Raw genomic sequence first — 72,089 nt, 5'->3', positions numbered from 1 at the left:
TATGATAAAATATTTTCCAGACTACTTATACAATTGAGGGCAAAGTATATCGTATAGTCATAGAATAGTTGCAAGAATGTTATCTCAAAGGAAGTTGTAACAAAACTAAACTTAATAACATAACTTCATCAAACTCCATACAAGCTCGCGTGGCTAAAGAAAAGAAATCAAGTAACAGTATCTAAGCATTGCTTAGGTTTTTTATCTATTGGATCGATCTATAAAGATCAAGTTTGGTGTAATGTTCTGGCTATGGATGCTTGTCATCTATTACTGGGCAGACTATGACAACAGATAGAAACGTAACAGATGATAGGAAAAGGAATACTTATAGCTTTATGTTTAAAAACACTTAGATTATTCTTCTACCTAATAACAAGTCACTCTCAAACAAGACTTGGGTAATTATTTGTTAGGAAAGAAGCAGTTTATAGATGTTATAACAAAGACGAAAAGAGTTTATATTTTATTGGGAAAAGAGAGCCACAATAATTCGAAGATTCCCAAAGCTGTGACACCCATACTGAAGGAATTTCAAAATTTGTTCCCTAACAAGCTACCACAAGGTTTACCACCTCTTTGGAATATATAATGATAAATTGATTTGGTACCAGGTTCTATATTACCAAATCAACCCCATTATCGTATGAGTTTCACGGAACATGAGCAATTAAGGCATCAAATGGAAGAATTACTGGAAAAGGGATTTATTCATGAGAGTCTTAGTCTTTGTGTAGTCCTTGCTTTGTTGAATCCAAAGAAAGATAGGTCTTATGGACAGTCGAGCTATCAATAAAATTACAGTTCGATATCGTTTTCCAATCCCTTGATTAGATGACTTGTTAGATTAACTTAGTGGAGCAGCAGCTTTTACCAAACTTGATTTGAAAATTGGCTACCATCAAAATCGAATACAGCCTAGAGATAATTAGAAAATAGCCTTTAAAACTCACGAAGGGTTATACAAGTAGATGGTAAAGCCATTTGGCTTATCCAATGCTCTGAATACTTTCATGCGAGTTATAAATCAAATTCTTCGCCGTTTCATTGGAAAGTTTGTAGTTGTTTACTTCGATGATATACTTATATATAGCGACAGCCACGAGCTACATCTACAACATTTGAGAGAAGTACTTTCAGCCTTAAGATCAGCAAGTTTATATACAATAGTAAACAAGTGTATTTTCTTGACATAGAAAGTATTATTTTTGGGATATGTGGTGTCGAAGGATGGCATGTCTATTGATCAATTAAAAGTGGATGCTATTCGAGATTGGCCACAACCAATTAATTTATCTACCATCAAAAGTTTCCATAGGTTGGCATCTTTTTATAGGTGATTCATTCCTCATTTTAGTAATATTATGGCACCAATCATGAAAGGAGGAAGGTTCTCTTGGACAAAAGAAGTTATTAACGCATTTGAGATTATCAAAAAAAAGTTGATTGCGACCCCAGTACTTGCCCTACCAGACTTTTCTATCACTTTTGGGGTGCATTGTGATGCATCCAAAGTAGGCATAGGAGCTGTTCTTATCCAGCAGAGTAAGCTGACAGCTTATTGTTAACATGAATATGTTAATAATATTGATTTTGATGATAACAAATTTTAAATGGTTCTTTGATAAAAATGTTGGAGCTATTCCTTAATAAACAAAACCCTTAATAATCATTCCATTCATTTTTTTCATAAAAGATGGACTTTCAAATTAGAAAAAGATTCTCTGCATAATTTGGTTTAAAAGGTAATTCTGGAAATAAACGGTAAACCGTTTTCCTTTAAACGATTAACCGATTAATACCAGAGAGCAACATATTGCCTAAAGCTCTAACCGTTTATGAAAAACGGAAAACACAAAAGATGGGAAGGCTACTGGAACTTAACGGTGAACCGTTTATTACAAACGATTAACCGATAACATCCAGAGAAGTCACTTCATACAAATCCTTAACCGTTTAATATAAACGGATATTAAGACTGAATTGTTTTGCAGGTTACCGGAAACAAACGGTGAACCGTTTATTACAAACGATTAACCGATAACATCCAGAGAAGTCACTTCATGCAAATCCTTAACCGTTTAGTGTAAACGGATAACTAATGTTCATCTTGCAGGTCCCTGGAAATTAACGGCGAAAGGTTAATCCTAAACGGCAAACCGTTTATTTAAAATTTGGCCTAACGGTTACTTTTGACCAGCCTAATCGATTAACCGTTAATAGTTAACGGCGAACCGTTTTCGGGCCGACAGTTTGTAACAGCTAGTTTTTCAGCTCCAAATATAAATAAGCTCATTCAAATTCAAAGAAGATTGATCACAACACGACCATTGAGCTAATATTCGAGAATACAATCTTCATAGAGCTTAGAACACATTCTTGCTTCATCTATTCACATATTAAGCATCATTGTGTAATCCTATATATTGTGAGAGGTAAATCAATTTGTAATCTTTTACTTTGAGTGATTGTAAGTGTTGGGATACACTTGGGTTAAGAGATTGTGGATAATCTCTTGTTGTAAAGGTTTATTGACACCTTGGAAGTCAAGTGTAAACATTTGAAGCCTTGGAGGCTTGCTTAGTGGAATTCTCAAGCCCGAAAAGCTTGGAGGCGTGGACGTAGGCGAGGTTGGCCGAACCACGTAAAAATCTCTGTGTTTGAATCCCTCTTCCCTTATCTTTTTATATTGTGATCAACTTAAGTGTTATTGCCTTGAATTTGGATTATATTTGCATTAAGTTTTTCTTTATAAATTGAATAAATTTTAGAAACCCAATTCACCCCCCTCTTGGGTTGCATACTTGTATTTCAATTGGTATCAGAGCCTTGTTCTCTTGTCAAGACTTAATCGTCTAGAGTGGCAACCCTAAATGACTCAACCTTTAGAGAAGGGCAATCTACAACTAGACCATCATTCTTTGATGGAAATGACTATGCTTATTGGAAAACCAGAATGAGAATCTACTTGCAAGCCTTAGATTATGAAATTTGGGAAGTTGTTTGTGATGGTCCATTCATGCCTATGTTTAAAGATGAAGTAGGAGATGATATTCATAAACCATCAAGTCAATGGAGTGAGTTAGAAAAGAGAAAAATGTCTCTAAACTCCAAAGCTATGAATGCTTTGTTTTGTGCCCTTGATAAGAAAGAATTCCATAGAGTATCTAGTTGTGAAAGTGCACAAGAAATATGGAACAAACTTGAAGTCGTCTATGAAGGGACAAATCAAGTAAAAGAGTCTAAAATCAGTAGATACACTCGTCAATATGAGTTGTTCCAAATGGAACAAAATGAAAATGTGTATTCTATGTATACTAGATTCACGGACATAGTGAACACCCTATGTGCCTTAGGGAAAACCTTCTCAAATAGTGAGAAAATTAAGAAAATCATTAGGTCACTTCTAAAAGAATGGAGACCTAAAAGAACCGCCATTGAAGAGGCCAAAGATTTAAATATTATACCTCTTGATGATTTAATTGGTTCTCTCATTTCATATGAAGAGGATTTAGCTGCAGAAAAAAGACATAAGGAGAAGAAGAAAAGCATTGCTCTCAAAGCTTCAAAATATGAGAGTGATGGGGAGAGTGAACCGGATGATGAAGAGCTAGTCATACTAGCACGGAGGTTCAGAAAATTCTTCAAGAAAACCGGAGAGCGAAGAAATTTCAAAAACTTCAAGAACCATAGGGAGAAGAAGGAGGCAATCACATGCTATGAATGCAAGAAGCCTGGACATATAAGATCGAAGTGCCCACTTATCAACAAACTCAAGAAGAAAGCAATGGTTGCAACTTGGGATGATAGTGAGGAAGAATCAAGTGATGAAAAAGGATCGCAAGAAGTATCAAACCTAGCACTCATGGCAATAGAAGGGGATGATGATCTCAATGAGGTAAGTGATCCCACCTATGATGAATTGTATGATGCTTTTAAAGATTTGCATAATAAGTTGATGAAGATTGGTAAAAAGAATGTATGTCTTAAAAAGGAAATGGCAAAGCTTAAAAATGAAAATGAATCTCTAAATGCAAGAATTGTATGCCTAGAAGTAGGGAACAAAACACTGCATGATGAAATTGCATTATCAAATGAGAAACCTAGCATCTTACATGAGCATTTAGAATCACACATAGATGAGTTGAAAAATGAGAACGAAATGCTCAAGAAAAAGAGTAATGAATTGAATGAAATTGTTTTGAAATTTACAAATGGGCAAAAGATGTTGGATAATATGCTTAACTCACAAAAATGTATTTTTGATCAAGGATGACTTGGATATAAGCCTAACTTGAAGCAAAAGTATTATAAAAATTATTTTGTTAAAGCTACCTCCACAAATGATCATAAGATTGTATGTCTTTATTGTAATCAAAATGGTCAAATGAAATATAGATGTCCCGTGAAAAGGAATGTATATTATGGTGTCAAATGCATTTGGGTTCCAAAAAGAACCGTTGCTAACTCTCAAGGACCCAAAAAGCTTTGGGTACTTAAAACTTGAGATTTTTCTTGTAAGGCTTGAAGAAGAAGAAAAATAAATGGTACTTGGACAGCGGTTGTTCAAGGGACATGACCGGAAACTATGCATGGTTCTCAAGCTTCACCAAAATTGAAAATGGTGGAGACGTATATTTTGGAGACAACTCAAAAGGAAAATTCTTGAAATTGAAAATGTTGGTAAAGTCTCTTCAACTCTAATTGAGAATGTATGTTTGGTTGAGAACTTGAAACACAACTTAATTAGAATTAGTCAATTATGTGACAAAGGTTATAAAGTTATCTTTGATAAATTTAGTTGTGTTATTGAGAACTCATGTGATGGCAAAACCTTGTTTGTTGGTAATAGATGTGATAATGTTTATATCATTGACATAGAATGTGCATCTACTCTTGATAAATATTTTTCCGCATTACATGATGATAGTTGGCTATGGCATAGAAGATTAGGACATGTAAGTATGGATTTGATTTTGAAAATTTCAAAAAATGATTTAGTTAAAGGTCTTCCGAAAATTTGTTTTCAAAAGGATAAGATTTGTGAAGCTTGTCAATTTGGAAAACAAATTAAAACTTCTTTCAAGAATAAAAACCATATTTCTACTTCAAAACCTCTTGAACTTCTTCACATAGATCTTTTTGGGCCATCTAGATATGCGAGTCTAAATGGCAAATATTATGCATTTGTGATATTGGATTATTATTCTAGATATACATGGGTATTATTCTTAGCCAATAAGGATGATGCTCTTGGTGCTTTTAAAGTGCTTTATAAGAAACTACAAAATGAAAAAGGACATAATATTATATGCATTAGGAGTGATCATGGAGGAGAATTTGAAAATCATGCATTTGAGAACTTTTGCAATAATCTTGGCATTGAGTATCAATTTTCATCACCTAAGACTCCACAATAAAATGGAGTTGTTGAGAGAAAGAATAGGTCTATTCAAGAAATGGCTAGGACCATGTTAAATGAAAATGCATTACCTAAATATTTTTGGGCCGAAGCCGTCAACACCGCTTGCTATGTTTTAAATCGGGTGTTGATTAGACCTCATCTCAATAAAACTCCCTATGAGCTTTGGAAAGATAGAAAACCCAACATTGGCTATTTCAAAGTTTTTGGATGCAAATGTTTTATTTTAAACACAAAAGATAATCTTGGTAAATTTGATCCAAAATCTGATGTTGGCATCTTTTTTGGGTATTCAAACTCAAGTAAAGCTTATAGAGTTTATAATAAAAGATCTTTAATTGTGGAGGAGTCCATGCATGTTACGTTTGATGAATCTAACCCCTCCTCTGTGAAGAAAGGAGTTGATAATGATGAAGCAGATGGAGATTTACAAGAAGAATCATCAAAAGAGATTCAAGAAAATGCATCACAAGAAAATCAAGAGGATAGACAAGAAGAGCAAACAAATACTGAGATGGAGCAACAAAAAGGTATTTCCCAAACACTCCCCAAGGAGTGGAGGTATGTCTCTTCTCATCCTATAGATGTAATTTTAGGAGATCCCTCACGAGGTGTTACAACTAGATCATCACTTAGAACTACTTGTGAGCATAATGCATTTATCTCTCAAATTGAACCCAAATCCTTTGCGGATGCGGAAAATGATGAATCTTGGATTATGGTAATGCAAGAGGAGTTAAATCAATTTGAAATAAACAATGTGTAGGAATTAGTTCCTAAACCAGAACATCAATCTGTCATAGGCACTAAATGGGTATTTAGAAATAAGATGGATGAATCCGGGGTGGTTGTAAGAAATAAAGCTAGATTAGTGGCACAAGTTTACAACCAAGAAGAAGGAATTGATTTTGATGAAACTTTTGCACCTGTAACAAGGTTAGAATCCATTAGGATGTTGTTAGCATATGCATGTCATAAGGATTTTATTTTATATCAAATGGATGTCAAGAGTACTTTCTTAAATGGATATATTATGGAGAAAGTTTATGTGAAACAACCTCCTGGTTTTGAAAATGAAAAATTTCTAAATCATGTTTATAAGTTGCTTAAAGCCTTGTATGGATTAAAACAAGCACCTAGAGCATGGTATGATAGACTTAAAAATTTCTTGCTAGAAAATGATTTTTCCATGGGTAAAGCAGATACTACTCTATTTGTTAAGCATAAGAACCAAGACATACTTATTGTTCAAATTTATGTTGATGATATAATTTTTGGTTCTACTAATGAGTTGTTGTGTAAAGAATTTTCATCGTGTATGAGCAAAGAATTTGAGATGAGTATGATGGGAGAGTTGAAGTACTTCATTGGACTTCAAATCAAACAAAACGAGGAAGGAATTTTCATAAATCAAGCCAAGTACATAAAAGATCTACTCAAACGATTCGGCATTGATGACTCAAAGAGCAAGAATACACCAATGAGCACAACAACCAAGCTGGACAAAGATGAAAAAGGCAAAGAAGTGGATATCTAAATGTATCGAGGTATGATCGGATCCCTACTTTATTTGACTGCAAGTAGACCCGATATCATGTTTAGTGTATGTTTGTGTGCAAGATTTCAGTCATGTCCCAAGGAATCTCATTTGCTTGTTAAAAATTTTTTTTGTTATTTGAGTGGAATCATAGATATTGGCCTTTGGTATCCTAGGGGAACTCATATAGATTTAACATGTTATTCGAATGCGGACTTTACCGGTTATAAAGTGGATAGGAAAAGCACTAGTGGTACTTGCTATATTCTAAGACACTCTCTTGTTTCATGGTTTAGCAAGAAACAAAATTCTGTCGCACTTTCAACTACCAAGGCTGAATATATAGCTGCCGGAAGTTGTTGTGCACAAGCACTTTGGATGAAACAAACACTTAGAGATTATGGCATTAATCTTGAACAAATTCCTATTAAGTGTGATAATACTAGTGCTATAAATCTTTCAAAGAATCCCATTCAACACTCTAGAACCAAGCATATAGAAATTAGACATCATTTCTTGAGAGATCATGTTCAAAAAGGAGATATTGCATTAGAGTTTATTTCTACGGAAAAATAACTTGCCGATATTTTCACAAAACCGCTTTGCAAAGAACAATTTTCAAAAATTCGTCATGAACTTGGGATGATGAAATTTTTGCATTAACGTATCTATTCATGCTATTGAGTGTACTGAATTGATTGACTTACTTGTGATCAAATATTTATGAAATGCTTGAGCTTGATAGTCAAATGATGAATTTGCCTTGATAATTCTTGATTATATGAATTAATTGGTTGAAAAACATGTTCATGAATCATGCATTAAAATGGCTCATAAAATATTTTAAGATCAATTAAATGATCTTGGAATATAATATTTGCTGGCCAAAAATTAAATCAAATGTGCGAAATTACGGATAAAATAAACGGATAACCGTTTCCAATAAACGGTGAACCGTTTTATTCCAGAAATGAGATTATGTGTCTGTCCGCTTACTCCTTCACCGTTTGCTACAATCGGTAAACCGTTTTATAACAGAGAGTCCTCTAATAGTTACTCCTTAGCCGTTAAGCGTTTAAGCTTTCACCGTTACTTATTCTCTAGCCTCTGGAAGTTACCCCTTAACCGTTTAAATAAACGGTTAACCGTTTTCGCGATTATAAAAACTGTTCAAAGGTCTTTTCTTCTCCTTCTCCAGTTACCCTTTCACCGTTTCCGCCATTGTTGCGCAGCCGAAGGTTTTTCTGCCCTCAAACACTCGTTTTTTCTTGCTTTTCTTGTCAAATAAAACCCTCAACATCATTTCTTATCAACTTCAAAACAATTTCACCGATTCAAAACTTCAAATCAAGCCCAAAAATTCAAAAATCCCAAATTGAAACCCTAACTACCGCGGGTCGAGTTTCTTCGTTTTTAATCCGATTTTTACCCTTCTTTAACCAAATTGAACATCCTACTCACATCCTCTATTCATTCTTAAGCCATTTATCAATTCATTTTCTTCTCATCACATCTCTCTTGCATTTTCCACACTTCATTGCGTTTCTCCATGGCTGAACCCTCTGGGAGAAATCCCAGGCGTAAATCTGTGCCTCCAAGAAATCCTATACCACCACGAGAAGTCTCTGTATTTTCACGCATTCACTTCCCCACACCTTCCTTGGCCAAGCGGTTCGAAGATCGCTTCAACGGTCGAAAGGTACTTGACTCCTTCTTTGTTGATATTGATGATTTCCGCAACTTAGTTGTATGTGGTAGAAGCATTAGGGATATGCTTCAGCCATGGGAGGCTGCCATTGACCTTGATGACCGTGTTTATCCAAATTTAGTGCGAGTTTTTTATTCGAACATGGAAATTTCCTATACTCGACCAAATAGGATAGTTATTCAAGTTAGCCGTGTGCCAATAGAGTTTGATGATGCGGATCTAGCTGACTTTCTTGGTATCCCTTGTAAAGGGCTTGATATTTACACCTCTAGGAAAGCCCTTTCCTTTGACAGTTTTTCTCATACTGATGGCGTCTGTAATATATGTCGTCGTCGAGACTTATCGGATGAGATTTGTTTGCTTCCTTTTCGGTCTCAACTTTTACCTCTCCAAGTTCGTATTCTTCACACTATTTTACAGCACATAGTGATACCTAGGAAGGGTCACTTGGATGAGGTTACGAGGTTGGACGTTGGCCTACTAGATAGCCTACTTACAGACCGTCCCATTAACCTCGGGTATATTATTGTGCGGCACATGTTGAGTACTCCCGCAGTCAATCACCGCTTGCTTCCTTATGGCAGTATCATCACTAAGATACTGCGACGCTTTGAGGTGCCTCTTCTTGATACTGGACATATAGAGACTAGACGGATTGGTCCCGAGGCCATGACTAGTATCGGTTTCTCTAAGATGAATGGACAGTGGATAAAGACAAGCAACTCCAAAAATCGGGATACCTTGATTGCTTCAGAGGATGATCGGATGCTCAATGATATCTATCCTCCCGATCAGCTTCCTGACTTTAGATTAAGAGCTCTTCCTCATCCTCTGCGTCGTCGTTTTATCCATCGGCCTCCAGTTGACGCAGACTCTAAGGAGCATGCGATGGATGCTGACATTCCCTCCTCTTCCGAGCCGCCTCCTGTTCCTGAGCCATCTGCTGTTCTCGAGCAGCCATCTGCCTCTATGCCGCCTCCAGCTCTAATTCAGTCCCCTTCTTCAGACGTTGTGTAGCAGTTGATTACTGATGTTCAGCGAATTTCGGAGCTCCAGCAGCTAATTCTTGATCGATTGGACTCTGTTTCCCATGACCACCAGCAGCTACGTTCTGACTTTCAAACCTTCCAACAGCAGAGCACTGACCAGCAGCTCGAGCTTATCGCCGGATAGCGCACTCTTCTCCACTATTTCGGCTATGATCCGGGGAGCACATCTTCTCCGCCTTCATAGTTTCTGAGTTCTGTTTTCGCACATACATCTCATATTTTGGTTGTTTGCATGTTGTCACTTCTATTTTTCTATACATTGTTTCCTCTATATGCTCTTTCTGGATTTTGATGACATATATTTGTGTTGTTCTTGATGATTGGATGACTTGGTTATTAGTTGATGAAATTTGTGGTTTATTGGATATTGAATTGTTGGTTTGTTTGCTCATGAAGTTGTTGGGTTGTTGAAAGATGAAGTTGGTATTAATCTATTTTGGAAGTGTTTTAATCTCATTTTGTACTAGTGGTTTTGCTCATTTTTAAGGGGAAACTCTGCCAAAATTTTCGCTCGCCAAAACCGAGTAACTTCTTTAAAGGATGTGCGTCTTTTCTCTCTCTCTCTCTTTTTTCTTTTTGATGATGAAGGGGAAGATAATTGAGGAGATTTAGAATGAATTTAAAAAATGTTTTCTTGAGCAAAAAAAAAAAATTTGGACATTTCTAAATTTGGCCATACATTTAGGGGGAGCACATATTAAGGGGGAGCTTAATATTGATTTAATGAAGTTTGTCATCATCAAAAAGGGGGAGATTGTTAACATGAATATGTTAATAATATTGATTTTGATGATAACAAACTTTAAATGGTTCTTTGATAAAAATGTTGGAGCTATTCCTTAATAAACAAAACCCTTAATAATCATTACATTCATTTTTTCATAAAAGATGGACTTTCAAATTAGAAAAAGATTCTCTACAGAATTTAGTTTAAAATGTAATTCTGGAAATAAACGGTAAATCGTTTTCCTTTAAACAGTTAACCGATTAATACCAGAGAGCACCATATTGCCTAAAGCTCTAACCGTTTATGAAAAACAGAAAACACAAAAGATGGGAAGGCTACTGGAACTTAACGGTGAACCGTTTATTACAAACGGTTAACCGATAACATCCAGAGAAGTCACTTCATGCAAATCCTTAACCGTTTAATATAAACAGATATTAAGACTGAATTGTTTGCAGGTTACTGGAAACAAACGGCGAACCGTTTATTACAAACGGTTAACCGATAACATCCAGAGAAGTCACTTCATGCAAATCCTTAACCGTTTAGTGTAAACGGATAACTGATGTTCATCTTGCAGGTCCCTGGAAATTAACGGCAAAAGGTTAATCCTAAACGGCAAATCGTTTATTTGAAATTTGGCCTAACGGTTACTTTTGACCAGCCTAAACGGTTAACCGTTAATAGTTAATGACGAACCGTTTTCAGGCCGACAATTTGTAACAGCTAGTTTTTCAGCTCCAAATATAAATAAGCTCATTCAAATTCAAAGAAGATTGATCACAACACGACCATTGAGCTAATATTCGAGAATACAATCTTCATGGAGCTTAGAACACATTCTTGCTTCATCTATTCACATATTAAGCATCATTGTGTAATCCTATATATTGTGAGAGGCAAATCAATTTGTAATCTTTTACTTTGAGTGATTGTAAGTGTTGGGATACACTTGGGTTAAGAGATTGGGGATAATCTCTTGTTGTAAAGGTTTATTGACACCTTGGAAGTCAAGTGTAAACATTTGAAGCCTTGGAGGCTTGCTTAGTGGAATCCTCAAGCCCGGAAAGCTTGGAGGCATGGACGTAGGCGAGGTTGGCCGAACCACATAAAAATCTCTGTGTTTGAATCCCTCTTCCCTTATCTTTTTATATTGTGATCAACTTAAGTGTTATTGCCTTGAATTTGGATTATATTTGCATTAAGTTTTTCTTTATAAATTGAATAGTTTTTAGAAACCTAATTCACCCCCCTCTTGGGTTGCATACTTGTATTTCACTTATTTTAGCGAGAAGTTGAATGGAGCAAAGGCATGTTACAGCACTTATGACATGGAGTTTTATGCAGTAGTCCAAGCACTAAACATTGGCGTCATTATCTGATTCATAGAGACTTTGTTATATACATTGACCATGCTGCATTGAAGCATCTCAATAGTCAAGACAAGCTTTCTCACCTACATGCCATATAGACAGCATTCCTTCAACATTTTACTTTTGTAATAAAGCATACTTCTAGCAAATCGAACAGGGTAGCAGATGCACTTAGTTGATGATCTTTCTTGTTGACACAGATGCACAATCAATTCCTCAGATTTAATAGATTTTGAGAGTTACTAATCCTTTCTTTGCTCTTCTATTAGAAGACATTGCTGCAGGGTTCCACTCAGACTATCATTTACATGACGAATTCCTTTTCAAAGGTAATTTGAATTGGTTCTCAAAAATAACTCACTTTATTACCTGCAAGAAGACTACAAACACCTTAATTATTGCTCGTCTATTCTTCAAGGAAGTCTATAGACTACATGGTTTACCAAGTTCTTTAGTATCTAGCCGAGATATGCAATTTCTTAGCCGTTTTTAGAAGACATTATGGAAGTTAACTAACACTAGGCTGCATTTTAGACCTATAAATAGATGGTAAAACTGAAGTTTTCGACTGCTCTTTAGGAAACCGTTTACATAGTCTAATTGGCGATAACTTGAAGACATGTGATCAAAATTTATACCAAGTCGAGTTTGGTTATAACCATGCAATTAAGTGTAGTATTGGTTTAAGCCCTTTTCAGGTGAATTACATAAATAATCCATGAGCTTCTATCTACTTGGCTCCAATTCTGAATTTAGTTCACAAAAGCAGCAAGGCAAAAGACTTTATTGAGCAGCTTTAGAAGATTCATACAACTACGCAAGAGTCTTTGAAGAAGACTACCGAAGGTTATAAAATTGTGGGAAACAAAAGGTATTGACCTTTAGAATTTTAAGTGGGAGATCTTGTTTAGGTTGTCCTAACTGAAGATAGGTTTGGCGAGTACAACAAGTTTTCTGCAGGGAAAATCGGACCTTTAGAGATTATCAAAAAGATAAATCCTAATGCATACAAACTGAAGCTTCTTAGTGATATCTGCACCGCAGATGTATCTAATGTCAAGCAAATTATTCCTTATAGAGGTGATTATGATAAAGATGCTATTACTAACAATCCAAATTTGAGGGTGAATTCTCTCCATCCTAGGGTGAATGATGCATATTAGAATCTATATTATACTAGGATTAGTTTCCTTATTAACTAAGGTTTAGGACTTTTAATTTTCTTTCCAATTTAGAATTTTGTTCTCCTTTTACTTCATGATTTAGGATAATTACTACCAATATAAATAGCTCCCTCTTGTAGCCTTTGAGGGCAGATTCGATTTTAATAATATTTTCAATTTTCAAATCTCTGTAGTTAGTTAATTCTGGGTATTCTGCGGAATCAACGAGTCCTAACCCATAAATTCGTAGAATTCTCTTTTGAATCAACATGAATTTAGTTTATTCTTTTATTTCAGTATTCTCTAAAATCAATAGGCTATTAGAACCTTAAACTTTCGCTACATCAATTTAATAGTGAAATGTCGGGTAAAAGTTCGTTTCATCCCTATATTTTAAGGTTATTGCCCATTTAGTCCATGTATTTTTTAAAATGACTCAATACATCTTTGCCTTTAAATTATTGATATCTATGCTGCTACTTTTTATTTCTTATGACTTCTTTGTACAATATTACCCTCTTACAATAAAGTTTCTTTTTATGAAATTAATAAAAAAAATAATTAAATTATCAATTTAACCCCAAAAATAAAATGAAAACAAAAAGAATATATATTAATTTTTGTGAAAGCTTACATGTGTCCAAAAACAATTTATTGTAAAAATAATTAAATTACGTTTTTTTGGACATTAATAAAAAAATTAATATATTAACTCCTCAGTAGTGTGTTCCAAAAAAAGTAACATATATTAATTTTATTTCTATTTTATTTTTTGAGATTAAATTGATAATTAATTATTTTCTTTTTACTAATGTCCAAAAATAATTATTGTAAGAGGGTAATATTATAAAAATTAAGCCAAAAGCAGCAAAAAGTAAGAGGAAATGTGCTAATAATTTAACGTCAAAGATGTTTTGAGGTATTTTTAAAAATATAAAGACTAAACGGGTACTAATCTCAAAATATAGAGATTAAACGAGATTTTACCCGTGAAATGTCTGAATATGAGTATTAATTTTTTCGCTTTTGCTCAGTAAGACATCTGAAAACTGACATTATTTTGAGTTTTTGACATATATTACTTATATATTCAGTATTATATATTTGTACTTACATTTTATGAGATATATTTATTTGATCATATAGACATTAGATAAGTCAAGGATATACCAACGATGATCTATACACTAAATGTATATTAAATCAAATGCAGTTTTGATACCAATACGATTGAAAGGATTAATTCCTGCAATTATGAAATTTCAAAACCATTACAAAATTAATAAAAATATTAATTTGTTGATGTAGGATGATTCTAAAAGATTTTAGGATTTTAATTCTCTTCGAACTATTTGATATTTTACATTTTAATTAACATCTAATTAGGTACGTGTTTATGTCCTTTAATTTCAGTATAATTATGATTTATTTTTTTATTTGAGTTATTTGAATTAACCTGAGGAAGAATGTTTAACTTTATTATAAACAAAAGGTCTTATTATGGTTTTAAACTATTTTTTATTAATAAAATTATCCCCTTTTCGTTCTATATAAAACAATCATGGTCAAATAAAAAATTAGAATTTCGTTATTTTTCCCCATTTAAAAGGAATAAGAATGTGGCCTACTTATCAGTAGTTGATACAGTAGAATGTAACTTCAATAATAAATTGCTTATTTATTATTAAATATTAAATATCATTAGGATATTACTAGGACAAAATTATTCAACTATTCATGCCTTTACTTATTTGGTGATAAGTAAAAAGTTTTGGATCAATTAAATTCATGTGGCATAATCATCAATTTTTGAAGTGTAAGTTCAACACTTATTAATAAATTAAGTATTATTAGTGAGAAGACTCTAATCAAAGATGAAATAAAGACAATAAACCACCAAGAGTAATTTGTTTTAATTTTTTTCCAGTTGATTTGATTATCAATCAACATTAAGATTAAATGATTCATTCTCTGTAAATTAATCAAATTCCTAATAATTATAATTATAACATTTCTTTTTTCATATTTGTAATTTTTGTATAAATAAGCCTTTGTGCTCATGAATCAGTAATACTTAATTTATATCATTAGTTAAAAGTTTATCAATTAAGGTATTTCTGAGAATAAAGTCATTCAACTTACTCAGACCATTTTCTTATTCAGTAATAAGTCAAAGATTTTAGCTTAATCAAATTTTGACATACTCACCAATAGGGTATCAAAAAGAGTCACCATATTCACTGCATAATGTATTTTCTTTTTTTTTCCCAAGGCTATCTATTTCACGCAGAAAGATAGTGGGAGCATACCTTGATGAGTTGATTATGATACCATATCCAACTCATCATACTCAGAAGGCTAACTTAACGATTACACAAACTCATATACTTAACCCAAATCAATATGAATAAGTAAAGAGTTATTGTGATTATTAAGGTTGCAAAGAACTGGAAGAATCTCTGGATTGAATGCAACTAAATATTTCTTTTCTTTAACTTTGTAAAAACAAAATCTCTCATCCTTAGTCTCTTTTAAAATTGTATACTCACACAAATGTCTAATTAAATGAACTCTATACCCTGTATACTCACACAAATGTCTAATCTCACAAGAAAGTATATTATAACCTTAAAGTATATTATAACTATGTATTTGATGGGATTTTAAGAATAATCTCACATTGGTTTAAAGAATAATTCTTAGACTAAGTATATAAATAATTAGACAATTATCAAACTTCTTAAACAAACTTTCAAGTATGCATTAGAGCCTTAAGCTTCCATAAAAGTTTACACAAAAGAAAAGAAAAGTTCTTTTCCAATCTCTAAGCAAATAAATGAATGGTCCTTGTACGGAGGGGATCATAGTTATTACTAGATAAAGATTAATTACTCTCAAAGAAAAAAAAAAAGAACAATTCTTCCAAAGATCACCAAGAACACAATTCTTTGAAAGAATGATTCATTTTACGAAGGGAATCACAATAACCTTTATTAACTTTCTTCTGCCAGGTTAGATTATTTGATCTGACAATGTCAAAAAAAAAAAGCCCATAATCGTGGCTTTTATTCTTCTTTACTTTTTACTGCACATTATCGTTATCATTTTATTATTCTTAATCACCGTACTACCCCATTTTTCTTTTGCGACTGCACTATTGTTGAATTAAATTTCGTTTTGTATTAATTTAGAATTTATTTATAAGTATATTAGAATAACTTATGTTTTTATTCATTTTTCAAATTTTATTTAGGTCCCATTGCACTGTATTATAGATTGCAATGTTCAATAATTTACCGACATTGCTGAAGGAAAATAACATAAAATGAATACATGGTTGAAGACTCTACGAACTATTTGATTAAAATAGTAATAATCATTTTTCGATTAGGTGCTACAACTTTAATCACATTCACAATTTGATCCATGCCAAAGAGTGTACAGACTTTAATAAAGAGATATATGTATCCCCACCCAAATTAACTCTATGCCATTGTCTTTAAAGACTTTAATGACATTCACTTTTTTTGTATCCCAACCTAAAGTACAATTCCTACTCCCTGTAAATTGAAGTTGACGATGAACACGTGGAGAAATTACTACTTTCTTAAAAAATAATTTTAGGACCATGAACATTTGTACAAATAATTTTGTAAGGAAAAATATCTACCGTCCACCCGTTTTTTACACCTTTTTCAAAAATACACAATTCCTTCATTTTTTGGCTGGAATCCACCTAAAGTTACATTTTTTTTCACTTTTCCACTTCCGTTTGTAATCCGTTAAGAAAACTAACGGAAACTTTAAAAAATGACCATTTTACCCCCAAAACGAAAATTACAATTTCACCTTAAAAATTATAAAAAATAATCAGATTAAATCTAATAATTTTTCTCATCGGTCAATAAAGAAATTAATTTCACAACCATCAAATACATGTTTTTTTTAAAAAATATGTCGGTAATTAGAATGCTAAATTATAACAGTAGTATTAAAAATAGCCCAATCTCACAAACCATCAATTAAATTTAAGATAAGTAAAGTTTTATTATTCATTGAGTTATAATCTCTAGTAGTTAAGATTTTTTTGTACTTCATTAATGTACCAATAATTATATTCATCATTAAATCTTATTATTTTTGGCATTTTTTTAGGGTGAAATTGTAATTTTCGTTTTAGGGGTAAAATGGTCATTTTTTAAAGTTTCCGTTAGTTTTCTTAACGGATTCCAAACGGAAGTGGAAAAGTGAAAAAAAATGTAACTTTAGGTGGATTCCAGCCAAAAAATGAAAGAATTGTGTATTTTTGAAAAAGGTGTAAAGAATAGGTGGACGGTGGATATTTTCCCATTTTGTAAAGACTAATATGATATTACATGATTAATTGATCTAAAATATAAATAACAAAAATAAATTATGTGAGCTATAGTATATTTTTAATTCAACCAATTATATGGTATATCACATTAGTTTATATATTATTATTTGTACAAAAGCATTTAGGTGGTATCATCACTAAAAAATAAACAAAAAAACACATTGTTGTAGTGGTTGGCGGGGATTAGTGGTGACTGCAAGTGTAAATTTTTTTATTAAATGAATTTAAGTAATATATTTTAAAAAAAATAAAATATTAATAAATCTAAATAATATTATCTAATATGAATAATAATGTAATTAAAATAATAAAAATTTAATATATCTAAATGATATTATATTATAATATAATATAATATATTAAAATATGTACTACACATAACATTAATTACAGCTTAAAGCAATGCAATTAATACAGCCTAATGTAATATAATATCATATAATACAACTTAATGTGATACAGTGCGGCAAACACACCCAAATGCACCCATAAAAATAGTTAAACTACCCACCCATAAAACACACTATAGGTTATAGGTGGGTTTAGTATTGAGAAAAAATCGGTCAAATACCAATGCAGGTATCCACCATCCCACAATCTTTATTTTAATTATTTATATTTTCAATTTTAATCATAAATATTTGTAAGTTAAAGTTTTCGATTCCTAACCTTAACCTATATCACTGCAGCATATATATATATACACACACACAAAATAAGCTTTTAATAAGTAGAAATTTTATAATTTTCAAATTTAATATTAGTGATATCTTATTTTAATTTGATTAATTTTGTTTGTTTTCCTTTAATGGCTTGAACCTAATGATTACTTACTAAAGTTGGGTTTTTTTTTGTTTAATTAATTACTAATGGTAGTTCTATTTAAATTTACTTGCCAGTATTGTTGATAATACTTGTATATTGATTAAAAGGTTGAGTAAGACATTGACATTAGTGATGATTATTTGCCTAAAACATAAATATTTTGTGTTATATTAATATATTTTGTGTATTTTTTTTAACGTTAAAATTTTAATTTCTTACTTATATTGGTAAAATCTAGAATTAGTATTGTATGCGGATTTTTTAGGCTATTGTTAAAAAAAATATAATTTGAATTATATTATTTAAGTTTTTATGCATGATTAAAAGTAGTTTTTAATATTTGTGATTTTAAATGAAAAAACCCAAAAAAAATCCGCTGCAGGTTACGTGTGGGTTTGGTAATTGTTAAAATCCACTATGGGTGGGTTTTTTTTTTAAATAAAAACCTACTGTGAGTTGCAGGCGGGTTAATACTTTAAATTTTTATGGGTGCGAGTTTGGTAACGGCAAGCCCGCAGTGTGTAGTGCCCATTGCTATTCCTAAGCACCCTAGTACTTATTAAAATCATAAATAAATAGAGTGTGAGGTGTTAAATGAAATTTAATAGTGGATGTAAATAAAAGTACATAATATAAATAAAGTGTATATAAAAAAAAATGTATGGTGTGCAAAATTGAATATGATAATGATTCTGTCTCAATCTCAAAGTACAAAAGAGACTATATGGCGATACAGTTGCAATATAGAATAAAATAAATGTAAATATGAAAGAGGGTAAGCTGCTTACTGAATTGTAGAACTGGATGTAGGCACAAATTAACCTGATACTTATAAATAAATTATAAATAAAAAGGAGGACTGGTGGCTAAATGAAATTTTAAATTGGTGCAGTCAAATCGTTCTTTTTGAAAATCAATCAATAAATTTCTAGGCCCAAGCCACGTTGCCACTTTTTCTTGCTGTCTCTAATTCTTTCTTTTGACGGTCATTCGTTTTCGTACTTTGTTTTCTTGATTAGGTAACAAAGAGGGGCCACTCCTTTGACTTTATCGGCTACCTAACTTTTCAATTCTTGAGCGAAAATAACAAATCAAAATCCATCCTTTTTCTTTATTTATCAGCTTTGTAAGCGTAAACACAAAAAACTAACAGCCTTATACAGCTAACAGCTTTATTAATTTAGGGCTTGTCGTCGATCCTACCGGTAAACCCTAATGTACTCTGCAATCAACATCCATATATAAAATGGAGAATGTTGAGAAAAACGTTGCAATAATTTCAGCCATTGAACCAATTTTGTTGAAAAGAAGTTTAGATCATAATAGAATTTCAATTCAAGTCAATAAATCTGTCATTAATTATATAGAATTTAACACAATCTCCTTCATTTGTTGACTATTAGATATAATAATTAAGATTTATTTTATTTCTACCATATGTTTTCCAAAAGAATGTAGTTTGCTGGCCACCACGAGTTTGAATCTAAGAAAATTAGATAATTAAAAAATTAATTTGAGTTTTTATTCTTCTTCCATATTTTAAAAGATAAATTAAATAAAATAAAGATTATTTATTTTTATTTTTATTTGAAAGATAAAAAGGTTTACTGACTTCTAGATGATCGAACAATAATTGTGCTTTCATGTCTTGCTTTAAAAAAAAAAATGTGTAGCACGTGGCTCTGCAAATTGCCACATGTGGCCGCTTTTTGTTACGATAATGAAAAATTGGAAATTTAAATTTTTAAAGGGAAAGAAAGAAAAGCATTTAAATTTTTAAAGGGAAAGAATGAAAGAAAGAAAAGCAAAAGTGGACACCGGAGAAAAAGGAAATTAAAGAGAAAAGAACAAAATTTGAAGGGTCCATTTTTTGTCCAGCTACGTTGCCTCTGGGGTTTGGTGCCCCATTTTTTTGTCTTTTTTAAATTCACCCTTTGGATGCAACGCAAGACTTGCATGCGGGTCCGCCTAAGTTACGTTAAACGTAACTTACGGCTTGGTTGTGAAATTTCATCCAGCCCCCCATATTCGCTGTTATTTATATTATATTCATAAATATTATAAAATTTTTTGATTTAAAAAATTTCATTTAACCCCTTACACTCAATTTTATTTTATTAAAATCTTAGAGTATGAATTCGCCCCCTATAATTTTAAATTCTCAAAATAACCTCATTTAATTAAAAATTTTAATTATTATTAATTGAATTATAATTATAATTATTATTTTATTATAATCATAAATATATTTATATTTTTTAAATAGATTATTATTATTATTAATCACAAGAATAAAAAGTATTACAATTAATTAATCTATTAACAATAATTAATAATAATTTTTATTAAATTAATAATAATTAACGATAATTATTATTAATAATTAATTTTTGAAAATTAATGATAATTGTTCAGAGTCCTAGGAATGCCAATGCCCACCTAGGCTTAGCTAGCAAAGTAGCAACATACCCTCATCACTGATATTAATTGCAGTACTACTTAGTGCCATAATTGTCCAAGTCCTTGTTAGTTTTGAGAAACGTGTGTTTCTGATTTTGTTAAATCTCTTGTTTGGTTAACAAGAAAGCTATTGCTTTAATTTCTTTTGCAGTTAGAAGTGAATGCATACAGTATGATATAAATATCGGGCAACTTGTTCAGAGTCAGTCACAATCTATTAACGATAATTGTTAATTATTATTATTATTCAAAAATTAATTATTAATAATAATTATCGTTAATTATTATTATTATTATTAACAATTTAATAAAAAATATTATTAATTATTGTTAATAGATTAATTAATTGTAATACTTTTTATTCTTGTTATTAATAATAACAATAATCTATTTAAAAAATATAAATATATTTATAATTATAATAAAATAATAGTTATAATTATAATTCAATTAATAATAATTAAATAAGGTTATTTTGAGAATTTAAAATTATAGGGGGCGAATTCGTACTCTAGGACTTCAATAAAATAAAATTGAGTGTAAGGGGTTAAATGAAATTTTCTAAATAAAAAATTATTATAATATTCATGAATATAATATAAATAACAGCGAATATGGGAGGCTGGATGAAATTTCACAGCCAGGCCGTAAGTTACGTTAAACGTAACTTAGGCGGACCCCTTGCATAATGGCTTAGATATGATTTTAGGTTATTAACATTAAAGCCCCTCTTGTTCATGCAAAATAAGAAAAATCAAAAGTTTTATAATTATGACATAAAATTCCATTATATATATATATATTACACTATTAAACTAAATTTCTAATTAAATGACTTATTCTTACATGTCTTAATATCTATTTAAATTAATAAATTTACTTATTAATTAACAAATTAACTAGTGTATTATATAGTTAAATTATGTATATTACTTACGAACCATAATTAATGATAAATATAAATTTGATTTTTTTTTAATTTAACATAACGGCAACCAGTTTTCTCTCACCCATGTAACCAAGGTTCAAACCCCATAATCTTTTTTATTCCAACACAAGAGATTTTACTATCTCAAGTAAATGTAATGTACAAAATATGAAAATAAATTTAATTTGATATTCTATATAGTTATTTTTTTTTTTTGGTATCATAAGATTTATTTAACATATTATCAATTATTTAATTATGTAGTAAAAATATGTTAATTTACTAATAATAATAAAGTGTTAGTTTATGAATTTGCAAAATAATTTTTGTTTGTTCGAACAATGAGTTTGTATTTTTGGTTGAGTTTTTGTCCTTAAATAAAAGAATAAATTTAATTGCACACTTAAATAAATTAATATTTGTTACTCCACCCCAACAGTTTAAATAGTTATTAGCACACGTTCATATGGTTGAGATGTTTCATTAACTTAACTAAGAGAAGGATAAAAAAAAAATTTAAACAATTACTCTATTTGAAAATAATTTAAATATTTCCTTAGTTTTCTTTTATTTAAAATAATTTAAATATTTCAAAAAACTTTTCTTTTAATTTACTAGTGTTTGTGTGTATAAAGAGAATAAGTGCTTGAATTCTAAATAAATCATGGCTTCCAGAAGCATTAACGCAATTGAAAATCTTTAGGTTCAGGATTAATGTGTGAAAATTTAAAAGCTTTTAGTTTTTTTATTTTTATAACCAATAACAGAATTTCATTGTAATTGACCTTGAAAAAGACAAAAGAAATTGGTATTAAACCCATGTTGCAACGTAATTTTGCCCAAATTTAAGAGGCAAAGGAAGAAATAAAGCAAAATCCATAAGATCGAAAGATCTTATAAATAAATAAGACGCCACAAAAGAAAATATGCGTGGAAATAAATTGAATATTTTATTTAGTATATTAGTGGGTGATAGATTTGTGAAATTTTTAAAAATTTCAAGGTGTGTTTGCTATTTTTTTCACTTATCGTTTCTTCTTTTTTTTTTTTTTTTGTAAAAGTATCAGATAAGAAAACGTATTTGGTTGGACCTAATCAATGATATTTTCAAACTATAATTGCATGGATCCGAGGTACTAGGTCCCACATGCACCCTCCCATTTGGGTAAGTGGCAGGAGTCACTTCCCTCCATGATCGATAAAGGGGATGGTTTGAGTCCCCTTTTAGTCTTCTTTCCTTTTCAATAACAAGATAAGGGTAGCAGTATATCAACTACTATGGTCCCCCATTAAAAACACATAACAGGTGCAGAAATTTCCATGATGGAATGGGATTATTGGCTGCACCAGGACATAAATGATCGTGAGTTGTAATAGTTTTGTCATTGTAAATATTATGATTTAAAAAATAAATAATCGTTAATTTTAATATAAAAAATTCAAAACTTAAAAGCACGATAAGTTTTTTTTTTTAATTTTTTAAGAGGGCTTGACAAGTTTTTTACGTACTTTTGTCAAGTTTACGTACTTTTTTGGATCTATGTATCTTTAGGTAAATTTAATAAAATTCAAAATTCAAAACTTAACTTCTATATTCAATAATAATAAACTAATAATACCAAGTTAGACATTATAGTATTATAATTATTTTTTAATACTTAACAATAATAATAATAATAATAATAATAAATTTTTTTAAAGGATTAGCTTAATTGGACTTATATAGAGTCATAGATCATAACGCATAATAACATTAATACATAGTTTATAAAATTATGATATTTATAATTTTATTTATTAAAATTATGATATCAATCATTCATTTAATAAATTATAAACATAAATCAATTAGAGTTTTTTTAAAACTAAGAATTAAATGAATTTAAAAAACTTGCACTAATAAAATATATTAAAAGATTAAATTTTAAGTTATTTATAAAATTATAAAATTTTAAGTTTACTTTCATTAAAAAGTGAAACGTGCTTATTACGGGTATTTTCATTTGCGGTGCTTTAGTCAATATCTAATCTTGCCGTGCTTTCAAGGCCCGCGTACCTAAAATTCTAAGCTTGACCCAGCCCACATATGTGCCACGTTGTGCCGCATACCCCACCAAAACATACTCATACCGTGTCGTGCCGTGCTGTATGAACACGCATTGTCCGACCCATTTACCTTCTCTAAATATATGGCCTCTTTTTATACAAATTTTACATTGTTTTTGAACTTTCGGATGAATAAATCTATCAAGGGGTAAGATTAGATGGAGTTAACGACTTATTGGATTCCTAAATATCTGTGTTTCATTACTCCTAACCTCATGAATGATTTATTTAATTTTTTTATCAATAGTTTATATAAGTTCTGTCTCCTCTCACTTGTCTCTTTTTTTCTCGATATGCATGAATTTCTTTTCTAATTAATTATGTCCTAATTAAGTATTACTTACGCACTAAAAAAAAAATAAAAAAAGAGAGCATTCATCGAGTTTTTTCAATCTTCTCTATGCATTTTCTTTTTCCACTCCTCTGTCCTCCCTTTTCAACTATTTTCTCCTTCTATTTCGTCTAAAACATCCCTTCCGTTAAAGAAATTTTAAAATACACGAGAGGAATTCTAAAATTTCTCCTCCCGTTAACCCTTAAACTTACTTCTTCATCAATCACCACCTATCTTCTTCTTTCAATTCTCCCTTCTGGAAACGTATACTTTCTGACTCAATATAATTTTGTGATTAAATTTTTCAAAAAATTGATTTCAAATAATTAAAAATTCAAGATTATGTCTAGAAGGAGGGGTGGAGGCCGGCGGCAGTATTTCTGTTCTTCATGAGAGAATATAAATCTTCAAAGCAGAATAATGAAAAGAATATGAAGCTTCTAAAAATAATTATTCTGATTCAGTGTTTTGAAAGAGCACATAGTTTAAAAGTAAAAATACAACTTTGATATAAATCTATGCGACGCAGAGTACAACTTTGACAGGACTTTTGGTTGAATTGTTTCTTTCAACAGTGTCTGATTATATATTATGCTTATCCTTCATTTTTTTTTTATTATCTTTGAGAGTTAAAGGGAGATATTCAGATCAAGTACAGAGAGAATAACAAATAAAAAGAGGACAAGGAATTGAAACAAAAAGGAAAAACGAAAAATAAAAGCAGAGAAGATTGAAAATCCGATGGAGAATTTAGTACTTAAGATGCATGCATGTATATAGAGAGAGAGAGAGAGAGAGAAAAGAAACAAGTGAGGAGAGAGAAATCATATAAATTATTTAACAAAGAATTAAATAAAAGTAATTGTGAGGGTAATCCTAAACCTTTGATAGATTATATTCATCCAAAGGTTCAAAAATAATATAAAATTTTTTGTGCTTTTAAGGGGCCACTAATCCTTCCTCTTTATGTACAGAGATATTTACATATAAATATGTATATTTTTTATAGATTGGTTTATATTTAGATATGTATGAGAAATATATATGAGTGTTTCGGGAAATTTTAGGTGCAAATGTGGACTAATAACTCAGTGATAGGTGGTAAAAGGGGTCAATCGAGAAAAGTTACATCGTTTGAATAGAACATTAGGATAGCTCACAGGAAATTGGGAGATAAGTTCTTTGAAAAAAAAGGCAATTTTGGTAAAATACACAATATTAAAGGGCATTATCAAAAGTCAAATTTTAGTGGTTGGAGCCCGCACATGAATATTGCATGCCATCATGTGAGAAATTAAAAATACCCACTTTTGACTAAGAATGAGGAGATAATAAAAATGAAGATCCTTGGTCGGGCAATGGAAGAATGCTACATCAGCTACCATCTGAAGTGCCTAAAAAATTAGCAGGATCTTAAGTTGGAAGGGCTGCCACATGCACAACATAGGAGGCAAAAGGGTGGGTGGAGGTTTCCTTGCCTCCCAAGCCTATGAATGCCACCATTTTGGGATCACAAGACAAATTACACAAATATCCTCACTTGAGGGAGGATATCATTAATTGTGCGCCACATGTCCCAAAATTATAAAAACAATCCTCAAACACATTCCACAAAAGCTCAAGGATTTCTCCCAAACGGTAACCAACTTCTAATGATCCAAAAAGAACTACACGTTCATCTTTTTCCTTAGAGCACTTTCTCTTGCCAAGTCGCCACTTATCACTTAAAATCTAACTTGAGCGTCGAAGTGTAGTCACCGGCTACCGTCGGCTCCACCTCTAATGTCACCTTTGTCTTTGTTTTGTAGGACTCAAACAGCTCAAGTTCGATGGGCTTTATCTCATCTTCATCCTGTCTTCTCCACCTTTTCAACAGAATCTCAATCCGCGAAGTTAACTTCCTCCATCTTGTGAGAGAACACCTCAAACATACCAAGGCAACCTCCCATATATCCCTTGTTAACTATTTTATTGTTTTAGTTCGGTCTACCCAAATCCAAAACATACATGTTACGTTTTTGTTATGGACTTGTGGATGAGAGGCATGGAGGTATTGATTGTGGAGGCCTGAACCGTTATGTATATTTCACGAATGTATGTTTTATGTTATCATGATTTTAGAAATAAGCATGAGGCATGTAGAATAGAACATATAATTAGAATAGTTCTTTAAAAATTAAGTGTGAATGTATTAAAATCTCAATTTTTTTTGTATTTTAATGGTATACTCATTTTAACAAAGTGAAGATATCCTCATTAAAAAAGAACTCCATAAAATTAAAACAGTAATATTAAGAGGGTCACTAGAGTTATAATGGAGAAACCATAAACTTATTAAGTTACAATATAAAACTTATAATAATACGAACCTAAATTGGTAAGTTAAATTCGCCCTTCATTTTTCCTCAATGTTTTCTTTGGGCTCGTGGGCTAGGAACTTCCCAGCCTCTACATATTTTTTTTTCCCATAATAGTGGCGCATGCGTGACCATGACCATCATAACAGGAATCCTTTGTTATTAGTCACATGTTAACTTAACGGTTTGAATTATTATTGTTATTGGATTATGAATAAACAAGTTTTCTTTTTCTTCTTTTTTTTTTTAAATTTCAGATATACGTAATCATGGAGCTTTACTTTTTTTATTAATTACTGATAAAAGAAATTCTTATTAATAACCCATAAATGATTTGAAACCTCGGATTCATACTAAAATTATGATGATTCAATAGAACTTTAAAATAAGTTGAAACATACTATGAATAAGACTGTAAGAATCCTTAATTAGATCATCATTATTCAAGTTTGTGTTTGGATAAAATAGAAGGCAGAAATGGATAATTTGAAAGAAGAAAAATCTTGCAATAGATTATGAAAGATCAGAATGCTGTTAAATTTGTAGGAATGGAAACCCTAGAAATGGTACTTCACCGAATCTCGTTGTCTATCTTACTACAATATTTTAACTTTAGGACTGTGATTGCGAGCAATTGTTGTTAACATCTTCACTTGTACCACAGACTTGTCACCTCAATAGGTGGACCAAAAAATTTATATTTGTCTACGCGTACAGAGTTTAGATACAACGTTTTTCTTTTTTTTTTCTTTAATTTAATTAGATATAATTTTTATATCTTAAAGTTAAGGCAATCCCTATCTTACATATATGTAAGATACATTCCCCTCACATGAACAGTGTATGTGTGGGGCCCACGCACTATTTATGTGAGAGGGATATATCTTACATGCATGTAAAATAGAAAAATCTAAAATTAAATAATGTTGTATTTTTCTTTATCACTCAATGATTGGTAATAATTATCATAGTAATGACATCACCGTCAAGTCAATTTTTACGTAATAGAAGATCATTCGTGATTGTAAGCACATAATTTTCACTTGAATTGATGGTAGCTATGGTGTATGGACAGCACCTACAACTATATAGACTCCAAAGTCTAGAATTCAAGCCTAACTAAGGGTAAGGACCCTCACTTGAGGTGGGATAAACCCACTAACATGTTCCCTAGAGAGAATAAAAGTTAATGGTTGGGCGCGATCGAGGCCCAACTGAAAATCGTCCATCAACAACAACAATTGTTAATTTAGATGCCCAACCGAAAATCGTCCATCAACAACAACAATTGTTAATTTAGATGCCCAACCGAAAATCATTAATTTAGAGAACACATTAGCTGAAATTTTAATTTTCATTTCAACAACTTCGAGCCCTCAATTATTTTCAATTGGGCCTTGGTCATTGCCATCCATTGTGTTAGGAGGCCAACATAACACGAGAGTGAGCAACAAGAAGAGGAGAAGACTGAACACGGAAGAGTTGTTCTTCTAAAGTACACTCCAAGGTGAAACTAGGAATATTCGCGGATCAGATTTTACAGATTGGACATCAATCCATATCCAATTCATGATTTTATAGATTGTAAATTTTTAATTCTATTCAATCTACAGATTGGCAAATTCAATCCAAATCCAATCCACCATTTTACGGATTGGTTTGTAGATTAAAAATTTTCAATTCTATTCATGCTGGAACTAATTAAATAAAAAAATCTTATATAAAAGTAATTTTATTACCGATCAAATTCAAAATTAAATAATATTTAAATAAATTAAGTGTTTAAAGAAAGATAGAATAATACATTCAAAGTCTCATAATATAACACAGTGAAAAGAAAAAATATCATTTGTTTAAATCAATTCATGAAAATTAACTAAAATTATAAAAATTAACTAAAATAAACTTTTTAGAAAGCTATATTTGTTTATTTAATTATTCAATTATTTAAACATGTTTATTATATATTATTATCAGATAAGATATGGATAGTGTTAATGTAACTATATTTTAACTTATTTATTTATTAATAAATAGTAACGGCACATTTACAAGTTTTATTTTTTAATTAAAGAAATATATATTCTTTTTATTTTTTTACGGATTCGCGGAGGATTTATAGAAGTAAATCTATATCCAATCCACCTACTGCGGATTTTTAAATTTTCAATCCAATCCAATCCACAGATTAGATTTTTATGGATCGGGTACAGATTGAGCGGATCGGATTGGATTCTGAACACCCCTAGGTGAAAGCTTCTTCGTGACCTCGAGATGTACTAGCTTGGATTTTTGTAAAGTAGCTTTTTTTTAGCAATTATTAACAATTATCCGATAAATGGGATGACATGTCAGTTTTATCAATATATATCATATGACATGTCATGTTTTACTATGTAAATAAGATGACATGTCATTGTTTGCTAGGTAAATAAGATGGCATGTCGTTTTTTTAATCAAAGTTTCTTCTATCTTAAAAGACTAGATTACCCTTATGATATCAACGCTTGCAAACGGTAGTTAACGGATTGGTGGACGGTAGAAGTATTTTGTCAACTTAGAATATACGAGTGATATACGTGAAAAGTGTTGTAACAAGTTTGATACCTGTGTCATTTAAAATTAAGGGTATATGGCAGATAATTTCTCTTTTGAAAATAAGGGTAGTTTTGAAAATAAATAGAGATAATTTAGAAGTGAGGACTATTGAGATAAATTGTGAGTTTAAATATCACCGCTCTTGTATTAGTCTTTCTGTCCTTTGCAGACATGGTAAATTAATGGAATGGGCAGGCTTTTCCAAGCCTAGGACCCAAGCCCATGTTAGAGAAAATGTAATGGTGGGATTGGGCTTCCACATAGTTTTTTAATTTTTTATAAATTATTGTAATCTTGCAATATGAGATAATGATCATCGAGTTAAAAAAAGAGACTGTTTCAAAATAAAATAATAAATAAAAAATGAAGCAAATAATAGTTTACAGATTTAAAGTTTTTATTATTGAATTCTCTAATTCAGTTACTCATTTAATTAATTAAGGTTAAGAAAGGGTTTAATATTATAATTTTAAATTTTTTGAGTCGTTATTGATTTATGAATTATGAATTAAAGTTTTCTTTTCTAATATTTTTTAGATTTTAATTTATCATTTTGATTTGTAAATTTATATTTCAAAAAAAAGATTGGGCTGAGTTCGGACTTTTTTTCTTAAATCCTTATAGGCTTGAAGGACGAGACCTAAGCTCGCGGAGCTAACCTGAATTGGCCCAAGTTTTTTGCCAAAGCTAAACTGAACCTAAGTCCAACGCTACAAGGTTCATCCCATCTCAATTATCTAACTTGTTTTAGAAAAAGAGTGTGGATTACAAAAATTTATTTAACTTAACAAATTTGGACGATTATATCAAGTGATTGTGTTTTAATCAGACTCCTAATTAATGAGTTAGAATTAATGTAACGGCCATATATTTTATTTCAAATTTAAATCCTGCCTATGTCATTGAGTTTCCCCAAAAAAAGAATAACAAATAAATTTGTGATTAACAATTTGTTAATGTCATATTTAAAATTTTGATTTATACTTTTTGAAATAGATAAATGTATTAATTACGTATAAACAGTAAATCAACTCTCTTCTTAACCTTGTGTATCAAACATCTTACCACAAGAACAATAAAATAAAAATAAAACTCTATTTGTTAATGTTACAATTCTGCCACATAAATGGTGGTATAAGGACGAGCAAAAATGTTAATTTTGTACACAAATTTATGAGTACAATGAAATTGCTCAGTGTAACATTGTGTGCTTTTATGCTGTTAAACAATACGGCAGAAACAATGATTTGGTTGAAAGGACCAACAAATAAGCTCTCAATATTTGTCTTCAATATGTTATTAGCTGTGTAGTAGTCCTTCTAATCAATTACAGCCACTGCCGGCTTAAATAAACAAAGTTCAACAACACTGCCCTATAAATTACTTGGCCTTGTCAATTTGTTTTTGCAAAACTCTTTCCAAATTCAAGTTCTTAACACTCCTCTGTTACTAACCATGGCCTCAACAAACATCTTCAAGTCCCTCATTTTCCTCCTGATAATTACAGTCGTCACAGCAAGTGATCCGGACATCCTCACAGACTTTGTAATCCCTGCCAATTCTTCAAACGACGCCATTGATGGGAATTTCTTCACCTTCACTGGAATGCGCAGCATAATTGAAGGAGACGACCCACCAATCTTTAGAGTATCAAAAGCCAGCATGGCAGAGTTTCCAGCTCTCAATGGGCAGAGCGTTTCAACCGCCATCCTTCAATTCCCTGCCGGAGCAATCAACCCTCCTCATACTCACCCACGTTCAGCCGAACTCCTTTTTGTTGTCAGTGGAATTCTCGAGGTTGGATTCATTGACACAACAAATAAACTCTACACACAAACTCTGCAGATTGGGGACATGTTTGTATTCCCGAAAGGATTGGTGCATTACCAATACAATTCCAAAGCCAATCAACCTGCAGCTGCCATTTCTGCCTTTGGTAGTGCTAGTGCAGGAACCGTGTCTGTTCCTACAACTGTTTTTGCTACTGGCATTGATGAAAACATACTTGCCAAAGCTTTTAAAACTGATGTCACTACAATTCAGAAGATCAAGGCAGGTTTGGCAGCGAAGGCATAGATTAATTCTAGTAAGAACTTCACTAGCATGCATCACTTCTCATTAGTGCTGCATTTCCTAGTTTCCAAGGGATGATATTCTCAGCTGTATTCATTTCGTCAACATCTAGATATTGTTTTTACAGATTATGTTTGTAATAAAGTAGCAGTGATTGCTGTTATTCATCATACTGTGCAAATAAAGGACTTCTTAAAAGAACTTAACCCACTTATCCTCTACCTAGATCCTATCTATGCACAAACACAAATTAAACATAATCCTCATCCAAAACTAACAAAGTGATGATTGCTAAACCGCTTACTCCACTTAAAAGAAGCACCAACTACGGTATCTCTTGAAAATAGAATTAAAATGCAGTTAATATAAACAATAATAATAATTTGCTTTCGTCACCCTTTAATTTGTTCTTCCTAATCCCTTCATCCAAAGGAAAGCAATGACAAAATGAGTTTATAAGTAAAGCAAAGGACATGGCATTTGCGGGCACCAACAAAACCAATTGGGTGACAGGTAAAAAGATTTGTAATTCTGAAATAGGTATGGCACCACAGTGATCTCTTCTGTCTTTTACAACATGTAAATTGCCAAACAACAGACCAAAAGATGAATAGTTAAATAGGAGAAGAAGTTAGACTTTGTCTCGGAGCAAAAATAGCAATTCTATTTATAATGCTCCGGCAGAGGGTAGAAGATACAGAATTATACCAAAATATAAAAGGAGATGGCATAGAGATCCTACTTATTGGGGAATAAAAATCAAAATCTGAAATTTCAACCAATTTCTTGCAAGAAAATCATAAACCAGTTGCATAACTACATTGGCAACAGTAAAAACGTCATGACACCCACAAAAGCAGAGATAAAATATTCATGAAGAACATTATAAAGTTCGGAAAACAACTCCTTAAAAGTTTTCAGAACTGCACACAAGAAACCAACGGCCATGTCTATGACTTCTCATGAGAAAACCACGGACCACCATTCTATACAAAGACTATCTCACTAGAAGCCATACATTTATTTATCATCATTATACAGCCAAGTGTCATGACATTGCACAAGTCAAATTCAACCCTTATGTGGCTCTTCAGTTTTCTGCAAAAAGAAAAAATATCTATGTAAACAACAACTGAAATCTCCACAGAATCGAAAGGAAAACAACAGAAAATAGTATAAGACTATGTGTAAGGGACTGAGTATTAAGCATTCCCTATTCCATTAAATGCTATATATTGAACCACCAACTTCACAGCTAGCATAATCCCATGCTTTTAGTATTAGGTTGTGTATCCAAACCAATGACCTCCCACAGATGTTAAAACAGATAAGAGTAAATTATGTACAATGCTTGATGCCACTTCGAATAGAAATCTTAGAAATGAATGAGACCTCGTAGCAGAACTGAATAGATTCCACCTAGCAATTAAGCCCCAAAATCTTTGCGACCATGGCAGCAGAAGTTTTAAAGTCACAAGAGGACTGTTCAGATGATTAAAATGCCATAAGGCTGTCTAAATTTACTTCCTTACTCGTTCAACCAATCATAACTATACATTTTCACATTCAACCGATCATAACTATACATACTACTTTAATAACAAGATCACATGGCAATGCATTGGAAGTGAAAAGAAAGGTACATACCTTCTCAGCACCTTCTTTCTCTTTCTGCAGCTTTTCTTTCTCAGCTTTCTTCCTCTGTTTCTCCAACCTCTCCCTCTCCATTTTCTGCAGACAGAGAATTGAAATTCAAAATCATCAAAGCAAATCCACAACAGGAGCTACTCAGCTCAAAGAAAGTGATCTCACGCATCAACTTAGTCTATCCACTAGCCTGCAAAAGCATAGGCATCTTACTTATTCTCATGTCCATGTGACTTTAACAAGTTTAGCCAATCCATTATAACAAGCAGAAAAGGGCTGTTGATCCATTAATAAATTTGGTCCTTTTTCAAAATTTATTGTAGAAGCTTTCTTCAAAAAACCTCTTCCAACTATTTTATTCGCATTTTAAGTTCTTGGGGCCCAAAAATCATTTTTCCAAATTCAATCTTTCCGTTATTTTTGCTATAATCATCTTCTTTATCGCTAGAAATTTTTCTTTAACCCCTTAATAATAGCAATGATAAATAAATGAATAAATTTAATCAAATCGAAGTCCATAAAATTGCAGAGAAATGATTTGATAACTTCTCTTCTTCAACAATTTCACAGAAGGAGCTAAAGGGAAAGTCAACGTAACGAATGATTAGTGATAAATTAACCTGAATATAAACGTTCTCGGCAGCGCGTTCCTCCTCGCTCAAGACACGGCCTTTGTCGTCGCTGAAGTAACGAGTAGCTCCCCGAGTTGACTCCATCGAACGAGTCACCTTAAGTCGGCACAGCGCGGATCTCATTGCCATATGATTTTGCTGATGCTCAAGTCGAATAAACTCGGTCTTTCTCTCTCTATCTCCCTCACTCCCTTGTATACAGCCACTAGTGAGCCGTTTGACCTCCGAGAATCCTCTTTGCAAAACGCTGTGCGGTTGGAATCGGGACGGGCCGGTTCGGGTTTAGAATAATTGGCCCGGTTCGGAACATTTGGAAAAATCACCCCATCTTACAGTTTTTAAAATCTTATTTTGAGTATTTCAAAAAATAAAATAAAATCTTATTTTGAGAATCATAATTTTATACTTAAAATAAATAATAAAATATTTGATTAAAGTGACTTTAATCAAATACTTTCTTGTGGTGATTTGTTTTAAAACAAATAGGAAATCATTGGGTACTGACTCAATGTTTTCTACTTTTATTTCATCACCATTATCAGGATTAGATTCATTATCTGAATTATCCTACAAATGTTTTTGTAAAAGAAGTTGGATAGTCTCAGAATCACTTTTTTGTTTTTCTTTTAAATCTCTGATTTCACATTTAATTTCTTTTATCTCTTTCTGAAGATCCTGGATATTAGGAACCATCTTTTTTATTTTCTTTTTATCCAAAATTTGAGTAAGATCATACGAATTCTTTTTGATAATTGGAACTTTAGAAATCTCAGCAGAGGTTCCGGCTTTGTCGGAATCCATAGTTTTCAAAAGTTTATCAAGATAATCCTTTTGAAGATTTGGATCAGAAATATGCTTTACAAGTTCAAGAAAAATCTCTTGGTCTTTAGTCAAAACATTGATTTTCTTTAAATAGGAATCTGAATCTGAATCGCTGTTGCTAGATGCAGAGGTGTCTGAACCAAATAACTCATCTAATTGGAGGGGGTCACTATCTCCCGTCATGGAAGACTCAGAGTCTGAAGACTCTATAAGGAGGGGGGCTATTTTGGAAAGGATGTCCTCATTGAGGTCAAGCTCTTGGAGTCTTTTGTTCATTCTGCAAAACTTTGCAGTATGACCTTTCATGCCACATTTAAAACATGTAGCATCTTTGAAATTGAATGGGGTTTTAGGTTTGGCTTTAAACTCTTTCTTTTTAGAAAAACTATGTTTCTTATAAGGCCTTGAAGGTTTCTTATAAGGAAGTTTCCTAAAATCATGAAAGGTTTTCCTATGGCTCTTAGACTTGTAATGTTTCTTATACGGTTTCGAAGAACACTTACCATTACAAGTTTTGGAAGTAGAAGCTTTAAAGGGGACATAGTTGAATTGCTTACAGAAACTGCCTAACTCTTGCTTAGATCTCTTAAGCTCCTCCTTCAGACGTTTCTGTAATTTCAAATCTTGACAGATCTTTAAACCTTCTTTATTGACAAAACTGACTAGTTCACCATAAGTGAGCTCGTCATAAGGAATACGATTGTCATAAAGAGCTTTGATGGAATTCCTAACCTTTTCTCCCAATAGGGTGGGTAAACCTGCAAGGAATTTTTTCTTCCAAGTTACATGATTTGCATCATCCCTAAGGAAGAGTCTAGTAAAGAAAGTGGTTTTGTATTCTTGGAAATCACTGAGTTTTCTACACCTTAAGTTGTGTAGTAACTCGGCGTTTTTGTCCCTAAGGTGAGAAGGGTCACCTATGAAATGAAGGGAAATGGTCAATATCAGGGTGACAACAGCATCCTGAATTGGGTTATTGAATTCGTCAAGAATGGGAGCGCCATTCTCATCGGTTTGGATGGCATTTAAGATGTCTAATTACTGCAATTTAGTGAGAAGATGATCCCACCATCCTTTAAGTTGACCAGTAAAACCTGCAATTAGGATTTCTGCAATGGCCTTGTCAGAAGTTCCTGATTGGGTTTTATAGGCATTGGCTGCCATGGTCATTTGCTGCAATACACCTAGAATGTTGTATTCAGACATTCCATCTATATTCCACTCATAGACAGAGGATGCATTATATCGAGTTTGATTTAATGCACTAGGCCTGTTGTCTATAGTCAAATCAGGTGGAGATTTGGAAGTAGGGATAGCAAGTTCCCAATGGATTTTATTGGCTTTTGAAACAGGTTCTTCGGTAAAGGCTTCTAAGTCAGAAGAGGCAATAGAAGTTTGGTCATCTTTCTCTAATACTCCAATCTTGCTAGATTGAGGAGTATCAGGGGCTATCTGAACTTTGCTAGATGAGGAAGAAGCAGCTTCTATCCTATCTAATTGTTCTCTGATGGCTTTGGTAAAATCCGATTTTGATTCATTGGCAAGTTTTTGGCTAGTTTTCGAAACCTGAAAGGGTTTGAAAATAGGTTCCTTAAGCTTTTTATCAAAATCTGACTTTAAAGGAATAGGCTTTGGACTAGGAGAAACAGATATGGTTGATTGTTGGAATTGGTTTTCTATCCTAGTCAACTGTTTTCCTATAGTATTTAAGTTAGTATTACAGAAATTATTCTGTTGAATAATACTACTTAAATTACTATCAGTATCATTAGGCTTAGGGATTTTGTAAGGTGAAGCCCTAATTTCTATAGGAGGTTCGCCGTGGTCAACGGTTACACTTCGGAGGAGTGGATGCTCAGAATCTACAGTTCTATTACTTTCGGAGAGTTTCCATTCAGTGGTCTTTTTCCTAATAGTAATAGGGTTTGACTCTTTGAAGGGGTAAGAGATGTTGTTATTAGAAAAATATATTTCGAACCAATCAAAAAACAATATATGAACTTGATGAAGATTCACAAATTCATAATAGGTTTGTTGGATTTCTTTCCTTTGATTTAAAAAGTGTTTGAAAAACCAAAGTCTTTTTTCTTTGTTTAAATCAGAATAAAAATCTTTATGCAGAAAAGCTTTATCCAATTCAAATTCCTTTTTAATGACATTAATTACATTTTCTGTAATGGCAGAAAATGTAGGGGAAGTTGGAGGAGAAGGTTCCTTCTCTTCCTGTTTTTGTTCATGTTGACTACTAGTGTAAATAGGGTGAGGAACACTAGTGGCATAGTCAACAGATCGTATAGAAGTGCTAGGTATATCTGAAGTTGAAAACCTGGGTTGACTTTGAAGAGGAAGATTTATAACGGAAGGGACTTTTGTAAATTTCCTTTCTAATGAAGGAATGCTTGAGCACGATGTTCTATCAGAAAATCTGGATGAGGTGGATCTTCTGAATGACAATTTGACTTTTCCATCGGAATATTGAGTCACATTTTGCAACTCTGTATTAGGCTCAAGTTGTTTTGGAATCGCTGGTGGAGCGGCTCCTTCAAGAATCCATTCTTCTGGAAGATGAACATCTTTCCATTGAATAGGCTTTGGGATGACTGTGTTGGCTCTAGACAAATCAGTCTGCAAGAGAAGAGTCTCATCTCTTTTTGACTGGAATTTATGTTGTGTACTGAATGCAGTGATCATTGCCTTATACGAGATTTTAAAAATTAAGGCAACTGGGATGGATCCCTCAATCATATTATAATTATGAGTTTTGATTTGTAGAATCATGCTTTTCAAAATATTTTTATCTTTAAGTGAAATTGTTATGTTTGGATAACAATCAAATGAAATTGGACCTTTACAAAGACTGGATTCAATGCTACTTAGCAAAGAATCATTAAAAGAGATGAATCGCCCATCTCTTAGGACAGCAAGGATAGAAGTATCCAAGCCTTCTTTGGTTAAGGGTTTTATTCCGACTTGAATAAGATCGATGTGAACATAATTGAAATTCTTTTCTTTTAATTTCTTTAAAGAATGCTCAGAAAACAAGTGAATTGTTTCAAATGGATTTGAAAGAGTTATGTCACGTTCTTCAGTCTTTATAATATAATCATTCTTTAAAAAATCAAGCTTTTTTGTTTTGTAAATCTTTTTTTTAGAAATTTTTGGAAGTTCCCAACAATCAATTGCTTTATCAAAGTTCTCAATAAAGAATTCTTCTGAACTCACAACATGCTTTGAAGCACTAGTCTTCCCGAAAGAAGAGCTAGAAAAGGATGATGATCTACAGTGCATAGGGTCCATGAGTAAAAACCTATGGTCTATCTATGGTTTTGTCAGGATGGCTACAGATATGGTTTTACAGCCCTAAACGGATGACCTTATCCTATGGCGGGACTTACTACCAGTAAGGATTCACTACACAACAAAACTTCAAAATAAAACACAAGTCTTTAAAAACAGAACTATAAACTGTTTTACACTATCCTCCCCTTGGCTCTGATACCAGAAGGAAATAGGATAATGTGGCATGAAAGGTTATACTGCAAAGTTTTGCAGAATGAACAAAAGACTCCAAGAGCTTGACCTCAATGAGGACATTGAGATAATAAAATAATAAATAAAATTTATAATATAAAATTTTTATTTTAGTTATCTATTATTATATATACAAAATTAAAAATATTTTATAGTTTATAAATGTGTAAATAAATTTTATTTAATATTATATCTAATTCAATTATTTAAATTCTCATATTAGTTTAATTGTAAGATTTTATCTTTTACAAATATATATAATTGATATTAAAACTCACAGCACCTTTACAAGTAACTTTACCAAACATTTAACTGATTTTTCTTCACAACTAATTATTTCTATAGTATAGCTAATAGTAATTATTTTAAAAACTATGATATTAACAAATTGGTCCTAAGGTATAAGGTTTTATAGTTAATTGATGGTTAAATAGTGAATTGAATACTAACTTTGTTAATAACATGTCTGCATAAGAAAAGTAAGGGCGTTCGTATAAGAGAAGGACAATACACACACACACACACACACACACACACACACACACATACATACATTTATATAATCATTCTCTAATGTTAAAGTAAAGATGCTAGTAAAAAAAAAAGATTTTAATATACTAATAGATAAAAAAAATCCAATTTATATATATATATTGATTTTTTTTTATATTTTAGTGACATTCTCATCATTGTGTGTATGTATTAGAAATATTAGTTTTTTAGACCAAATAGTCTTCATCACTTTCAATAAATTACCAAACTAATACAACTCTTACCAATTCATTAAATCTCAGCGCCTCAACACTCTTAATAGTCTCAACAAATAACAAAACCTCATCAAATAAATATAATATTGCATAACTGGAGATATAATCATCAATTAGAAAGCTTCTTAAGGTTATTGTATGTTCTTATATATATGAGCTTTTAATGTATTAAGTTTAGGGTTTAGGTTCAAAATTGATGTAGCTTTTATTGTAAATATTGTTATTTTCATTCATAAAATAATGTAATTTTTTAAAGCACTTAGTTTGACTTGAAAAATTAAAAAAAAAACTTTATTAAATGTTAAAAGTTCAAGTTACAAACAAAACCCAGATTTGGTGCAACATACAAATTTATGTATGACAAGCAGTACAATAGGTGTTTGTCGCACATAATATAATACTACTTATATGTGACAAACGTATATCCCCCTGCCTATCACTCATAAATTTGTTTGTCACATATAATCACAGTATGTATGACAGTCACATAAAATGTGTTGTATATTCACAACATCACATTTTGTAGAGTGTAATTATATATTTAAAAAAAAATCAGGCTTAATAGATTCAATCGTGCTTTAAATGCGTTCTGATGGTTCATGGGACATGTTGACAGATGGCTTATGAAGTGAATGAGTAGCAAGAATATAGCTTTCTTTGTTTGGAAAGATTATATATTTAATTAGTTTTTTGCAAGAGTGTACGAGATTTTAAAAATAAATCCTAATGAATATAGTACTGCGATGAAGATATCTTTGAGGTCTAGTTATTCCATCTATCATGCATGTTCACTATCTATGGACATATTTAATGACTAAATGGTCAAAGTTGTATTATATTTGGGCTTTGATGTGGTCAACTATAGGTGCATCCCTATATTTGTTAGTACATCTCATCGAGTTCTGAACCAATATCTTGTGATGGTAGAAACTCAAACTTCTTTTAGAGTAAATGTCTCTCTCTCTCTTATATTCAAAAAGATGTGCTATCACAAATGATGTCGTTGCAGCAACATTACTCTCCACTCTACTACTTGATGACAACGATATTACGTTAGCAAATGTTGGAGAAGAGGTGATACCACTAAATAGCGTTCTAAGAGCAACGTTACTCTTAATAAGTTACCTTTATTATACCTAGCTCCTTCCTTGGTTTGGGTGTATTATACTTTGCTATTTTGGATTTCACCATGTATATGTTACAAATTACACTATTAAATTGTTATATTATATTTATAACAAGTAAAAACCATTTGGAAAAAAAAAACTTCTGAAAATAATTGTCGCATTGTTGCACCAAATTGGTGTGATAGGATTTGGTGCGATAAGCAACCTGTCACAACTGATCGCATTTGATTAAATAGCCAAATACAACACAACACAACATAGCAAACACCTTGTCCCACCTTCATGCACAAAAATTAAGCACAAACAAAATTTAGTAGGCATTTTATCAAACATTTAATGTGGAATAGTTGTAACTAATCATTTTAATAAAATTTCTTTTCATTATAATCCTCTAACAACTTATAATCATCTACAATCCATTCACACTCATTCAAATCATTAAAAGATGATGAAGTTAGCTCACCTAAGGTTTGGCTTGTTTTCAATTTATTGGATTAGTTTTGGATTCGAGTGGATTTGGCAGATTTAAGTTTATCATCAAATTTTGTCATCGCCTTAGTTGTTGTTGTCGTTCGCCATCTTGCGTCAATGTTGTTGTTGTCGTTGATATTTCAAGAGAGAAAATCATTTTGGTTCAGTAAGGAAGAGTTTTTGATTGTGCAAATGAGGAGGGTAACTTGATCCAAAAAAATCATGTTTGGTTAATTATGATAGAAATAGCTTTAAGGGATTATTTATGTAAAATTTTTAAATTCTATGGTTATTTGTGTGAGTTTTTTAAAAGCTATTAAATCACATGATTTAACAATATAATGATATTGTACATAATTATTAAATCATATAGTTTAATGATCTTTTTAGATTTTAATAAAATACATAATCCTAATCTAATAACTAACACACACACATATATATATATATCATTCTTAAATGCATAAATTTTTTTTTTAATATAAATATATTTTTAAACTGTGCAGTTTAAGAGAATTAATTATTTAAATGCATCCACATAAAAAAATGAGAGCTTTCATATTAGAAAAATATAATATATTCTAATTAAGACATCAAAATGAGGATATTAATAAAATAAAAAAATTTAATATTCTACCAGATAAAAAATACAATCTCTAATATATATATATTCAACAAAATCTAAAACGAAAAAACAAAATTTCAGAAATATAAATAAATAATAACTAGGAGTAGTCGTGAGAATCAGGATCATTTTCAACAGAACAATCATTCGTTCAATTTGAAAAGAATTCAGATCGTTCAATTCAGATCGCTCGCTCGAAAATGTATCATCCAACCAGGGGCGGTGTTCGCGGTGGTCGAGATCGTAAGCTTTCTCCTTCTGATTCTAGGGTTTTGTTTTTAGCACATGCTATTTTCTCGAAATTTTTTTTTTAATTTAAGTATGTTTCTCAAAAAAAAAAAAAACTGGGGCTTAATGGGCAATTGATACTTTTTTGTTGTTAGCTTTGTTCATGATTTTAGTTTTCTTCCTTCCTGCATCTTTTATGTTGGTTTCTGGACACTAATAAATGTATGCAAAATTGTTATGTGCAGAATTTAGTTGGGACGATGTGAAGGTTGATAAACATCGTGAGAACTATCTAGGTCATAGCATCAAGGCCCCTGTTGGAAGATGGCAAAAAGGTATGGTATTGTGATCCCTTTATTTTCTATTTTGGCATTATATATCAAATTACAGATGTCGTTTCCTTGCAAGTATGATCACTAGCTATTTATGAGCACCTTTTGTTGTTAGGTATTGGGCTTTCAAAATGATTGATAATGCATTTGTTTCGCTAAATGGAGTGTGATATGATCCTTTTAGCTTCTCCCTCCCTTGCTTTTGCTTATTGTTTGTAGTTTTAGTCCAAGCCCATCGTCTCTTAAAACTTTCTTATGTCAGCATTTTGGCTAGCAAACTTTGTAAACGTTTTCTTAATCGCACATGGTCTAGGGGAGTGTCTCAATTGTTTCTTTCTTCATTTTCAACAGGAAAAGATCTACATTGGTATACCAGGGAAAACAATTCTAAGGGTTCAGATGACGCCTTGAAAGAAGAAATAAAAAGAATTAAGGAAGAGGAGGAGCAGGCCATGAGGGAAGCTCTTGGCTTAGCACCCAAGCGGTCTAGTCGACCTCAAGGAAATCGACTTGATAAGCATGATTTTCAAGAACTTGTGAAGCGAAGTTCTACTGCAGAGGACATGGGTGCAGGGCATGCTGATGCAGCATGGGTTCATGGACTTGGTTTCTCAAGGTACATAACTAAATGTTTGATATCATAATGAATTAGTGCTGCCATTATTTCTTCTATGGATGTATTTGTGGCCTTGATATGTGGGTGGGGGTGGTTAAGAACCAACAGCCTTGGTTAAAATGGAATTTAACAACCATTGATTCATGACTAGTGATTTGAAACAATAGGCCATGTTAACCTACAAGCAATATTATTATTGTGTCTCTGTTTGGGTTTGTATCACCTGAGATTGGTTAAGGGGCTCGAAGCAAGTGGTGGGTTGTTGAGTTCTGAGTTTATGACTTCAGACACAGCCTATATGTTGCTGATAACCTTAGTTGATATACAACAAACGTTATGCATATATAAACCATATTTATGCTCCATAAAATCCTGCGATATGTAACTTCCGAGGCAAGGTTTATGAGTTCAAACACAACCTTTATGCAACAGAATTTGAGAACTAGGTTGAATAGAAATAAGCATTATACATATAAAGACCCTATTTATGCTATATAAATTCTTGCAATCTGTAACCATCCACAAGCTCAAGTTTTATGTGCCAGCATGGACAAAATTTTGGATACGGCAACTCTGAAAATTAAACATGAGCACACAGTTGTACTCTGTTTTTATTGTTTGAAAGCTGTAACGAGAGGTCCACCACAAGTTTAACCAAAAAAGTACAACCTTCTATATTATAATCTAAATCCAATACTTGGTGCCAAGAATTGGTGCATACAAATGCTCGCGTAGGAAATAAAAAAGGTGTTCTGGTATTCCTTTAATGGTAGATGTGCTTAAAGAAGTCTGTACTAGCTAATACATAATACTAATCATACACATTAACCAATCAGGTGTTACTTTCCAGAATTACCATAACAAGTGAAGTATTATAAGATTTGCAATTTTTTTATGTTTGGTAGCAAAAACTGTATAGCATTTTAAATTGTTTTGCTTAATTTAAGAAAAATAAAGGTACTTCTGTAACTACTCTTTTCAGTATTAGTTTTGTGGAGGTGCTGGATACATTGCCCAGTGGGGAAATTTCGAATCATGATAATGGTTTTATTGTATTGTTTTAAATAAAAATAATTTTAGAAAAACCGAAAATTTGATATGTAGTATTTTAAGTCATTTTAATGTGGGTCTTTTGTTAGTGCCCAACCCAAAAGAAAAAAGGGTCTTTAGGTCATATGATAGTATACATGTTAAATGAATGTCTTGCAGTTGAAGTTTTTATCGGATGAGATGATACCGTCAGAATTTTGTTTCTTCATAATATGTTGGCAATAAAAGTTTTTACCATTTGATCCTAAAAGATATGTTAATATATCTGTACCATATCTGGTTAATACGTTTATAGTTTATCTCTACATATTTCACATCTAAATGCTGAATAATAGTCAAATACATTTGTTAAATGATGTAATTTCTGAAAAAATGATAAGGAAGATCGGTATCAAGAATTTAAACTAGAAAATGTGAATATGTGATGAAGAAACTATAACTATTCATAAAATAAAAATTGAGTCGGAATATTTAAAATTAATGTCAATGTGAAGATGAGTAGTCATACATATTCCAGTTGTGATAGTTTGATTCTCTCGCCTTATATATGTCAATGAATACATGGAATTTGAAATGGGCTACTTCTTGGCACCTGATAGCCTGGCCCTTGGTTAGATGTTAGTGAATCTTGGTCTCTTCCTCATAAGTCTGAGACTGTTCCAATGGAAGTGTAACACCTGTAATAGGTAAATACTAAAGTAGCTTTGTTGAAACATTTGTGTTTTTTTGTTTAAAATTAAGGACAAACAGTAAAGTTACCAAAGATCCAAACCTGAATTTGAAACCATATGGTATCAGAAGTAGTTCTGTCTGGGATCTATGGGTCAATGCTCTATATCATGCTGAACTGAAATGTGGGATGGTGAATTACTTGAGTTATGGCCGTCCTTAAAAATCTAGTCTCCTTGTTTTTTATTACACCAAGTTCTGGCTGAATTTGGCTTCAGGTATGATTGCGGAAGGGCTTACTGGCTTCATAATCTGTCCTTGAAAGTCTTGGATGGGTGTCTGATAAATTTTCTGTGCTTCTACAGTGAGTTGTAGTAATGCCTATAAAGAGAGTTGTCTAGGGACCTGCTGATTGATAAATTTTCTGCTGATTGCATTTAGTCCAATATTTCTGTACTTTGTCTGTGGAAAGACGCGTGAACATGATTTTGTTTGCCTATGACTGTAATGAGGCATAAATGTCCTCTTTCTTTCAACTGTCTATAGGTTCCATGGAAATAGATTTTAGATTTCATCAACAGTCTACTTTGCACTCTTTGTTGTTTGCATGTGTGCTTATGTTAGCAGTTAAAAGTGATTGAATTGACTGGAACAAATAATTTGGTTTCCCTCTTTTAAAAACCCCAATCATCTTCCCTGTTATTTGTTTGATAGTTTTCTAGCTTAGCAGCAACCTACTTAGTTGTCTTTCCCTATCTAGGTTTTCTTCTTTCTTTCTGCTCTTGTCTGCTTAAAATATTTATTTTGTATTTAATTATGCAGAGGAGCGGCATCTCGTCCATGGGAAGATCCTAGAACACTTCAATCCGGTCCAGAGGAGGTTTCAACAGAGAAGGAGAAGCCTGCTGTTGCCAGCCCTCCACCTCAGAACATCGAAAAAGAGGAATCAGAGGATGAAAGCAGTCAAAAGAAAAGGAGGCGTGAGGAGAAGAAGCATGAGAAGAATGAAAGACGCGAGAAGCGTCATTCTCGTGATTTTGAAGACAGGAGGAAACACAGAAGAGACAAGGAAAAGAGAAGGAGACATGACTCTGACTGAACACGCATCTGGAGCTTATAAACTGTTTCTGATAGAATATTCATAAATGCCAAAAAAAAAAAAAGTGAGAGAGAGATCAACAACTTTAGAGCAACTAACTACTCTGAAATTTTAATGTAATGCTTTCATGTCATTTCCTTGTTTTGAGTGATTTGCAGTTATGTGAATTCCTATGAAATGGACGCCTTCCAGAGATACGTTAAAAATTGTATGTTTTAAGTGCCATGTGAACTGTCAGGCATCAAATTTAGCTCATTCAATGTTGTGGTCTTGTAGAGTGCGGCAGTCCGAGCTCCCACGAGGTCCAACTTCAAGTGCCCTTTCATAAATATATCATAAATACAGACGAGATGCATATAAATAAAAATATGGGTTATAATTCTCTCCTGATCTGATTGTGTTCTGAGTAAATAACACAATTGTTGATTAGTTGTTAATAAATAAATAAAATAAAAGAAGTTAAATTTTACTCATATATTATTATTAAAAGACACATGAAAGAAAATCTTTAAAAGTTCAGTAAAGCTCAGATAAGAAGAGGATTTTATTCTTAAAAATATACCTCAATATTAATGAAAGTATATTTTTTGATGCAGGGATGAATGTCTTGTCTCTCCTTCAATATTAATGAGAGTAGAGTTTCATTAAAAAAAAAAAAATTTATATATATATATATATATACACATATGTAAAAATATTGAAATAGACATCTCACTTTAGTAGGTGTAGATTTTTGAGCTATACTTCATAGATTTTTGGATTGCGTCTCTCTTTTATAGCAGCCAAGCAGGCACATTTTTTTGGGTATGCTAAAAGATTTTTTTTTTAATTTTTCTTAATTCAATGTTTTTCTTTGGTATGAGATAACTTTATTAATAAGAAATTAGATATACATCTAATAGGAGATGTAATGAGCTTTATCCTTCAAAATATCACAACAAAACGTTAATATAGTTTAAATTAAGTTACCAAACATATAACATCAGCATAATAATTCATAATCATAATTCAAAGGCTACCCAAAAAATTTTCTAATTAAATTTTGTAGTACTTAAAATTGAATCTTTGCTATTCCTATAATATATAAATCTAAATTAATGAAAATAATAAAATATAAAATTATCTCTTTTCCTTCAAAATTTGTAATTGCTCTTTAATCTCAATTAAACTCTAGCAAAGAGATATGAAAAGACAAGAGTTTAAAGTTGGAAGTGGAATAAACTCCGGCAAGAATTTGACGATAGTTGAACAAGTGGTATAAGAGCATCACCAAATGTTCTTTAAATGAAATTTTACTATTTATTTAAAGAGTTATAAAAACTTTTTTAAGAGAAAAACACTATCTTATTTGAAAACTTTCATTTAAAAAGTCTTTTAAAACTTTTAGTTTAATATTATATTATTTTTATCTCATTATTCTTGAAAACAGAGAAGTGTTATAATTATTATTATTATTTTGGTAGAGAAAAAATTTAAATAATATAAAATTATTTTTATTTAAAGAATTTTTTAGTCTATTTAAAGAATTTTTTAGTCATACTCTAATTAATTAATATAAAATTTTTATACATCTGTATCTATATATATGTCTGTGTGTGTGTGTTTCAATAAAAGTATTTTTGTAATTAAATAAAATGAAAACTTCGCTTCTCCTCCTCGAGTAGGCATAGATTTCTGAGATATGCTTAAAATAAACTTATTAATTTAGATTTTTTTTTTTAAGACAACAGATAATAATAAATTCTCCAAAAATAAATGTCCCCCCAACCACCACGAGGCAGTCAAATCTGTTATCTTTCATTTTCCAATTTTGTTTAGTGCTTTTGCCTACGTTGTAAACCGACGTACGCCATTATGAATTGAAATGGAAATGGACAGCTTTTCTGTGTTGCATCTTTGGAATCTTCTTAATTTATAACCTTTGTTGTGATGATCATCATTCATCAACAAAAAATGCTTACATTAGATTCAATTATTTGTTCATTTTTCCTTTTCTTTTTGTGCTAAATGTCACATCAACAAAAAATAATATAAAAAGTAAGTTGATGGCTCCATGCTAATTTAGTTTTAATGACCAAAAAAAATCAATTAGCTTTATTCTACTGGATTGATTATGATTATCAAACTAATACCATTCATGACTACTAATTTTAGCTTCCGTAATTTATTGTATATGGTGGGATTGGTATCAATTATGTAAGGTAAAGTATAAATTTGAGCAACATTATCATAATTGAAAATATCATGTACCAAATCTAATTGATACATTAATTACGATATTTTTATAACACTCTTTTAAAATTTTTATAACACTTTTTTTAATTTTATTTCTTAAACTACCCCAAATTTAATTTATAATTGCAAACTAATAAATTACGATTAACCATTTAAAATACATATAAATTTTAGAATCTTAATTTTTTTATTATATTTTTCAATTGCCACAACTCTAAACTCTAATAATTTTTTTTAAAAAAAAGTTTCAACTGAAATTTAAAATGTAAAATATAAATTATGAAATGGGTTGGATATGAAATGTTTGTTAAAAAAAAAAATTTATTTGAGCGTTTTAATTAAGTCTTTATTAAAAAAAAAGGGGGCTTCTAAAGAATTTTCGGGGGTGTCAAAAGACCTGCCCTGTTAAAAAACAGCAATATGTCCATACTGGTGGGTCCACTTGAATCAAAAAAAGGTGAAAAGGCCCCAAAAAAGAGGGCAACTTGATGGACATATCAGTAATTTTGTGAATATTCAAGGATAATTTCGGAATTAAAATATATTTTTTCAGTTTTCATTTGCTTTTACAGAAAAAATAAAAATAATAAATAATAAAAAGAACAAAAGCTTCTCTAGTGAAGCAAGCAGACTTTCTTCTTCATATAAATAACTACTCAGCATTACTATTTCTAATTAAAAAAAAACGCGTAGAAAATTTAGTAAGGGAAAAAAAAACCAGCCATTTCTCAGAGCTTTGAAGAAATTGAAAGAAAAAAAAATTTTAAAAAATGGTGTCGGCAAATCGGGAAATGGCGGTGTACTGTTTCGACACTCTGGTGGCTCACTACAACAGCGAGGACGCTCCCCCTCCCGCCTTTGACGAAGGCCAACAGTAATTTTCTCTTTTTTTTCTTAATTTTTTAATTATTTTTTTCAATTTCAGTTGATCACCTCTTTTTTTAAAAGAAAATAGAAAATAAATTTTGAACATTAGTGTTTATGTTGCTCTTGGCTTCAATTATAATCTGCATGTGAGTTAAAAAAAAAACTTTTTCATAAAAAAATAGGTTTTTTTTGTTTGCTTTCACATTAAATTGCGCCGATTTAGTTTGATTGTTATTTTGTGATTTTTTTTCCCTGAAACTGGCGTTGATCGCGTTGTGTATTTAGTGCAATTTGAGTGTTTTTTTTAAAAAATTAATTATACGGGGGATAATCAGAGCTCAAATATATTTTGTATCAGACAAACAGTAAATTCATCGCACGTGCTAGTGCAGGTGGTAGTTTTGAATCAGTTCACACGTCCATTTTTTTTTTTTTTGGTGATTGAAAATATGCAAGTGTTTGGAATTTAACCAATTTCGATAATATCGTTTTCCAAAAGAAATTTTTTTGGGTATGCTCCGAGGCTCTGTTGTGAGGTACTTTGAGCTTGATTCCTGTGGGTTATATTATCTGCTGGATTGATGAATATCAATGATGTGTTGTATAGTTGGCTGCATGAATTAAGTGGAGAGCTGCTCTCTATAATCTTGGTAATTGACAAAACAATGGTACATTGTAATTGTATAGATATTTGTGCTAAAAAATTTTGATCATTAGAGCTTGATTAATCACCACATTGAAATTGACTTTGATAAATGTATTGAAGATATTACTTGTATCATCACAAAGCCTATTCTTGTCATTGTTTATCTATTTACTCAGATTCTGTTTTATAAGAAACAAAATACACTCATATTGTGCATGGTAACAACCAGCCGATTGAATTGGCAAAATAACATTTCTTCAGGTTCATATTGCAGTGCAATGGCGGTACTGAGTTTGATGAGCATGAATGTTTTGATTCTTCTTTGTTTATCTTGATTGGTTTGTGCTTTATTTTTCTTTTTCAACAGGGAAATTTGCTTGTAGGGTCATAGTAAATTATCATTTTAGTTTTCATGTCTAGTGTGTTTCTCACTTTTCTTTTACTGAAATGGTATTGTCGTGATGCAATACATTAATTCTTCTGTATGCCTTTCATTGTAATATGTGCTTCTTTGGTGGTTCAGTATTTTCTAAAGAAACTCATTTGCTCACAATTTTCTAGTAAAAATGAAAATTAAGCTATGGTTATTTATATATGCAACTGTGTTGGATTATGTCCTTGTTTGTTGCTTCTCTTATTCTGGATTCAGCCCATTGTTTGTCACTTGGAAGAAAGTGGTGAATGGTGGGGAACCTCGTTTGCGTGGATGTATCGGAACTCTGGAAGCTCGTTGCTTGATTAATGGCTTTAAGGACTATGCTTTGACCAGGTATTATTGGGAACAAATACTTTGCATATGAGTTACATACATGCTGATTGTTTACCTGTAGTTATAAATCTTTGTCTCTTTTCCCCTGACATGTGTGGTAGTGTAAGTAGAATGATTTACCATTTTGATAGAATGTTATTGATTGATATAAATAAAGAAATTTTGCGACCGGCTTTCTACTCTTTCATATCTCAGCTTAATACAATCTTTTGGTGGTGTAGAGTCTATGTTTCTGGGATCATTTTGCTTTTCTTTCCTATCAAGTGGAACATAAGGCAATTCTTTAGTTAAGGAAATACACTGAAATATATATATATATTTTCTGTTTTGCATGCCTTAATTAATCTTCATCTGTTCATGTGGATTTCTCATGAGCCTGCCGTTTGTAATGTCATTTTTTGTTTTGATCTTTTTTAGTCCATTATTTTATGGCACACTCTTAAGAAAGGAGCTTTTCTTTCTTTCTTTCTTATTTATTATATCTGTATTGTTTTTACGTCTGTAAAACTTGCAGTGCATTGAAGGACCGAAGGTTTCCTCCTATACAAGCTAGAGAGCTGCCATCCTTGGAATGTACAGTTTCTATTTTGACTGATTTTGAAACTGCTAACAACTATCTTGACTGGGAGGTATGTGATTTTAACTTGTTTTAGATTTTGGAACTTTTGGATTGGGGTGTATTCATATCTTTAATTCATTATGCTATGTAGAACTAATAGTAAACTTTTTATAATCATACCTTGTTCCTCTAATGATGTAATAAATTGATTGTAGTAATTTCACGTGTTTTTGGGGTTTACTTGCCAACACTGAGTTTTATTTTTTCAAAAATATGGCAGGCTTAAGAATATGACTTTTATTAGGAACGAGTACGACACTTTTTATATTGGGCAGAAATAAGTGAAACCATAATTCAAATTTTAACACGCATTTTGGTTTTTCAATAAGTCATTTAGGATGAATAAAATGGTAGAAAACTACTGTAAAATGGTTTTAATTTAATTTAAATTTCTCATTAGATTTTAAAATATCAGTTTACCTGAAGAATACTCCTGTTTTATTGTATATTGACCCGAGTATATTCCAGTTAACAAATTAATACATTCCCGAAATCTTCTACTAGATTTACAAACTAGTACGACACGAGATTGATATTAGGATAGCGTTTAGTTCTCGAATTGGATTGAGAATCCTGAGGAGCGAGAATCTTGGGATTGGGAGTGTGGAGTGGGAGTGGGAGTGGAAGTAGGTTGCTTACACTAGAATGAGAGTATAGAATAAGAATTAGAATCCCATCTGTATGTTCACTTGGTCTTGGATTGAGAGTGAATTGTTTCAAATTACAGTTTTATCCTGATTTAAAGAATTATGGTTTTTAATTACAAAGTGAAGTATTTATATTATTATTAATTTAATTATGTAAATCAATTTTTTATTAATTTTAATTTTAATTATATAAATTAAAAATTATTGATAAGAGCAACACATGATACATTATTATTAATAATATAGTGCAAAATAAATATTTTCTTAGAATAAACGATTTATTATTATTAATTATTAAAATTAAATAAATATAATACTATTAAAATTAAGTAAATATATAGTAATATTATTAATTATCTATGGATATAATAATATTATCTTTAAATAAGTTTAATATTATTATTTTTAATAAATGTAATGTTATTAAATAATATTGTTTAAATCAATATAATATTATTATTTTTAAGTAAATGTAACATTATTTTATTTTAATAAATATAATTATATTAATTATATTTAATTAACGAAGGGTAAAAAAGAAATAGGTGAGAGTGGGAATGGGAGTGGGAATCGCACTCCATAGTCCAAAAATGAGTGGGACCCCCGGAGTGGGACTCCCACTCCCCTCCTTAAATAAATAAATAAATAAACGTTAGAGTGGGAGAAATCCATACTCCCAACTCCCACTCCAGCAAATAAACATAACATATGATTTTTTGTAAGTGATCAAGTTGCGAAGCAGAACTAGCTATACTCTAATGCTGCGTTTACTTTTTGGATTGGAGTGGAAATCCTGAGGAGTGGGAATCCTTGGATTAGGAGTGTGGAGTGGGAGTGAGAGTAGGGTGTTTACTTAGACTAAATAAAAGTATGGATTGTCAATCAGAATCCTAATTATTTGTTTACTTTGTCTTGGATTGGGAGTAAATTGTTTTAAATTACAATTTTATCCTTATATACAGAATTATAATTTGTAATTAAAAAATTAATAAAAAATATATTTGGAAAATAAAATAAATATTTTATTATATTTATAAATTAATAATAATTACTAATATTCTTAATTATGTAAATCATAATTTTTTATTAATTTTAATTTAAATTATGTGAATAAAAATTATTAATAATAGCAACACAAATGAAATATTATTATTGATAATATAGTACAAAATTAATATTTTTTTAGAATAAAATATTTATTATTATTAAATAAATAATTAATATTTATTAAAATTAATGTTTAATATTATTAATTTAAATATAATATTTATTTATTTTTATTTTATTAAATTTAATAAAATAAATATGATATAATTATTATTTTTAATAAATATGATATTATTTATTTTATTAAATATGATATTATTTATTTTATTTTTATAAGGATAAAATGGGAAGAGGGGGGAGTGGATTCCCACTCCCACCTCTCCCCATAGGAGTGGGAATCCCACTCCCCACTCCAAAATTGGGTGGGACCCACGGATTCCCACTCCCACTCCCCCCTTTTTTAAGGTAAGTAAACACTGGAGTGGGAGGAATCCACACTCCACACTCCCACTCCAGAAAGTAAACACTACCTAAATGGAGTGAACCCTATAGGTTGATTCTGTCATTCTGGCACATTATTGCATTATCTCCTTTGTTAGAGATGGCGTGTACAGTGTAATGCTTGAAGTTGTAAAGCTAGGAGTTTCTATTAGAAGAGTGATGAAGTCTAGAATTAGTGCCTCGCTGTGGCAACTTTCAAAACCCGTTTGGGTAAATATAATTTTAGATTGTTTGATGGTATTCAATTTTAATGTTTACTGTCTAATTTTGCTCTTCTTAATATGCCTTGCGGGATACATCTTCTTCTTTTCTCTCTCCACTCAATTTTTTATTTTAAAATGATGAGCAATGATCCTTCAACTGTTTTAAGTGATTATTCAGATGGTGAATGCAATAACAGTGGTTGTAAAGTTTTGTTCAGAAGAATCTGCTGTGAATGCTATACTTTTTCTATTTCTTTTTCTTCTTGTCCACTTTTTGATTCTATTGACTTCTAATTGCAGGTTGGAACACATGGTTTAATTATTGAGTTTACTGACCCTGAATATAGTACAAGGCGAAGTGCCACATACCTTCCTGAAGTGGCTGCCCATGAAGGTAAATTTTGTAGTTTACATAGGCCAATCCATTAGTTTGAAATTTTTTTAGCAAAAAATGAGGAGAGGCGATGCTTTGACATAAAGTAGCAGTGATTATAAGGTTCAGATCTAAATTGGTACATACAATATATTTATGTTCTTTTTAAAAAATAATGATGGAAATCAGGTTTTCGGGTGGCTAACCCACAAGTCATGTTTTTCTGTTCATGTATTAGCCTTTGTTATAATGGTTATTTCTGTTTGAATTGTGAACTGTACAGGCAACCTATTACCATAGTTTTTTGGAAGTTATGCCATTTCAAGGACTTATTTCTTCCTTACCAAATAACCTGTCTCTGGCTGAGCACCAATGCCCTAGTTGTACTATATACCTGCTTTAATGGTTGTTATTGTCATACTCATCCCCTTCCATATTTTCATTTACGACAGAAGCATAGAGAGCATATAATTATGTACCTCTTTATGCCGTGTGTTACTACAGAAAGCCAACTGGCACTGATGACACAACAGGTGCTAGCCTTCTCTCTTCCTGTAACTTTTTCATGCCCTGTTTTGAATGGGTTTCAAGCCCTAAATATTTCCTAACTGTAAAACCTAGCTAACTAAGACCCGTGAAAGTATGTTTTATCAAAGGCTTGCGTACTTTTTAAGTGCAAAGGCACTTCAGTTTCGCATTCCATTGGACAAGTATGCTTGTAGCAATTGTTATTAACTCTAGCTGTCCCTTTGGTATAGGATGGACTAAAGTGGAGGCAATCGACTCACTGATGCGAAAAGCAGGCTTCAGTGGTCCCATCACCGAGTCACTCCGCAAGCGTATACGACTGACTCGTTACCAGAGCACACTATTTGCATTGCACTACAGCGACTATGCCTCTTATGTGAAGACAACTAGGGGTGCAGCTCCGTCCATTCTTGGGGCTAAGCCTGGCAACTATTGATTCTTCCAAACCGCTTTCGCTAAAACAGCAAAGCTGGTATGGCCTAAACAAATATTTAAGTTAAAAAAAAAAAAAAAAGAAAGAAAAATATGAAAAGTGGGCTGGAATGAATTTGTTTGTGTTCCTCCCCTTCTTCGCTTTAGTAACTGTTATAAACCGCCTCTACCATTCTTCAAATTCATTTGATTTTGAAGAAGGAATCACCTGTTGTGAACTTAAGTTTCATTGTTTCTTAAATTTCATTGTTTTCGCTACACAACATTCTCATTTGGCAGCTTCTCTGGGGAAGCTGTGCTATTGTAAAACCATTTACTAAGTTATAAATTCCCGGGGACTGTCTTTATTTACATTGTGTTCTTTTCTTTTCATTTTGCCATGGATTGTTTTTTAATTTTAGAATTTAGAATTGAAATAATCTGATGACATTTTTTTTCCAACATTCTTATGAGTATATTTTTTAGGGGAAAAAAGGGCATATTGGATGCCTTGCTTAGATTTCATTCCACCATTATATTAGAATATTTTTACACAACATTCTCCTTTTGCATGTTTTCATAGCGACATTTAATAGTATTTTAATTATTTCAAAAGAAGCGGACTAACAACTTCTTGTTCTTTGCTTTCTCCGTTGGGATTGGTGTTTGAATTAACCCCATTTGCCCTAGTGCCAAGTTTATCTAAAGTCACTTGAGTTGTTGTTTTATCTTTTATTTTATTTTATTTTATTTTTTGGGGTTTTACTGTTCTTTTTCAAACCCAAATACAAATCAATATCAAATCTCTATCAATTTTACACCAACAGGAGATTGACGGAAGATTTACACAATAAAATTTGAGATCGACGCCTATCTAATAAAGTATCTTAAATCACTTTCAGTATCAACTGATGTAATATTTAATTAGAATCCTTAAATATTGTTGTTGTCCCTTCAATCCTTAGTCCTTGTCCTTTCAAAAACTCTCAAGACATCTCTGTTGTCAATTACGATTAATTATATTACAGCACTATCTTTTTTTTATTTTTACAATAGTACCCTTGTCAACAATCCTAAAGACATTAATTAAAAAAATCAATTTATTAAATTAATCCTTAAAGTAAAATAACAATTAACTTAAATTTGTTGTTATTAACATTAAAATAACATTTTATTTTTTCATTATATCTGCAATGTTGTTTTAAGGGTATTATTGAAAAATAAAAATAAAATAAAAGTAAAAATATAACTTTATTATTGATGAGAATATTTTAAAATATTTATAAAATTAGAGATTAAATAATTACTTAACTCAAAATTAAAAAAAAAAAAAAAAACTAAACGAAACATTTACTCAATCATCATATTAATATATTCTTTCACACAAAAAAGAGTCCAAATTAACGTTTGTCAATTGATTCCAACCACGGGATCGCTCAATCCAACGGCTTCAAATCCACAAGGCCCACTACAAGCTCAGTCAAAAGTTAGAAATCAAAAGCCAAGTCCATTTACCAGCTCTCGTCTCTCTCACTAGTCACTACCCACGACTTAACCCCAAAATAAAAAAAGCACACACAAGACGTTTAAACAGTTAACCCCCGCGGAGTCTTCGACTTCAACTCTAAGCAAACAATCAACCGTCTCCAGATTCTCTCTCTTTGTTCCTCGATTCGAAATTCATCCGGCGGTTAGATCAATTACTCTTATGAAATTATTATTAAATTTTAATTTTTTCAATACTGATTGAGTTTTGCGAATTTTCTTTACTGAGTTATTAATTAATTTTGATTACAGGCTTTCTTTTCCGGAATTGAGAAATTGGAAAGAAATGAATCAGAAAGGGTTGATTTACAGCTTTGTTTCGAAAGGCACTGTCGTTTTAGCCGAGCACACGTCGTATTCCGGAAATTTCAGTACCATTGCCATTCAATGTTTACAGAAATTGCCTGCGAGTAGTAGCAAGTACACGTATTCATGCGATGGCCACACTTTTAACTTCCTCCTCGACTCTGGATTCGGTATATTTTTTGGCTTTTAATCAATGATTATTTTTATTTTAGTCTTTTTGAGTACGAAATTGTGCCGTTCTTAGAGATTTAAAATTTTATGCAGTATTTCTGGTTGTTGCTGATGAATCGGTTGGGAGAAGTGTGCCGTTTGTTTTTCTCGAACGAGTCAAGGATGATTTTAAACAGCGGTATGGGGCGAGTATTCAGAATGAGGAATCACACCCCCTTGCTGATGATGATGAGGATGATGATTTGTTTGAAGATCGATTTAGCATTGCCTATAATCTTGACAGAGAATTTGGGTTCGTATGTCCCTTCGTTATGTTGAATTGTTTTTTTTTTTTTTCAGGTTGTGATATTCAGTTAGGTTATAATGCTTGTGTGGTTATTGTTTCTAGGCCAAGGCTTAAGGAGCACATGCAGTATTGTATGAGCCACCCTGAGGAGATGAGCAAGCTTTCCAAATTAAAGGCTCAAATAACTGAGGTCAAGGGGATTATGATGGACAATATTGAGAAGGTGCGTGTTTTTTTCCTGAAGAATGGTATTGGTATTATATATATGTATATATGGTATTGTAGCTTTTAGAATCTTTACTTATTATCAACATGGGCTGATTGATTGCGTTCATGATGAATGGTTTTGATTTTCTGATACAAGATATTTTCTAGAATGTGCTGCTAAACTTGTGTGGATTTTAGGAAGGTATATGTCATATTGCAATAGAAGTGGATGCTAGATATTTTCTAGAATGTGCTGCTAAACTTGTGTGGATTTTAGGAAGGTGTATGTCATGTTCCAAAAAAATAGAAGTGGATGCTATTTAATAAATTTAACCTGAATGCATTTAGATTTTGGGAAGGGATGGATTGTCATTGAGGTTATGATGCATTTTCTTTTACATGAATCCCTTATCTAAAGTTAGCAGAGAGTTATCTTCACATATGAAATGGAATTTTTCTTGTTTCAGTTTATGATTATTGAGTAGGTTTGACATCCCTGATTCTGATGTTCATTATATGAAAGTTAATAAAGAAATGTCTGGTTGATATTTATGTTGGGCTAGGGAAGATATTTATGGCCTGTTCGTAAACGAAGTTAAAATGAAGTGAGAAGGAGAACAATATTTAAAAGATAGGTTGATGTGTTGGCCACATTTAGAAATTCTACAGTAGGCATAAAAAGGATAGACTAGAAAGCCTGAACATCTTTTGATATGGATTATGGTTGATGATATTTAGAAAACTGCAAGGCATATTTTGGTTGGTTGTATGGTTGATTTGATGGCTTGAGGTTAAGGATAGGAAGTAATAAAGTATAATCAAATTTTAGACTTAGTTGGTGTCTGCAACCAAAATGTGATAAACAAAGTCAGGTATTTGTAGCTGTGACCAATAAACTGATCGAGTAGAAGGGAAAAGATTAAAATTTAGGCGTCACACCTGAAATTTTTCTTTGCTGTTATTTTTTCATTGTAAGTTTAAATAACAATTATTTTTTGTTTAGTCAGTTTTTCCAAATTTTTAAGCTATCCATGTGTATTTCTACCTTGTTTCCACTAATCTATTTTTCAGTAGTTTTGTGAGCTTTGAGTTGTTTTGTTGCCAAAGAAGATGAAGGAAGAAGTACTTTTTGCTCATTGTGATGAATGAGTTGTCTGTCAATATTATTCTGATGCTAGTTGCCTAAGAACCTTTGGCTTAATGCTTAGGGACTGTATTGTGACGACATTTTTTCTTACCTCTACTTTCTGAGCCCCCTTACTACTGGCTTTTGTATTATAGCTTACAATCTTAAAATATTCAACCAAAAGGCTAGCATTTTCTTACATATAAAGCATCTCAATCTTGTTCCTAAAACTTGCTTGAAAATCCTTCCTAGTTCATGTTTCTGCCTTTGTAAAATCATGTATTAGACTATTAAAATGATTATGAAAATCATGCATAGACATTTTGAATTAGAATTCAAAATATTAGAGAAGCCTAAGGATAGAAAAAATAGAGTTTTGAAAGATTGAAGACCCTAAGGAGGGAAAGGAAGAGCTAGTATTATCCCATTGTCCTGCACTACCACTTATTGTGGTCTGGGCTTGAAACTTATGTAGAGATGTTTTTCTTATCTAGGACTGTTAACTACTTATTCATTCATCTACTAGCTGCATTAACACGTGCCTATATGCCACTTACAAAGTGTGATTGTGATAAGCCCAGAACTGAAATGGTTAAATAAACAACCCAGAAACTTGTATTTATCAACAGAAATAAACCCAAAACACCCAAGCATTCGAGAGGCTTGGTATCTCTCCCAAAATGAGCAAGCTCACTACAAAATAATTCCCTGGATCCCCCTCCCCAAAAAACCAGCTCCTCCCATATAACCTCCTCACTTCTACGCCAAAATCGAATAACAGAAAAAACTCTAACAAATTATCAAAACCGAAAACCATCAACTTATTACTAACAGAAATGCATAACAAACTCCTCTCTCTATACTACTTAATGCCACGTCAGCCACGATGGGTATTTCCAGAATTACCCTTGCGCCTTGCATATGTGAAACGCACTTGTGGCCTAACATTACCATCCGCCCAAACTTTCACCTTGTCCTCAAGGTGGAAATCGGGAAATTGTTGTTGGATCAGATGAAAATCCTCCCAAGTTGCCTTAAACTCAGGCAAGGATTTCCATTTGAGCAGCACCTCCACTTCACCGGATTGACCATTAACCTTAGGACGAACTCCCAACAATTTTTCAGGTTCCACCACGAGTTCAAGCTCAGGAGTCAACTGTGGGGGGATAGTGGGGGAAAAGGATGTGGGGGGATAGTGGGGGAAAAGGATGACACACCAAGTGCTGCCCTCAATTGTGAAACATGAAAGACAGGGTGGAGTTTTGCTGTTTGTGGCAGTTCTAGTTTGTATGCCACCTTCCCGATACGCTGAAGAACCTTAAATGGACCGTAGTAGCGTGCAGCTAATTTCTCAAACTTACGTTGAGCGAGGGAGCGCTGCCGGTAAGGTCTTAGTTTCAGAAATACCAAATCACCTGCATTGAAATCTACATGATGGCGCTTTTGATCAGCTTGCAGCTTCATCCGCTGCTAGGCACGAAGCAACTGCATCCTCAGATCGTCCAGTATGGCATCACGATCCTCCATTAACTGTTCCACCAAAGATACCGAAGCAGCTCCTTGCTCAAACTGAATAAGAGGGGGTGGATCCCTTCCATAGAGAGCACGAAATGGAGTACAACGTGTAGAAGAGTGGAAGGAAGTATTATACCAATACTCAGCCCATGCCAACCAGCGAGCCCAACTTCGAGGTTTTCCAGAAGCAAAGCAGCGTAGATACGTTTCCAGACAACGATTGACAACTTCTGTTTGTCCATCAGATTGTGGATGATAGGCAGTGCTTCTTTTGAGAGTAGTTCCCTGTAGCTTGAACAATTCACTCCAAAAATGGCTCAAGAATATCCTATCTCGGTCAGAGATAATTGACTGTGGTATTCCATGAAGCCTAACAATTTCACGAACAAAGACTCCAGCAACCGAAACAGCAGAAAAAGGATGTTTCAATCCTATAAAGTGAGCATACTTACTCAGCCTGTCCACCACTACTAAGATGGCATCCCACCCTTCAGAACGAGGCAGCCCCTCAATAAAATCAAGTGTGACTTCCTCCCAAACCTGGGCTGGTAGTGGAATAGGTTGAAGTAACCTCGCGGGAGTAGTGGCCAAGTATTTATTCTGCTGGCAGGTGGTGCATTCCCGTACAAATCTGGTGACATCCTTGCGCATACCTATCCAATACAATTCTGCTGCTAAGCGTAGGTAAGTTTTTGTTTCTCCCGAATGTCCCCCAATCGGAGTGGTGTGAAACTCTCCTATGAGAGCAGAAAGAAGCTTAGAAGTCTGAGGAATAACCAGCCGACTCTTGTAGAACAATACTCCATGCTCAACTGAGAACCCCACATGAGATTGTGTACCCGAAGTTATGTCTTCCCTTAGTTTCTTCAGAAATGTATCCTCTGCCAACTCAACCTTTAAGGAATCCCAATGTTGCCACTAAGGAATCGCCAAGGCTGAACACTCTGTTGGTTCTGTTAAGCGTGAGAGTGCATCCGCTACTCGATTACTTGCCCCACTACGATATTGAATATCGAAATCATATCCCATGATTTTGGTGATCCATTTTTGATATTCAACTCCAACAATCCTCTGCTCCAAAAGGAATTTTAAGCTCTGTTGGTCTGTTCGCACAATGAATCGCCTTCCCAGCAAGTACGGCCGCCATTTCAGGATTGCAAACACTATGGCCATTAGTTCTTTCTCATATATGGACTTAAGGCGAGCCCGGGGCCCCAAAACTTGGCTGTAGTAAGCTACTGGTTGTTGCCCCTGTAGTAGAACAGCCCCTAACCCAAAACCAGATGCATCAGTCTCAACAATAAATGGCTTTGTGAAATCAGGCATTGCCAACACAGGGACTGAAGACATCGCTTGTTTGAGTTCTTCAAATGCCGCTGCAGCTTCTGAACTCCACCCAAACCTATCTTTCTTGAGCTGATCAGTCAAAGGCGATGCGATTCTAGCATACCCAGCCACAAACTTTCTATAATACCCCGTCAATCCCAGAAATCCCCTTAATGCTTTCAGATTAGTGGGCGTCGGCCACGAGTTCATGGCCTGGATCTTACTTGGATCCGCTGCCACCCCTTGTCCAGAGATGATATGGCCTAAGTATGCCACTTGAGTCCTTCCAAACTCACATTTTTTTCGGTTGGCATAAAGGCTGTTGGCCTGCAATATTCCCAAGACGAGAGCCAAGTGCTGCTGATGGGATTCCATTGAAGGGCTGTAAATTAGAATGTCATCGAAGAACACTAGCACAAACTTCCGAAGATAAGGCCGGAAGACATCATTCATCAAGGATTGGAAAGTCGCCGGGGCATTCGTTAGTCCGAAAGGCATGACGAGGAACTCGTAGTGGCCATCATGCGTTCGAAAAGCAGTCTTATGGACATCCTGACTACTGACTCTGATTTGATGGTAGCCCGACTTTAAATCTAGCTTGGAAAAAATTCTGGCACCATGTAACTCATCTAGGAGTTCGTCAATGACAGGGATGGGATACTTATCTGGTACCGTCGCTTTGTTGAGAGCCCTGTAATCCACACAAAAACGCCACGATCCGTCTTTCTTCTTAACCAACAAAGCTGGGCTCGAGAATGGACTATTGCTGACTTGGATTATTCCCGCATCTAACATCTCCTGAATCAGTCTTTCAATCTCATCTTTCTGGGCATGAGGATAGCGGTATGGTCGGACACTAACAGGTTGACTGCCGTCTTTGAGCAAAATGGAATGCTCATGTCCCCTAGTAGGTGGTAAGCCCATGGGCATGTTAAAAACCAATTCGTATTCTGCTAGGACTTGGTTTAGATCCGTTGGCACCTCAGGGCTCACTTCGCACAAACCTTCAAATTGATTACATTCCACCAGAATTCCAGCTCCCTCGTGTTTAATGGTGCGCATCATTGCCTTCAATGAAACCAAAGTCTTGCCAAGGGAAAGATCCCCTCGTAGAGTAACAGATTCATTTCCGACCATGAACTTCATCACCTGTGTCTTCCAATTTGTGTGTGTCATCCCCAAAGTTTCAAGCCACTGTACTCCTAATATAACATCCGAGCTCCCCAACCCAAGCGGCAAGAATTCCTCTACAATTTCTATTCCTTGTAGATGAATAGTCACTCTCCGACATAAACCTTCTCCCTTTACCGCCGCTCCAGTACCCATGGTCACCCCATAAGCCCCAGTTTTAACAATGGGTATCTGCATCTTACTAACCAAATCTAGAGAAATAAAATTGTGGGTTGCGCCTGAATCAATCAGTACCACCACCTCTTGCTCCCCGATAGTCCCTTTAAGCTTCATCGTCTTTGGTGTAGTCAGACCAACCACCGAGTTAAGGGAGACCTCTACCACTTGATTAATTTCGGCCGTTTCCAGTTCAGGATCGACTTCACCCGAACCTTCTTCCTCTTCCTGCTCTGCTTCGTCCATGTCGTAGGTGAGAAGGACAGTCAATTCTTTCTTCTTGCAGCGATGCCCAGGTGCCCACTTTTCATCACATCGATAACAGAGTCCTTTCTCTCTTTTCTTCTGTAATTCTGAATCAGACAACCGCCTAATCTCTCCCGAAAATCGAGTCGTGTTGTGATTTGCCCCAATCGAAGGTCGCGAAGCTTCAGAATGGAGGTTCACACCTCGTGTTGACCCTCCTGCTCGATGAAACCCACTGTCTGCTTTGTGGGTCTTGGTCACCCATAGTTTCTCCTCAATCTTTTGGGCTAAGTCCATGGCCCGGCCCAAATTACTGGGTTCCATGATCCGAACCTCGACCCGGATTTCAGGCTTCAATCCGTTGATAAAATTTCCCAGAGCTAGTTCGTCTGTAATGTTCTCCAACGGCGCCGACAGTTCGATGAATTTCCGGCGGTATTCTCGCACACTGCTACCTTGAGTAAGGGCTAGCCATTGTTCATAGAGGGAACCCGCTTGGGTTACTCGGAATTGTTTCAAGATTAGGACCCTCATCTCTTCCCAAACCACTATGGATCTCTTCCTATTCTCCCATTGATACCACAACAGAGCATCTCCCTCGAAAGCTATTATTGCCGCCTCAAGTTTTTCTTCATTGGATAACCGATTTACGGAAAAATATCGTTCAGCCTTCAGAATCCAGCCATCCGGATTTGAGCCATCGAACAGTGGCATTTCAAGTTTCCGGAATCGGAAATCATGGCGAGTTCCGCCTGAGCTCGACCCACCGCCGAAGTTGGGACTGAACATCTTTTCCCCTTTATACGAGTTCGAACCTCCCGTATCCTCCTGAAGTTTGATGAACTGTTCGAATCGTTTGTTCATCGTCTGTATTTCATCCTTCAACGATCCCATTTCCCGTTGAAACTCCTCCTGCGCAACAACCATTGCCTCCTCCATGGAATCCATTCGTTGAGCAACATTTTTGCCAGTCATTTTCAAGGTACGTGACTGCTCTGATACCAATTTGATAAGCCCAGAACTGAAATGGTTAAATAAACAACCCAGAAACTTGTATTTATCAACAGAAATAAACCCAAAACACCCAAGCATTCGAGAGGCTTGGTATCGATACCAAGCCTCTCGAATGCTTGGGTGTTTTGGGTTTATTTCTGTTGATAAATACAAGTTTCTGGGTTGTTTATTTAACCATTTCAGTTCTGGGCTTATCAGATTGATGTATGAATGATCAGACGAGAGAATTAAGCTTAAATCATAATAGCTTACATAAAGTGCTGCATATAAGCATTCAGTTCTTCCCACAAAGTATGACCGATCCTCTTAACCAATTGAATTTTCTTGAATCACTTTTAAATTAAATTTTTGTAATATAAATATATGAATGTACAAACTCCTTGTGGTTGGGACAACAACCCAATTATTATTACACCGTAGATAGTTTTTTAAACTGGTTTATGTCTAGGCAAACTTTAAACATTAATCATAGATAGTTTTTTAAACTAGATTCTGTCCAGGCAAACTTTAAACAGTTTTCCAAACTCTCTAAAAACATTATGCTGCAGAAATGAAGATCTAGCTCAATTTGCTTTTATCATAAGATGGATGATTTATAACTAGGATAAGTCTTATTAAGCTTCTTCCAAGTGCACTAGAAATAAACAAATGAAGCACTTCTTTGGCCTTTTTTGTTAAATTTGAAATTGAACACAATCAAGATGCTTAGATTGTGGCCTCTCAAATTATTGGCCCATAATTTTACTGAAAATTTGACTCCATAGTGTATGAAATTTGACGGTTAAAATGTCCATAGTAGTAATGGTATAATTTTCTTTGAAAGGTTGGCTGGTGTTGGTTCATTCATTGGCTGTGTTGCACGTACCGATAGCAAATGGAAATTTTAGAAAGATAATCTGTTGTAGTACTAGTTAAACAAGTATTGATAAAAACAAGTATGCAAGTTGCAATTTGGGTATTTTGGAATTTGGATATTTTAGCATGGCCAATTTGATAATGAGTCACTAACCAGTTAGAACTCGTGAGATTGATATGTTGGCTTCAATAAGCAAAGGAGGTTAGAAAGGATGCCACAGTGGGGAGAAAGAATTTGATGATTTAGAAAACCATGAACTTTGCTCCACAAGTGTCGTTGAACAAGAGATGCATAGCAAAGCATACCTGATTCCTTTTCATTTTTAGTAATTGTTAAAATACAGGTCTGCTACCATGAGGTCATTGAATAACTGACCACAACCTCGTGGTGAAGGGTAATAAATAGGTGGCTCTAACAGCGCCGCAGTTAAATTTCCTGCAATGACTTGGTATCTTCTATGAAGTGAGATTGGATTAAGAAATAAAGAGGAAGCTCCAACTGCCTCGTTTATGCTCTTCTGATATTTGAAGAGAAAATGAAGTTGAAGGTAGCCAATGGAGTAACACATAAGTCAAGTAGATGAGCCAATCTTGTTTTCCCTGTTATCATCTATATAGTTCCTCACTTCTTGTTGCTCTCAAAGTTTCAAGTCCATTGAGGATAACTCCTAAATGGTCCTACTGATGTTAAACAATTTAAAAAATATTTCATCCACTCACCCACATTCTGACTGGGTATGCATGTATATATATGCCAGTTTGCAAAGTTTTAAGTCCCTTGAGGATAAATCCTAAAAGGTCTTCCTGGTATTAAAATATTCGAAATATCTTATTCACTCACTCACACTCTAGCTTTGGGATATGATATAGATGCAATTGGTTTGCTTTTTCATTTGAGTAGAACAAGATAAAAAGACATAAAGGTTTTGGTCCACGGTGCCCAGTTGGAGGACGGCACTATATTACATTGCTTTCTATGTTGTCAATCATTCAGTTGAAGCTTTCCACTTGGGGGATCCTGAAATAATTAAATGTTGTATCAGGTTTTGGATCGTGGGGAGAGGATTGAGCTACTGGTGGATAAAACAGAGAACCTGCAATTCCAGGTACATAAGTCTTGTTATTAGTCTTACAAATGTTGAACTGGATTCGGAGGAAGTTCAGGACTTGAGACATTGAGATTGACCTGATTCTGGTGATTCTTGTCTTTGACTTTAGGCTGACAGCTTCCAGAGACAAGGGAGGCAGTTACGGCGAAGGATGTGGCTGCAGAATCTGCAAATGAAGTTGATGGTGGGAGGAGCAGTTATTGCCTTTATCATCATAGTTTGGCTCGTTGCCTGCGGAGGATTTAAATGTTAATGGCGGGCGAAGCAAAATGTTAGTACTGGTAGAATTTTCATTGTATAAAAGGAAGAAAAATGTTTCTGGTTCTGTATACGACAGTGTTGATGCTAAATGTAGAACCGCACTATCTGTTTGACATCGTCATCAAACCTCTGTACTACCTGACGTGATTGGTTTTGTTAATATGATTTCTTACTGTAGAGGATACGAGACCTACCTACCTATTAAAGCTAGAGCTTATCTTTTCATTCCATTGATTTTACTTTTCATTGTTTGAAATCTAGAATTACAATATAGAATCGAAATACTGTTTTGGTAAATTGATATGGCTGGCTTTAGTAGCACCAATGGAAGAATTCCTAGCCGCGTACTTGATTCCTATGCAAAGGAGTTTATTTGTCCATACATGGCTTGTCCCTATACTGCATCTGCGATAACTTGAGTTAAAAAGTAAACAATAGTGAGTGAGATTTCTCGTCCCCATTTAAACATTTAAAAATGTGGACGTTATGCTTGAAAGATAATGATGGGTGGTAGTTGGTTTTATTGTTTCAATCTTATCTCATTGCACGCCGAAGAAACCTATTACTTCAATTTGGGGCATTCAGCAGCTGAATCATAAAGTTTTTTTTTTTTTTTTTTTTTGTCTTAACCACGAGGTATCCTGTGGAGGACTCCAACTGTGGGAGACACTTTTAAACTCGTACCACAATTTAGATTAGAAATCCCCACTTAAATCGGGAGATACAGGTTCTTCCAATAAAGGCGGCTTCCTTGCGACTCGAACTGGGAAGTAAACACAATCAAGCCACTTAAGGAGACTTCATTGCCAGTGGAGCCAATACTTTGTTGGTGCTGAATCATAAAGTTTTGGAAAGCGGAAAGCATAATGAATTGGTTGCTTAATCAACAAATAACTACCAAAATTCATTGTGACTGTTCTTCTAATTGAATGAAATTGCATCTGGGTTGTGGTTTCAGTATCACCAAGTTTTACTCATAATTAACTTGAAAACATACCAAATTGTGCAAGTGAAAAAGATCATAAACAATGAGGCAAACTACAAGTTCACATAAAGCTAAAGTATGAATTAGAAAAAAAGGCACATGGAGATTCTAAGGGTTGGACTCAAAGTCAAAGCTTAGAAATGTTATTAGTATTAGGGTTTCTTAAATTACATTTTTTATTGCAAAAATAAATAACAGAACATGGAATTAGGTGGGTCAGTGTGTAAATTTTACTTTAAAGTAATGTAAGTTAGGGACCCTTAATATTATTATTGGAGGACGGACACTCGAACCGTAATGCACGTTCATAAGTTAGGGTGACGACGGAGAGTTTGTGCCACCGCACATGCTGCTTCTTTGGGGCGTACACCTCGAAAATTGAACTCCCATGCATGTTTAGTGTCTCACACAAGAAAAATACCTCAATATCTCATTACATAAATAACTTCTTATTTGTATGTGATTAATTTTTATTTATCTTAATGATTGTTAAAAGCCAAATTTTGACTTCTTTTGTCTTGTTACGTTACATCATCTATATTTTAGATATCAACCCAAAATTAATTTATTTGTATGACTTGTTGGTTGTCAAATAAGGAGGTCATGGGAGATTACCATTAGATTTGATAAGTTACATATATTGTAACTTAACAGCTGTCTTTTTTGAAATACCAATACAAAAAAATTTCGATAAATTAATACTAGGTAAATTGATAATTTTTTTTAAAAAAATTATTTTCCTACAAGACCCACTTACCGCATAAATGTATAATTACCTAATTCAAAAATAAATCCGAATGATATGTCATGTTGCTTTTGTAAAATATGCTTTTAATGTTGTTCGTTACTTCTTTAAATTTATTTGGAATTAAATCTTATCTCTAATTTTTTTTTTTTGAAATGTAAAATTTCAGTTTGCATTAACGTTTTGCAACAAACGTATGACGAACTCCATATGTTATTTTTAAAATAAAAAAAAAATAAATCTCTGCAATAATCTAATTACTACCAATGTAAGACAACTAACTATATTCAAATAAAATATAATAAATGCTAAATCAAGATAAACAAATACTATAAGCATATCATATTATTCAAAAATAAGGAATTTCTTTGTAAATTAACAGTTTATTAATTTATCAATGGTTGTATGTTGCAATCATAACCCTACTGGTATATCTACAATCAATTACCTATCGAGACTAACCTAAATCAATTCTATATTTCTTTACATTGGATTGAACAAATTTTGACATGAGGACATTCTTTCCTAATTAAAATGTTAGGATATGATCATATTGTAAAAGTTTGAGAAGAGAAGTATACTTTCTTAAAATCATATGGATAATCATCCCTAATTAATTTGTGATGTTACTTAATTTACATTTAAAGAAAGATTCGAAAGCATTAAAAACAGAATCCATGATGGGCATGCAATAATTAGAACAGGAAACTATTCTTAGAATCTAATTAAATTGATTTCCATAATTAATTAATCATAATTCAAAAAAAAGGGAAAAAGAATGAGAGACAAGCCACGTGAGTTGGGCTTCGGTGTGAAGTATGATTGACGTCACTCACATCATTCCTAACGGGCAAAAAAGAAAGATAACGACTGCTGTCTTGCACCACCAACAAAGGAGCGGACCAAATGCAGTAATGTATTCAACTAAATCTCTTTCTCGTATAAACCCAATAAATATAAAAACAAACTTTCGGATTTTATCATTTAAGCCGTTAAAACGTTTTATATTTATTTAACAAGGGCATAATTTAACGATTTTTTAAACAGATCCATGGCCTCTGCGTAAAAATGATCTTATTATCCTCTACTAACGGGAATTACTTTATTTCATTTCTTACTCTTATTCTATCTTGTTTAATAAGGGGAAAAAGAAATCACAGATGATAAAGAAGAAAGTGAAGATAGTTTTTAATTTATTGATAAATATATTGAAAAGAGTTTATTTTATAATGAATTGAAAACTTTTAACAAAGAATTCTAAAAAATACGTGATGATTTTTCACTAAAATAGATGATTGATGCGTATGTATTTTGTTTAATTATACTAATATCTGTCCAAAATCAATTGAATTGAGATCTTAATGATCTAAATAGAAAGCTCATCATATCCAAGAAGAGTTTAATCTACTGTGTAGAGTTGGCAATAGAATGGGATGAGTTGGGATTTCCTGATTGTAATCATATCTCAATTATTTTGTCGAATCTTATCTTCAACAGTAAATTAAGATAAAAATGTTTACCAATCTCGGCTCAATCAAGATTTTGAATGCTAATCAAAATATTAAATTATCCCAAATGACAAGATTTTTTTATCACATGTTCAAAATTATGATATAAATGATATGTTATATGCTTATAACGAACATGTCATACATTTATAATTGACATATTATATATATTATTTATCAAAAAGACTTGCATAAATGTCCAACCTATAGGATTTATATGATCCATCAAATCGATTTATTATACATTTTTAAGAATTTAAATTTCAAAACATTCAAAATTTCGATTGGAATTTTCAAACTTCATGTATCATGTCCGAACAGTGAATCAGAATAAATTTGAGTCTCGAATCCTCATACAAAATATATCAAAATAAATTTTATGCCAAATTTATCCTAAAATGGGATAGAATCCCGAATCCCAATGGAGATCCCGAGAATTCTACTAATCGCACTGCTATGTCATTGTATAAGAATATGTGGAATAAAGTACGCTATTATGCAATAAAACAAAACTTTAGGTTCTTAAAAGATAAAATTCCCAAAATCTTGTCTGTTAAGCCTTATCCCCGCCAGTCCCACCATGTGTATGTATAAATGTCGCAGTTACGTCACTGCCGCACTTGCACTTTTATCAGTACAACCAAGACGTCACATCACATCAAGCCCACACAGATATAGGCGAACAGCTTCTAATTATTGATTAGCATTCAGTTGATGCTTGTTCTTTTTTTTTTTTTGTTTTTTTGCCCCTCCTCATTAGCAAACTCATTAATCCCACTCTTCTTCTTCATTTTCTTTCGTGCAAGACACTCTTCGAATTGTTCATGCTGTCTTTAACTTTGACAGTAACACCCACCTCGTCTTAGCCTCCTCCAGATCTTTCTTTAACAAAATGGGGAACTGTTTTACTACTGCCACCACCATCACTACGACCACTGCTACTACTGCCGCTGCTTTTACTTCAAAGAAATCAACGGCCGAGATCGCACCCTACGATTGCGTTGTCAAGGTCAACAAACCCACCCCGTCCGTCCGATTGTGCGGCTCCCCGAACAGCATCCTCACCGCCTACGTCCGTTTCGCCCTCCTCTACAAATCAATCTCCCCTCGTTTCATCCCCTGCGATAACCCGATATTCGAGACCGAAGTCCCGACGGTGCTCCGGGTCGGATCCGAATCCGTGTCCGGATCCCGCCAGACGCTGCTCGATTTCGTCGAGAGCAAGTTCCCGGAGCCAAGCTTGAATAATATTGGAGACGCGGACGACGGCGACGAGGTGTCGCCGCGCGTGGTGAGGATGATGCGGATGCAGCACGGGAGTCTGAGGTGGCATTTGGCGAGGATGGTGAGGTGGGCGGAGGATCTGGCGAAGCGGAAAGGGAAGAAGGCGGGGGATCCGACGGTGGGGAGTCCGAAGATGGAGTTCAAAAAGTTCGCCAGCACCTACTCGCAGCTGCTGGAGCTGCTGCTCGAGCACGCTCAGATGGAGGAGCGAGTTGTGTTTCCTGGCTTGGAGAAGGATGATCGAGGTACTGCTATACTCAATCATCATGCTTCGCGTTGCACCCTATTAAAACTCTTAATTTTCTTCTTTTTTTTTAATTTTGGGTGGTTTTTCTAATTATTATTATCATTATCACAATATGTTTATTGATTTTTTTTCCCTTGCTGTTGTAGTGGATTTTTCCCGATCTTTACTCACCAGGAAGAGTTAAATAAATGCCACGTTGGACTTTTTTTTCTTCTCTTTTTGTATTTAAATATAATTTTTATTAATTGAAACACCAAAAAAATAATAATAATCCATTTGTTTAGTTGTTGTTGTTTTTTTTTTCCTTGTATTTAACTATTTTAAAAATATTTATTTAATTATTCCTGTTTTCCTCATGGCTCATTCGAGGCTGACAAATTCTTACATTTGTCCAAAAATGGCAAAATCTTTGATGTTGATATGGAAAGTGAATGAACTGATAACTTTAAAAAATTGGAAGAAACATTTTTACTCTATTTATCTTTGATTCTTAATCTGTTTTTTTAATGTTAAAATAGGATCTCTAAGCCCAAAAAAAATAAAAATGTATAAGTTATTTTTAGGTTCATTTTGTTATTTATTTTTATTCTTATTTTGTGAGAAAATAAGGTGGTACTTGTTTTTTGTCTTAAATCTGAATATACTTGAATTAATCTGAATTCTGAATATAGATGAATTAATCTGAATGATATATTTATTTTTTGGTCTGAATCACTAAAAATAAATATTAAGTTGTTTGTTTTCAACTAAAAAAAAATCTTAAAACATGTATTTTTACATTTGCATGATTACAAATTATAAATGTGAAATAAATAATAAACATTTCAAAGAACATGAATAAGATAATATGTGATCATAATATAATTAATGTTCAATTGAATACAATCCTTTGATATTGTTAATTAGTGTATGTTAATCAATTTTATTATATCTTATCTCTATGATGTTTTTATATGAATATTCATAAAAAAATGTGAAGATAAATAATGCTAATTTGAAGAAATAAAAAGATAAAACTACTAATAGTCTATCATTATATTATCACGAGTTATAGAGATGAGTAGTAATGCTAATTATTAAATTTTACTTAGGTAAGGATGAAAATTAATTAACTAGATGGAGGTATTTTAGAGAATATCTTTTAATAATATCATTCAGACTTTTTAGATTAAGCAAAAAGCTAAAATAATTGGCTTAATAACTTAATAACTGAAAATTTTAATTAAAATTGAAAAAATAAATAAACTTAATAACTTAACTGTTTGAAATTTAAGTCAATTAAACTATCTAAAGTCAGAAAAACAAACATTACAGGTTTTCAAATTATAAAACTACTAATAGTCTATCATTATATTATCACGAGTTATAGAGATGAGTAGTAATGCTAATTATTAAATTTTACTTAGGTAAGGATGAAAATTAATTAACTAGATGGAGGTATTTTAGAGAATATCTTTTAATAATATCATTCAGACTTTTTAGATTAAGCAAAAAGCTAAAATAATTGGCTTAATAACTTAATAACTGAAAATTTTAATTAAAATTGAAAAAATAAATAAACTTAATAACTTAACTGTTTGAAATTTAAGTCAATTAAACTATCTAAAGTCAGAAAAACAAACATTACAGGTTTTCAAATTATACTTCTCTTGTCTGGAAAAGAATCTAGCATAATGCTGATGAAGGATATGATGGTACAGGACTGTGCAAGGCTGCGAATGAGGAGCATGCAAGGGACCTACCAATAATGAATGGCATCAAAGAAGACATCAAGGCCATTGGAGTTTTAGACTGTGGAAGCCCTGCCTATCAAGAAGCACTTCGCAATCTTTCTGTTCGGCTCAAGTCATTACAGGTAACTGCTGATTGGTGAACAAGATGTAAAATTGTTACTAGTAAAAGTTAAGATCTGTGTTGATTTGTAGGCTTTACTTGGTTTCTTCTTGTGGTTTTGCCTATATGGCAACGTGCATAAAAGATTCGGTATTTAATCAATTATGATTTGGCCATGAGGGGTCTAATATTCTTTGTTTACAGAAGCACTGTAAAGAGCACTTTGAGGAAGAAGAGAGGGATTTACTGCCATTGGTAGAGGCGACAGAGCTGAGCACTGAACAGCAGAAGAGAACGTTGGCTCAGTGTGTGAGTGCGATGCAAGGAACGCACTCACGTTTGTTTAATTTCTTCCTTGAAGGACTGACCCCTGAAGAAGCTATGCAGTACTTGGACTTGACCACTTATGCAGTCATCAAGAACAATCTGTCTCCAAATTTCGTATGACTGTTTGGTAAGATTGATATATATATATGCTGACTTTTTGCTCTTTGGCAATAAGACGTGCTCAAACAAATTAATGATGTTTTTGTTGTCATGTTAATAGCGAAATTTACTTCCAGATGGATGTCGGGTTTAGGACAGGGATTGATTTGCAGGACAGGTTGTATCATGAATGGCTGTGGAAAGATGTCAATGCGTAAGTTGTATTATTGGTGAAAAATATGTAAAG

General features: G+C 32.8%; 6 protein-coding genes across 6 annotated transcripts in view; 5 read left to right on the top strand and 1 right to left on the bottom strand.

Moving 5' to 3' along the window:
• Positions 1-30,420: 30,420 nt before the first annotated feature.
• LOC102609415 (putative germin-like protein 9-2) lies at positions 30,421-31,041 on the top strand. Its single transcript, XM_052440142.1, has one exon. The coding sequence runs from the start codon at positions 30,421-30,423 to the stop codon at positions 31,039-31,041; it is 621 nt and encodes a 206-aa protein (XP_052296102.1).
• A 756-nt stretch (positions 31,042-31,797) lies between these two features.
• LOC102609120 (hypothetical protein) lies at positions 31,798-33,539 on the bottom strand. The gene is made up of 3 exons (XM_006485119.4): positions 33,306-33,539; positions 32,686-32,769; positions 31,798-32,136 (listed from the first exon to the last, which is right to left on the bottom strand). Exons 1-3 carry the CDS (start codon positions 33,444-33,446, stop codon positions 32,110-32,112), a joined length of 252 nt encoding a protein of 83 aa, XP_006485182.1. The 5' UTR covers positions 33,447-33,539; the 3' UTR covers positions 31,798-32,109.
• Positions 33,540-40,718: 7,179 nt separating this feature from the next.
• LOC102609681 (uncharacterized) lies at positions 40,719-44,879 on the top strand. Its single transcript, XM_006485121.4, has 4 exons — positions 40,719-40,903; positions 41,134-41,223; positions 41,572-41,836; positions 44,378-44,879. Exons 1-4 carry the CDS (start codon positions 40,861-40,863, stop codon positions 44,652-44,654), a joined length of 675 nt encoding a protein of 224 aa, XP_006485184.1. The 5' UTR covers positions 40,719-40,860; the 3' UTR covers positions 44,655-44,879.
• A 2,608-nt stretch (positions 44,880-47,487) lies between these two features.
• On the top strand, positions 47,488-53,872 carry LOC102609993 (uncharacterized protein At2g38710). Its single transcript, XM_006485122.3, has 5 exons — positions 47,488-47,763; positions 49,052-49,171; positions 49,686-49,800; positions 52,489-52,582; positions 53,320-53,872. Exons 1-5 carry the CDS (start codon positions 47,660-47,662, stop codon positions 53,523-53,525), a joined length of 639 nt encoding a protein of 212 aa, XP_006485185.1. The 5' UTR covers positions 47,488-47,659; the 3' UTR covers positions 53,526-53,872.
• A 1,149-nt stretch (positions 53,873-55,021) lies between these two features.
• On the top strand, positions 55,022-65,042 carry LOC102610304 (vesicle-associated membrane protein 727). The gene is made up of 6 exons (XM_052439540.1): positions 55,022-55,190; positions 55,298-55,521; positions 55,616-55,814; positions 55,911-56,031; positions 64,488-64,550; positions 64,663-65,042. Exons 2-6 carry the CDS (start codon positions 55,332-55,334, stop codon positions 64,804-64,806), a joined length of 717 nt encoding a protein of 238 aa, XP_052295500.1. The 5' UTR covers positions 55,022-55,190; positions 55,298-55,331; the 3' UTR covers positions 64,807-65,042.
• A 3,451-nt stretch (positions 65,043-68,493) lies between these two features.
• The window catches only part of LOC102610611 (uncharacterized), a 3,672-nt gene continuing 76 nt past the window's right edge, over positions 68,494-72,089 (top strand). Inside the window, exons 1-4 of the mRNA XM_006485125.4 lie at positions 68,494-69,581; positions 71,284-71,438; positions 71,621-71,870; positions 71,964-72,089. The exon at positions 71,964-72,089 is cut by the window's right edge and continues 76 nt beyond it. Of these exons, the coding sequence (XP_006485188.1) occupies positions 68,945-69,581; positions 71,284-71,438; positions 71,621-71,863 (1,035 nt within the window). The 5' untranslated portion in view covers positions 68,494-68,944 and the 3' untranslated portion in view covers positions 71,864-71,870; positions 71,964-72,089. The remainder of the gene's footprint in view (positions 69,582-71,283; positions 71,439-71,620; positions 71,871-71,963) is intronic.

The sequence above is a fragment of the Citrus sinensis genome, chromosome 4 (genome assembly GCF_022201045.2).
Source record: "Citrus sinensis cultivar Valencia sweet orange chromosome 4, DVS_A1.0, whole genome shotgun sequence".
Lineage (NCBI taxonomy): Eukaryota > Viridiplantae > Streptophyta > Magnoliopsida > Sapindales > Rutaceae > Citrus > Citrus sinensis.
Note: the sequence above shows the minus strand (reverse complement) of the source record. Positions and strands in the feature narration are given on the sequence as shown.

Excerpts from the sequence above, each read along its gene's own strand:
- LOC102609415 (XM_052440142.1), top strand. The coding sequence starts at position 30,421 with ATGGCCTCAACAAACATCTTCAAGTCCCTCATTTTCCTCCTGATAATT.
- LOC102609993 (XM_006485122.3), top strand. The coding sequence starts at position 47,660 with ATGGTGTCGGCAAATCGGGAAATGGCGGTGTACTGTTTCGACACTCTG. Across the intron at positions 47,764-49,051 it reads GCCTTTGACGAAGGCCAACA|CCCATTGTTTGTCACTTGGA; the intron begins GTAATTTTCTCT and ends TTCTGGATTCAG. Across the intron at positions 49,801-52,488 it reads ACAACTATCTTGACTGGGAG|GTTGGAACACATGGTTTAAT; the intron begins GTATGTGATTTT and ends TTCTAATTGCAG.
- LOC102610304 (XM_052439540.1), top strand. The coding sequence starts at position 55,332 with ATGAATCAGAAAGGGTTGATTTACAGCTTTGTTTCGAAAGGCACTGTC. Across the intron at positions 55,815-55,910 it reads AATCTTGACAGAGAATTTGG|GCCAAGGCTTAAGGAGCACA; the intron begins GTTCGTATGTCC and ends TATTGTTTCTAG. Across the intron at positions 56,032-64,487 it reads TGATGGACAATATTGAGAAG|GTTTTGGATCGTGGGGAGAG; the intron begins GTGCGTGTTTTT and ends ATGTTGTATCAG.
- LOC102609120 (XM_006485119.4), bottom strand. The coding sequence starts at position 33,446 with ATGGCAATGAGATCCGCGCTGTGCCGACTTAAGGTGACTCGTTCGATG. Across the intron at positions 32,770-33,305 it reads CCGAGAACGTTTATATTCAG|AAAATGGAGAGGGAGAGGTT; the intron begins GTTAATTTATCA and ends CTCTGTCTGCAG. Across the intron at positions 32,137-32,685 it reads AGAAAGAAGGTGCTGAGAAG|AAAACTGAAGAGCCACATAA; the intron begins GTATGTACCTTT and ends TTCTTTTTGCAG.
- LOC102609681 (XM_006485121.4), top strand. The coding sequence starts at position 40,861 with ATGTATCATCCAACCAGGGGCGGTGTTCGCGGTGGTCGAGATC. Across the intron at positions 41,224-41,571 it reads TGTTGGAAGATGGCAAAAAG|GAAAAGATCTACATTGGTAT; the intron begins GTATGGTATTGT and ends CATTTTCAACAG. Across the intron at positions 41,837-44,377 it reads CATGGACTTGGTTTCTCAAG|AGGAGCGGCATCTCGTCCAT; the intron begins GTACATAACTAA and ends TTAATTATGCAG.